General features: G+C 43.8%; 2 long non-coding RNA genes across 2 annotated transcripts; both read right to left on the reverse strand.

Moving 5' to 3' along the window:
- Positions 1 to 17,990: 17,990 nt before the first annotated feature.
- Positions 17,991 to 39,547, reverse strand: LOC137637757 (uncharacterized). The gene is made up of 4 exons (XR_011043779.1): positions 39,469 to 39,547; positions 33,486 to 33,706; positions 29,964 to 30,056; positions 17,991 to 18,182 (listed from the first exon to the last, which is right to left on the reverse strand). It is a non-coding gene; the product is annotated as an uncharacterized lncRNA (long non-coding RNA).
- A 25,038-nt stretch (positions 39,548 to 64,585) lies between these two features.
- LOC137637756 (uncharacterized) lies at positions 64,586 to 70,224 on the reverse strand. The gene is made up of 4 exons (XR_011043778.1): positions 70,093 to 70,224; positions 67,868 to 67,976; positions 66,153 to 66,324; positions 64,586 to 65,447 (listed from the first exon to the last, which is right to left on the reverse strand). It is a non-coding gene; the product is annotated as an uncharacterized lncRNA (long non-coding RNA).
- Positions 70,225 to 72,089: the final 1,865 nt, after the last annotated feature.

Below are 72,089 nucleotides of genomic sequence, written 5' to 3' on the forward strand. Positions count from 1 at the left end.
GTTCTGCCTGACAAAAAACAATAAATTTAAAATAATTTGTATTTTTCCTAACTACAAATCTGGAGCTCTTTACATAGGAGTATTACTTCAGCAATAGCTGAAACTAGCCATTAAAGCCTTTAGGAGGTGTAACTAGTATCTGCTAGTTAGCGGAGGGAGGTAGTGGGAGTAGACCAACCACCCAGCTCACACCAGCACTAGTAAACCGTCACTTCACAATGATGGCGGGACCAGGTTTGTATGGTCAGGAATAATACATATTCTAAATTTGTCATATGTTCCGGCACTATATACAAATCTCCCTCTCTTTACATTGGAGACTCATCCCAAGTCCTAAATCCAACTGGCTGAAGGCTCCCTGGGTGACAAACTGTGCTTCGCATGAGCTGATCAGAGAGCGCCCCGACACCTCATAATCATTATAGGATGACAGTCAGGGCAATCTGTGCTGTGTGTAGAATTTAGCAATTCGACTTGACCAGGTAAGCATAATTTTGGAGCGAGGTTCCCCACTTGAACTAGACATTGCCTGACCACCTCGCTTTGAGAATGGGGACATAAATACATATACATATATCAGGTTACACAAAGGGCATGGTACCCACCTGCAGTCAGAGGAAGAAAGCTTGCAGAGTTCCTCAGATGTTTGACCCCAAGAGCGGGGAGAGTGAAATATGAAATGCCCAGTCACTCGTGCATTCATCCTAGACTTACTCGTGGGTAACATCTGCCTACAACCAACTGCTACTTGTCCTACAAGGGAGCTGAGTTGTTATAGACCACATTTTATCCAGTCACCAAAGGACTCAAGGTACAATAAATGTATTCAGGTTCCTGTGGACAATGTCCTGCAGGTAGTGGGCAGTGAACGTTATTTGTCGTTTCCACACGCCCGCTTGTTGAACCTGCGTCAAGAGATAAATTCTTCTTGAACGCCAGGGATGTGCCGACACCCCTGAAGTCGTGATCACAGGGATGACGACTGGGAGGTGAGGAGCCTGGTTGTATGGCTCTCTCGATTACCAGTCTGATCCAGTAATCTTCCTCTTGGTCCTCCCCGTGCTCACTAAGAGCCTGCTGATCTGAGGCCGGACTCTGGAGGTTTTTTCAAGTATTTCCTCAGTGCCCTCACAGGGCAGAGTAACAGTTGGTCTGGGTCATCTGTCACAGTACTGAGACTCTCAATCTAACAAAGTCAAATATGAAACTCGGTGTCACTTGCCCCCATCCCCTTGAATGGGTGATATCATAGGCCAGACCATGTTGCTGGCTGACTCTCTTGGCAGAGGCCAGGGCTAGGAGAAAGAACATCTTCAGGGTCAAGTCATGATCTGATGCTTGACGAAGAGGTTCATATGGTGCTCCTTCCCCTACCTTCCAAGAAGGTGGTCCGACTTCCGACTGAGGGCAGGTGTGCTCAAAATTCCGTATGAGGAGAGACAATTCCATCAAGGAGGAAATGTTAACTCTGTTCAGTTTAAAAACAAGGCTTAAGGCCGAGCAATAGCCTTTCACTGCCGACCCCCAACAAAGTTTTTCCTCGCCAAGGCATACCGAAAACTCCACTATCATTGGAATAGCAGCACTGAGAGGAGATACACCTCGTCCACGACAGCAACCATAAAAGATGGGCCACTTTGCCTGATATACTGAGGCAGATGACTCCTGTAGGTATCCTGCCACTTTCTTTGCAACTAATCTCTGAAGGACTTTCTTTGTGAGAAGTTGCTGGATAACCTCTAGGCGTGAAGACGAAGCGATGGAATCGCCTTATGGAAGATCTCCATGTGTTGTTGTCTTAGTAGATAGGGAAGTGGAGGAAGCTCTCTGTGCCTCCTGTGAGCAGATGCCAAAAGTCTGGGAACCATTTTGGCTGTTGCCACACATGGCTACTAGGGTTATCGAGAGATCTTGCAATGCACCGACTTAGTTTGGAAGCCTCCATACTAGGTAGAAGGATAGGAACGCGTAGATGTTTATTCTGTTCCACCGATGTTGGAAGGCGTCTTGCCAGACTGCCAGGGGATCTGGCACTGGAAAGCAGTACACCGGATGTTTGCGGTATAGGGACGTCACTAACAGGTTGATCATCGGGGAACCCCACAAAGTCAAAACTTTGTTGGCTAACTGTTATCTCAAAGACCATTTGGAGCCTACTATCTGAGTCCTCCTGTTCAGATTGTCCCCAGCACTTTCTTCATGCACGGAATTAAGAGGGCAGATAGCGGTACCGAGTTGTCGTCCATTCATCTGAAGATTCGTGAAAAGTACCTCCTTGTTTATTTGTGCGTGACATCACCGTATTGTTGTCGCTCCTCAGCACTGCTGTGAGCCCTGAAATGAGCTGATGGAATTAAAGGCGACAAAGACTGCCCTCATTTCTAGGAGGTTTATGTGTCACTGTTGCTCGGATTCGGACCAAAGCCTGGAAGCCTTGAGGTGCAACAGGTGAGCACACCCACCCATCTTTTGATGTGTCTATGAAGAGCAACAAATCTGGAGGAGAGAGAAGGTCTACTCCGCTAAGCAAGTTGGTGTCCGACACCCACCGCTCAGGTCTCTCTTCTGCTCTAGACCTACTGGTACCGAGGTGTTGAGACCAAAAGGTCTTCAGCTGCCACTGTAAAGAACGAATGTGCAAACGGCCGTTGGGAACTAACTTCTATAGAGATGTTAAGTGTCCCAGCAGCCTTTGCCAAAGAGTACCTCTCTGTCAACTTTATTCGTTCCTCAGATGGGAAAACTTTGCCTAGTTTGGTCATGATTTTCATCCCTAGATACACCATCTCTTGAAGAAATAAAGCAGGTATGAATTCTCGTAATTTACAAAGATCCCCAGATCCTGGCAAAAGGTGAGAAGCCTGTCTCAGTGGAGGAGAAGGGTCTTTCTTGAGTCTTCTAAAACTAGCCAATCATCTGGATAACAAAGGAGACAAATGCCATTTCTTTGAGCCCAAGCGGACACTAGGGCCACGACCCGAGTAAACACCCGAGGTGCTATGGACAAACCGAAGCAGAGCACCTTTAACTGGTATATCTATCTGCTTAATGTGAATCTCGGGTACTTTCTTGAGGATGGCTGAACGGAGATCTGGACGTACGCCTCCTTGAAGTCTAACAATATCATGAAGTCCTCTGGTCTGACAGCCTGCCTGCCTGACTGTCTGGGCTGTTTCCATCTTGAATGGAGTTTGTTGGACAAACTTGTACAGGAGCTGAGAGGTTGATACCTGATCTCCAGCCTCTAGCCAGCTTTTCTACAAGAAATCCCTACTGTAAAGCTGGAGGCTTGTTCTCTTGGAGAACATACAGTACTTCCCTAGCATGGTCTGGACTTCGGCTCGAAGGGACCGTTCCTTCATGGATCCCATTGCGTACGAATCTGACATCACCGGATGTAGGTTCAGAAGAGGGGAGAGAGCATGAACGGAACAATGTATCCCTTTTTGAGTATGTAGACTGATTAAGTTTCGGCGCCGTAGAGTATCGACCTCGGCCATTACAATAATGAGCAACCGAGATCACATGCAGACCTCTGTCAGGCAGAGCTCGCCCACCCACCTCACTAGTGCTTGGTGTATGGGTGCGCAACGCTGCACAAGACTCCCTTGCGAGACTCGGGTCTGTGCTCATGCCCAAGTGAAATGGACCAGATTACTCTCGTATGACCTGCCACCTGCAGAAGCCAGGTGGGTAGTACGCTCTTACAGGAGGAGGCATTTGCTAGTAAAAGGCAAGTAAGGTTGTGAGAGAGAGGTTGAACCAGCAATCTATTCTGGAAGAAAAAATTTTCCCTTCCGACTTATCTGGGCTATCTGGTCAGCCAATTATCCAGTAGGGTAGTCACCACTCTAAGGAATTGTGTTTGTAGTTGCCAAGTTCAATTCAGAGGAACCAGTAACCTTGACTCTCAAACAAAAGGTCAACTCTCATCGGTTGCTCCCAAGGGCCTGAAAGTTTGCCTATCGAATAAACATCTCAAGTCGACTGCTGTTAAGTCATACAATCAGTTGCAAGCAATTGTTCTGTTAAAGGGGGAATTCTGCCCTCCACCTCGTCGATGGGAGAGGCAGCGACAGCATCGGTTGGCAGGTATCATCATCTGCGGCAAAGACGCCAAAGGGAAATTCTCACAAGCAGTTGCCTAACTCCTTCGTCACCAAGCTCCAAAGAGCAAGATCGGGACATGGACGAATCCTATTCCCGCCAGAGGAATCCCTTGGGGGAGAAACTACTCGGGCAAAAGCAGTCTCTCCCACAGGCGGGAAAGACGACCAACTGCTATTGCTGCTAACGGCAATTCTCCCCGCACGCAGGAAAATTGCTGAACAGTGGCTGATGGAGGGTAACTCTCATTTGGAAGGGAAAGTGCCTGAGACTTAGTGGAGGGTAACTCTACCTCGGAAGGGGAAGTTGTCTAACACCTGAAGGCAGCCCTCAGGGCAGCACTCTGCCTCCCATCAACAATATTTCTTCAAGTTGAAGGTTGGCATTTAGAGCTGTCTGTGAGACGTAGTTGAAGCTAGATTTTGGCTTCACCCTGAAGAGATCCCCCCGACTGCAAACTTTGAAGGGAACCAGTCTGCCACTGCTCTCGTTCCTATGCTGGAGCTGCGGGAACAAAGCAGCGGATGCAGTGTGTGCTGCAGTAAATTGTAATTCCCTCAGAAACTATTCCTTACCCAAGAGGCCTGAAGGCCCCAACGAAGGTGGAGGTTGCAGCCAGTGGCGATGGAAGAGAGGTCACCCGCTGGTGGTAGATGGAGTCCACACCTAAGGGATTGATTGATTAATTTGAAATCCGAGTCACCATCAGTAAAGAAAAATGTTATTTTCCTTAGTAAAATAAATTTTTGAATATACTTACCCGATGATCATATAGCTGCATCCCTGCTGCCCGACAGAAAAAACCTACGGGAGGAATACGCCAGCGATCGCTATACAGGTGGGGGTGTACATCAACAGCGCCATCTGTCAAGTAGGTACTCAAGTACTCGATGTCAACATAGAACCAATTTTCTCCTCTGTCCCGCTGGTTCTCTATTGGGGAGGAAGGGTGGGTCCTTTAATTTATGATCATCGGGTAAGTATATTCAAAAATTTATTTTACTAAGGAAAATAACATTTTTCAATATCAAACTTACCCGATGATCATATAGCTGATTCACACCCAGGGGGGTGGGTAGAGACCAGCATAACAAGTTGACATTATGAGCTAAGTATTCCGTATTTCATTTTAGCAGTTATTCAAAATAACAAGCATAAAATAAATAAGTACCTGGTAAGGAAGACGACTTGAACAATTACTCTGCCTTTTTAAGTACGTCTTCCTTACTGAGCCTCGCGATCCTCATAGGATGCTGAGCGACTCCTAGGAGCTGAGGTATGAAGGGTTGCAACCCATACTAAAGGTCCTCATCAAAACCTTTAATCTAGGCGCTTCTCAAGAAATGATTTTGACCACCCGCCAAATCAAGTAGGATGCGAAAGGCTTCTTAGCCTTCCGGACAACCCAAAAATATTTCAAGAGGAAGATTAAAAAGGTTCTGGAATTAGGGAATTGTAGTGGTGGAGCCCCCACCACTACTGCACTCGTTGCTACGAATGGTCCCAGAGTGTAGCAGTTCTCGTAAAGAGACTGGACATTCTTAAGATAAAAGACGCGAACACTGATTTGCTTTTCCAATAGGTTGCGTCGAATATATTTTGCAGAGATCTATTTTGTTTAAAGGCCACGGAAGTTGTGATAGCTCTAACTTCGTGTGTCCTTACCTTCAGCCAAGCTTGGTCTTCCTCATTCAGAAGGGAATGAGCTTCTCGTATTAACAGTCTGATAAAAATAGGATAAAGAATTCTCTGACATAGGCAAAGATGAATTCTTAACTGAACACCATAAAGCTTCAGACGGGCCTCGTAAAGGTTTTAAAATAGAACTTAAGAGCTCTTACAGGACATAATACTCTTTCTAGTTCATTTCCAACCATACGATAAGTTTGGAATATCGAATGATATTGGTCAAGGCCGAGAAGGCAGCTCGTGTTTGGCTAGAAAACCAAGATGTAGAACATGTAGCCGTTTCGGATGAGAATCCGATGTTCTTGCTGAAGGCATGAATCTCACTGACTTTTTTAGCTGTGGTTAAGCATATCAGGAAAAGAGTTTTAAAGGTGAGATCTTTCAGGGAGGCTGATTGAAGTGGTTCGAACCTGTCTAACATAAGGAATCTTATAACCACGTCTAAATTCCAACCAGGTGTAACCAAACGACGCTCCTTCGTGGTCTCAAAAGACTTAAGGAGGTCCTGTAGATCTTTATTGTTGGAAAGATCTAAGCCTCTGTGACGGAAGACTGATGCCAACATGCTTCTGTAGCCCTTGATAGTGGGAGCTGAAAGAGATCGCTCTTTCCTCAGATATAAGAGGAAGTCAGCTATTTGAGTTACAGAGGTACTGGTCGAGGATATGGATACTGACTTGCACCAGTTTCGAAAGATTTCCCACTTCGATTGGTAGACTCTAAGGGTGGATGTTCTCCTTGCTCTAGCAATCGCTCTGGTTGCCTCCTTCGAAAAACCTCTAGTTCTCGAGAGTCTTTCGATACTCTGAAGGCAGTGAGACGAAGAGCGTGGAGGCCTTGGAGTACCTTCTTTACGCGTGGCAGACGTAGCAGGTCCACCCTTAGGGGAAGAGTTCTGGGAACGTCTACTAGCCATCGAAGTACCTCGGTAAGTTATTCTCTCGCTGGCCAGAGGGAAGCAATTAGCGTCCACTTGTCCCTTCGTGAGAGGCGAACTTCTGCAGTACCTTGTTGACAATCTAGAACGGAGGGAATGCATATAGATCTAGATGAGACCAATCTAGTAGAAAGGCATCTAAAAGAACTACTGCTGGGTCCGGGATAGGTGAGCAAAGTATTGAGAGCCTCTTGGACATCGAGGTTGCGAAGAGATCTATGGTTGGCTGGCCCCAGGTGACCCAAAGTCTCTTGCATACATCCTTGTGGAGGGTCCAATATGTTGGAATTATTGTCCCTTCCTACTGAGACAATCTGCTAAGACATTCAAGTTGCCTTGGAAGAAACTTGTTACTAGAGAAAAGTCTAGACCTGTTGAACAGGAGAGGAGGTCACTTGCGAACTCGTACCATGTCAAGAGAGTAGGTCCCTCCTTGCTAGGAGATGTACATCAAAGCAGGGAGTTGACCGTGTTCACCTCCACTACTTTGCCTTGAAGGAGAGACCTGACGCTTTTCCAGGTCAGACGTACTGCCAGAAGCTTCTTGCAGTTGAAATGCATTGTCCTTTGACTCGAGTTCCATAATCCCGAGCATTCCCTACCGCCTAAGGTCGCACCCCAGCCTACGTCCGATGCGTCTGAGAAGAGAACGTGGTTGGGAGTCTGAACAGTCAGGGGAAGACCCTATCAAAGGTTGATAAAGTCCTTTCATCCAGTCAGACCAGACTTATCTTCCGGAAACCGGGATCGAGACCGCTTCTAGCGTCTTGTCCTTTTCCAGTGAAGAGCTAGATGAAACCGAAGAGGACGGAGGTGTAGTCTTCCAAGTGACACCAATTGAACCACGGATGACAGTGTCCTAACCAGACTCATCCACAGCCTGACAGGGCCGTGTTCCTTCTTCAGCATCTTCTGGATGGATAGCAGGGCTGGGGGTTGATCGTCTTGTTCAGCCATGTCCTCATCAGAGGGTTCCTCATCCGAAACTGATGAGGAAACGGCAACGGAGTGGGCAACGTCTGACTCGCTGAATCCGGTCGCACTGGTGGATGCGTGACGGAGCCGGACACAAGATCATGGTACTGCTGCACAGTCTGTGAACTGTCAACCATGGGAAAGCGAGGAAGTACAGCGACAACCCGAAACTGTCTAGACTGTCTGGGTTGTGCAGACAACCCCTTATCGGGTTGCTGAGGTTGCCGCACTGCGTCACAACAAGTCACCTCTGCTGGTTGTTGAACGTCTTCCTAGAGACACACTGAACGTCCACAACCACCTCCGAGAGTCGCTTAACGTCAACGTGCGACTGGCAACCCACGCTGGGTCGCACCGGAGGAGGAACCATCTCAACTGGCGGACGTGAGTAGGATATCTCAGCGTCAACAGGGCGTACAACCAACCGGTAGGAAGGTTGTTGGCAAGAAGGTTCTTCTCCGCAAAAAAATCCTCTATCAAGGACTAAGCTTGGACTGCATGTCTTGCAACAAAGCCCAAGGTCTATGGGAGCAGGTGTGGCAACAGACGGGGTTAGCGACTGAAGCGGAACCATTTACCCTCCCTGGAAGCATGTTATGCTTTAATTAAAGTCCATAGGAGGCTAAGCAGCTTAAGGCTCCTCTCCAAATGACAGAGTCCTCAAGGGAATATCAGAAGGAGGGAGGACAGCACTTTCTCATCTACAGGAACCATGTCCGAGAAAAGCTAGGTTATATCAGTGAGGGTTTCACTGGTGCATAAGCAGCAGACCAGAAGGCAACGTTATGAAACTGCTTGACAGTCTGTGAACTGTCAAAAACTGAACTGTCAACCACAACAGGTGCGTGAGGACATACAGCACTGGTGTATTAGTAGCAGACCAGAAGGCAACGTCATGTAACTGTTTGACAGTCTGTGAGTTGGCAACAACCAAAGCTGTGTGGGGAAGCCTCAACTCCTGACTGACTAGTTTGCTGCGGGCGAGTGGCGGTAACCACAGTGTGTTGCGGAGGCTGACACACCGTGTCAAAACACGGCAGCTTGTGGTAGCTCACGCACGGCAACGGAGTGCTCCGTGTGTCTGTGGGAGTCAGCATACGTCTGGCAGGGTCGACTGCGCATGGGTGGAGGAGCTCTCACAACAAGAGTGTGGGAGCAGGTAGCCATGCCGGGCGCACAACCGTGGTAGGCTGTAGGCCAACGGGTGCATCGTCAACCTTCTCCGCAGTCGGAGTGTGGGAGCTGGCAACAGCAAAAGCGGAGTGCTGGTGCGTGGGAGGGACTGCCGTGGGTTGCGGAGCATGCCGCATTGCGTCAAAACACGGCAGCTTGACAGCACCTTCCCACTGCTGATGCGGTAGCTCACGCATGTCAACGGAGGGTGCAGCATGAACATGCGTCTGGCAGGGTCGACTGCGCATCGGTGGTGGAGCTCTCACAGGTGGAGTGTGGGAGCTGGCAGCCGCAGTATCTGCTGAGCGCACAACCATGGCAGGTTGTAGGTTAACAGGTGCAGTGTCAACCTTCTCAGCACGATACTCCTGCATGAAGGAAGCAAGCTGAGACTGCATAGTCTGCAGCATGGACCACTAGGGTCTACCAAAGACGGCAACAAACGGAGCTACTGTCCGTTGTGACTGAGGGTCTAAAACAGCTGGTGCGGCAACAGACGGAGTTACTGCCTGTTGCGGTACCACCTTGCCTCTCTTGGGAGGTGTGCAGTCGTCGGATGACTGCAGCGAGTCCGAACTGACCCAGTGGCTACACCTAGGCCGTTGGACTTGCGCGGAAGGGACCGACTTGCACTTAAAACTGCAAGATTTGGTCCATGGTTTCTGCGAGAAACCTCTTCCGCAGACGAGGAATAAATGGGCTCTCTCGTCTTTATGTGGGTGGGGCGATCACGTCGGCAACGTGTGTAGATACACCCGAAACCACCGAGGGAAACGTCTGTTCGTCGATCAAGGCCTGTGGAACCCATAAGTCCTTCGACATTACTTCTCCCCTGGGCTTGGGAGCTTGTAAGAGGTATCGGACTAGGTGAACAACTGGCACGAACAGACGAACCCTCGAACGCAACACTGTAACACTTTGCGCATATCACTTTTGATTTTCTGTTTGCACTTATTTCACTGAAATCGAAACTTTAAGTGATTTGTACCTGAAACACGCAATCCTATCCTTCATTAAAAGGTAGTAATTGCGAAAGCAGTTTTACAATGCAACAGATAAACATAATGAAAGATAAAGAATTCAGTGGCTGGAAAAGAGACTAAACACTAGATCAAATAAACTACGTTTAAAATCTCTCACCGCATAAAGCCTGGGAACAAGAATAAAACTCTAGAAACGTTTTACCTTCTTCCCCTACAGCGACAAGGGAGAAGAGTAAAAAAAGGAGAACAACATTACCCGCTTGAACGAAACGTTTATTCTCCTCTCTCTCCCTCCGTCTCTATCTCTCTCACTCTTCTCTCTTGACTTAGAACCTGAGAGAAGAGCCCAATTATATATCGTTAAAACATATTATTTGCTAAAGGAAAAAACTGAAAGGTTTCCCAAATAAAAAGTTCCTTATTTAGAATTTAAACCATTTAAGCTAAGAAAGAATGAACGAAACGCTAGAATTGGTTTACTCTTACTGCAACGTGAAACCGTGAAATACTCTCCCTATATCGTAACGATAGAGCGCATGTTGAACGTTCTGAACGTCAACCAACTGCGGAGACTAAACTAAACGTTAGTTCATCTTTGAAAACAGTACGATACTATCAAAGAAATTCTTTCAAAAACATTAAAAACATTAAAATTCTTAAAAGGAAAATACGATATGACGGGCTCAATGTTAATTAACTTCGGTTCCAAGTAAGGACCGCCTACTATTAGGAAAGGTCGCATATAAACAAACATAAAAATTAATTTTTATAAGTTTATAATAAATGGAAAGTTAATCGAAGAGGCCTATAAAGGCGGAGAGATATAAAATAAATAGATCTATAACTTGTTAAGCAAAATTACCAAAAACCTAAACACCCTTCCGTCTAAAGGAAGGGTCGGCCATTTAAAAGTGAAAGAGAGTCCATACTCTCTTCGTCACCAACACTTCCGTCTAAGGGAAGGGTCGGCCATTTAAAAGTGAAAGAGAGTCCATACTCTCTTCGTCACCATAATTAAATCTATCCAAAACGAGTTCAAGTTTTGAAATGAAGAAAAAACCCCTGCATAGCGAAAGCTCAAAACTGGAATAGTGTACTTCACCAAATCGTTGTGAAAACAAATCCAGTTAGGGACGGCGTATTTAGTAGGTCTTGCCCGTGGCACGACAGAGGGAAAATTGGTTCGTTGTTGACATCGAGTACTTGAGTACCTACTTGACAGATGGCGCTGTTGATGTACACCCCCACCTGTATAGCGATCGCTGGCGTATTCCTCCCGTAGGTTTTTTCTGTCGGGCAGCAGGGATGCAGCTATATGATCATCGGGTAAGTTTGATATTGAAAAAGGATTTTTTAAAAATTAGGACAGTTGATTTTAATCGTAAGCAAGTTAAAAGGTTTCGACAGGAGAGCAAGACTACGTCTCAACTCTACAGAGCCGTAACAAAAAGTAGCGGTTGTTTACTAGTGCTGGGGTGGGCAGGGTGGTTGGACTAACCATGCTAACCCTTCGCAAAGGCTTTAACGAGTAGTTGCAGCTATCACTGAAATGATACTCCTACGTAAGGAGCATAAGGTTTGCATGCATTGAAAAAAAAAAAAAAAAAAAAGCTGTTTATTTTCCAATTAAACAAACTAATAATCAATGGAAATAAAAATATCTAAAATTAGAGATTTTTAAGGGGAAAATTAAATAAATTATTAGTTACATATTGTCACATCCTACCTTTAAATAAATAAGTTAGTAATTATGAACCAATTAAACACATGACACCGATGACTTACTTATACCTCAAAAATTAATTACACCATTAATGACTGAATCCTAATCGATAAAAAAAAGCATATTCAACTAAGAACTTAATTCATTCCACCATTCCTTGTGATTTTATTTGTCATGAAATAGTTCATTTTGATCTAATTTTAGAACGCTGTAAACTTTAAATTTCCTTGTAAATACTTAACCCTTTTACCCCCAAAGGACGTACTGGTACGTTTCACAAAACTCGTACCTTTACCCCCATGGACGTACCGGTACGTCCTTGCAAAAATCTGTTAATTACATCTTTTTTGCATATTTTTGATATTTTGAGAAACTTCAGGCATTTTCCAAGAGAATGAGACCAACCTGACCTCTCTATGATGAAAATTAAGGCTGTGAGAGCAATTTAAAAAAAAATATACTGCAAAATGTGCTTGAAAAAAAATAACCCCTTGGGGGTTAAGGGTTGGAAACTTCCAAATAGCCTGGGGGTAAAAGGGTTAACAGCTTATATACATTTTCTTATTCCTTTTGCACAAGGATAAAATTACAGAATTTCCTTTATACATACATATATACATATACCAAGGCACTTCCCCCAATTTTGGGGGGTAGCCGACATCAACAAATGAAACAAAAACAAAAACAAAAAAGGGAACCTATACTCTCTACGTTCCTCCCAGTTCCTCAGGGCTCCAATAAGGAAAGTATTGATGTACAGTACGTAAAAGAATTAGGAAATGAAGAAAAGAAAAATGTTTACAAATAATAAAACAATGAAGGTAGCAAGGTAGAAAAAAACATGAAATAGATGAACTAAGAATTGACATGAAAATAAACCTACTAAGAAAAGTTTGTTGGGAATATCATTGCAAATTTTGGTCATGGACCCTAGAAGACTTCAAGAATTAACTGCATGCACACTATTACATGGTTAATGGTGAAAGTATAGAAGAATAAAAGAAAACACTTCATTAATACTTGAAAAGTCTCAATATATATGACAATGTCTTCGAAAATTGTATTTTTCCTAACATACAAACCATGAACTACTCTCTCTTAGGTTATCTGGGGGCTTCAGCTCTCCCACGACCAGAAATCCCCCCCCCCCCCAACAAATTGGCCAACCACCCTTCCAGTACGACCTCCTCTATTGACCCACAATGCACCTAGAAGGACCTCTCATGATCACGCATACCCAGGACTGCTTAACCCTTTTACCCCCAGGCTCTTTGGAAATTTCCAACCCCTAACCCGCAAGGGGTTATTTTTTCCCCAGCACATTTTGCAGTATATTTTTTTAAATTGCTCTAACAGCCTTAATTTTTGTCATAGAGAGGTCAGGTTGGTCTCATTCTCTTGGAAAATGCCTGAATTTTTTCAAAAAATTATCAAAAATATGAAAAAAAAAATTTTTATAGCATTTTTTTGCAAGGACGTACCGGTACGTCCATGGGGGTAAAGGGATGAGTTTTGTGAAACATACCAGTACGTCCTTTGGGGGTAAAAGGGTTAACTAACCCCATTCTAGTCTGAAGAAAACTACCGATCTCGACTCCTACCGAGAGGGGTTTCAGTGAGGAAGGCAGGATGGGTAGTAACCCGAGAGTACAGTAGTTCGTGGTAATTTAGGAAAAGTACAATTTTCAAAGAAATTGTCATTTGTTCCAACACGACACTTACCATGAACTACTCTCTCTTAGGAGACTCAGACTTACGAGGAGGGGAAATGGACCCAGGTAGGAGAGGTGCAACTGGAGGTCGAGGGGAGGGGGCGGGCTTACCGGGAAAATCACTCGTACAACAATACCAGAGAACCACAGATAAGACAATGGAACAATCATCCAGACAACGTCTTCTTGATCCAAAGGTAGCTGCCCGATAAACAGGGGAGGGGGGGAGGGGGTGTTTAAGGATTTGAGACACTCTACTGCTCCCCGTTCGGCATAAAGTAGGTAATGTATAGAAAGTTAGATCCCTTCCCGAGACCTGAGAGAACAGTCTTTGCCATGTTCAATTGCTACTCTGTATCAAAATTTACAGTTACATATCCACGAGAGAAACTTCGTGCAGTGAGACTTTTTGAAGCGCCCTACGCTCTGGGACTCCTAAAAGATGGTAAAAACTTCATTTTACACAGAGCAGAGAAATGTTTTTTTCATTTAAATGTAGATACCGTAGTTGGAACAAAAACACGAAAGTAATAAGCCACATGAATAAAAGGAGAAACAAACAGTTATCTAATATCAAATGAACTACGAGTAATTTCGTTAACAGGTAGATATTTGCAATACCATACCAAAGACCCTTGACCTTTTTCCTGCACTGGACGACTGACCTATTTGTATAGGACTGAACTACATAGGAACTGAACCTCTACTAGGGGAATGGCCTTCTATTATTATTATCATTACTTGCTAAGCTACAACCCTAGTTGGAAAAGCAGGATGCTATAAGCCCAGGGGCTCCAACAGGGGAAATAGCTCAAGGAATGGGAACAAGGAAAAATTTAATATTCTAAGAACAGCAACATTTAAATATTTCAATATAAATTATAAAAAACTTTAACAAAACAAGAGGAAGAGAAATTAAGATAGAATAGTGTGCCCCAGTGTATCCTCAAGCAAGATAACTCTAATCCAAGACAGTGGAAGACCATGGTGCAGAGGCTATAGCATTACCCATGACTAGAAAACAATGGTTTGATTTTGGAGTGTCCTCCTAGAAGAACTACTTACCATAGCTAAAGAGTCTCTTCTATCCTTAACAAGAGGAAAGTAACCACTGAACAAATACAGTGCAGTAGTTAACCCCTAGGGTGAAGGGGAATTGTTTGGTAATCTCAGTGTTGTCAGGTGTACGAGGACAGAGGAGAATCTGTAAAGAATATGCCAGACTATTCGGTGTATGTGTAGGCAAGGGAAAGTGAACCGTAACCAGAGAGAAGGATTCAATGTAGTACTGTCTGGCCAGTCAAAGGGCCCCATAACTCTCTAGCGGTAGTACCTCAACAGGTGGCTGGTGCCGTGGCCATTCTACTACTGACCATCAACTAGGATACTGACCTGCTAAGGAATTGAGAAATGAAGAGGTACCATATTTCCCGTGGTACAAGACACTACAAGTGGTAGGATGCACCCTATATTCATCCAAGTAATTTTTGGAAAATAAGAAATTGAGTATTTCCCAACCTATCGTAGCAGCAATTCCTAGTCAGCGATTTTCATATGATTTTCATTCTAGCACGGTAAATTTCTATATTTTGCTACATATTCATATAAAAAAACCCACCAAACTAGTCTTAGTTAATACCACAGTAACAATGTTTCCAAGTGTTTGTTTACATGAAAGCAGTGCTGCCAAATGATCGTGATGAAATTTCAGCGGAGAAGTAAAATTCCAGCAATATTTCCTAAATTCCTCATGTACACATTTCATACTAAATTAACTATTGATCAAATAAAGAATAATCTAGAATTTCACAAGGCAAAGACAGTTGAGGAAAGACAGGAAAGCCTACCTATAAAAAATACCCTGAGCATCTGGTCAGCGCCATCTATTGCCGACACACTGAACTAACTGGCTAAAAAACTGTACAGGATTTGGTATTTCAGAGGGTTCATAAATTATGTTACCATAACAGTTCCCCAATAATTGGTCTATTATTATTCATCTAGTGATTTTCCATATATTTGTATTAAATCATGTTGATCATTAGACTACCTATATTCTTTTTTCAAATTTATTTATTGTTTCCTGTTCATTTACTTTCTCATTATTATTATTGTTATTACTTGCTACAACCCTAGTTGGAAAAGCAGGATGCTATAAGCCCAGGGGCCCCAACAGGAAAAATAGCCCAGTGAGGAAAGGAAAAAGGGAAAAATAAAATATTCTAAGAAGAGTAACATCATTAAAATAAATATATCCTATATAAACTATATAAACTTTAACAAAACAAGAGGAAGAGAAATTAGATAGAATAGTATGCCCGAGTGTACCCTCAAGCAAGAGAACTCTAATCCAAGACAGTGGAAGACCATGATACAGAGGCTATGGCACTACCCAAGACTAGAGAATAATGTGTCCTTCTCCTAGAAGAGCTGAGGACTCCCTTCCTTTACGCAAGACGAGTTAATACAAAATTTAATATCTATTACTATCATTAAAAACCAGACTGCATATATCACCTTTAGAATTATGGCTAATCTTAAGACTTTACACACATCTGCAAAATGCAAGTTAAAAGTTAGGCTGTGTGTTTAATGTATATACTGTATAATACTGCAAATATAACTTACAGAATATGTGAAAAACACACAGCCGAAATAGGACCTGTGCGCCTAAGACAAAGCTATAGAAGGGGAGATTAGTGGTGGGTGGTCTAATATCGTCATAGGCTTGTTAACAGCCATATGGTTAGAGAAGATACTCTAATTTTTTCTGTATTTAATGTGATGTTTGTTTCTAGAGGTACGGGTTTGTGCTTACATTAGTAAAATTAGGCCCTGTTTCAATGTATAATCTCAGACATTGATGAAGTACAAATGTACTGTAAGTTATAATCATCTATACATTCAATATACAACCATACCTTAACTTTGCATCAATAAATTTGAGGTGAAAATACACCATTAATTGATAGTTTATGCTTGAGGGGCAATATATTCAACTTAGGCTTCTTGTTTTACATATGGCGTCGGCATTGCCACAATTGTTTTCAGGACTTTAGTTAGCCTTACTAGATTGCCAGATCCCAAATTCCCCCCCGAGAAGGATGGAAATACGTAATCGTGAGCTTAAATGGAAATACTGTATAAATACCATGAGTATGTTTTTTCAATGCTAGATTTTTTTTTCATCGTGTAGCCTGATAAAAAACACCCATCATATTTTGAAAAGAACACTGGAGAAATATTTCCATCTGGCAACACTGACTAGAGTAAGCAAGTAGCGGATGACATGCGTGCAATATATCAGCGCCAACTGTTGCCGACGCGACCTATCAAAGCGGGCAAATACTCGCAGAAATTCAATCATCGTTCCTGTCTTCCCTTTACTGCTGTGAAGAGGAAGATTTTTTCCTGCGGTTTGTGTGACTAGGTCTATAGTCTATTTCTTTTAGAGATGCATATTTGCACCGACTCGCAGGGGTGCCCTTTTAGCTCGGAAAAGTTTCCGGATCGCTGATTGGTTGGACAAGATAATTCTAACCAATCAGCGATCAGGAAACTTTTCCGAGCTAAAAGGGCACCGCCGCGAGTCGGTGCAAATATGCATCGCTAAAAGAAATGATCTAGTTAGTTTTCAGCTAACTTGGTAACACTGTGTGACTCAGCAGTGAGATGTTTTTTCAATTTTCTGTTCAGCAACAACTATCTGTATTTTTCAGAACCCATGCAACAAAGTCATCGCCATATTATTGCTTTATTACAAAGTAGTAGGGGATTCAGCATTATGAAGCTTCATCTGTGGTGGATAATGGGGGAGGGTGGGCTGTGGCACCCTAGCAGTACCAGCTGAACTCGGTTGATACCCTTGTTAGGCTGGGAGGAACGTAGAGAGTAGAGGTCCCCTTTTTTGTTTTTGTTTCATTTGTTGATGTCAGCTACCACCCAAAATTGGGGGAAGTGCCTTGGTATATGTATGTATGTATTACAAATTAATAAAATATGAGAAAATATAAAAATAACAAATTTGTATTTTTCCTAGTATACAAACTTGGAGCTATTTATAGGGTATTCTTTCAGCTACGCCAAAAGTATACCCCAAAAATAGCGGAGGGTTTGCATCTACGCCGGAACAAACACTGCGTCAACAAGTAATACATCGTAGCGGCGTCTGCTTGGATACCATTAGTTGGCATTTTTGCATGTAGATGTGTTGGCTAATCAGCTGACAAAGAAAAAAAAAAAAAGAAGAAAAAAAAAGTATCTTGTTGCCATGATTAATTAAAAAAGTACATTCAAAATAAGTTTATTACATATGAATGATGATTGTAGGCTTATATTTTACGTCAGGTGCGTGTGTATGTATGTCATTACTGAGGTGTTTGAGAATTGTCAAACTGCCCTATACAACTTTATCTTAGTGTTAAGATAACACTAAAGGAAAAAAAAGCGAGTCTTATGACATGGAAAATAAGGTACTTCATCAATGCATCCCAAACACCGGTCCTTTTCAGTGTGGAAAATATAGTAAAGGATATTAGACAGCATACAGTACTGAGCTTCAGATATACAGTAACGGGTTTGTACTTTTAACGTAATTAGTTCTTTCAAAATATACGAGATACAAGTACTGAGCTGTATTGCTTTTTACAAGACATGCAAGGACTAATATCTACAATGGAACTCACCTTATTCAAGGCTGTATTGGGAAAGACTTGCTGCAACAACGCGAGAAGCTTCGGCACTTTGGTCTGCAGGCGCCCCTTCAACTCGGCAAGCAGTTGATCGTTGAGAATCAGACAACATCGGCTTCAGGAGAAGTCTTGCCGGATGATGTCGTGCGAGTTATTAATGTAGGTTTTTAACTTTGTCTTGAAAAAATCATCCTGTAAAATAAAATTAAATTAAATTAGCAAGAAAATACTATGCTAGTCAGTGGCTCCACCTGAAATTTGTAAACTGGTATTAAAATAAACGTACGTAAACATCATCTTAACTCTATTATCTTGAAATGGTGAATCATTTAGTGACTGATTAACAATAATCATTGTGAAAAGTTGGCAATACGTAAGCTGGTTAAATCAAATTTTTATGGATTATAATCATCATTAATAATAAGGGATTTTGACGAAGGAAAAATATTTCTGGGCAAGGAACCTGCGTCGCCCAGTGAAATGCTCCTCTAGCACCATTTCTAAGGCATAGTTATTGCTGAATATACCAGAGAGAAAAAAAAAAAAAGAGATGCCAGGAATAAACCTAACTCGCTCACTCATTGAGTGTCGGTATAGAAAACTGGGGCGTGATTGAACCACAACCATAGATCCCTCACCAATTAGACCTCTCCTTCATCAACATAACCCCCCTCTCTACCCCCAACATCTCCCCCCCCCCATTCTCATTCCTCCTCAGCACTTGCGTTTGTCAGACACGTTTTGTTTTGCTCTGTGTTGTTTTGTGTCTTTTGGAAGATGTCCGACATTTTAGAGATCCCTGCTCCCAAGTTGAGTATTATATTTGTCTGTTTGACACTTATTATTCTTAACCCTTTTACCCCCAAAGGACGTACTGGTACGTTTCACAAGACTCATCCCTTTACTCCCATGGACGTACCGGTACGTCCTTGCAAAAAAAAATGCTATAAAATTTTCTTTTTTTTTCATATTTTTGATAATTTTTTTGAGAAAATTCAGGCATTTTCCAAGAGAATGAGACCAACCTGACCTCTCTATGACAAAAATTAAGGCTGGCAGAGCAATTTAAAAAAATATACTACAAAATGTGCTGGGGAAAAAAATAACCCCTGGGGTTAAGGGTTGGAAATTTCCAAACAGCCTGGGGATAAAAGGGTTAACCATGTTTGGTTTTTTGTTTTCGCTGCTGGGTGTCCCCACCAGTGAGGAAAATTCAAAAGATTCACTTTACTTGTGAATTTCAAAAGCAGTGGCACCACAGTATATCGATTCGCATTTTCTTCCAACTGCTCTGAAATTAGTCAATGATTTTCTAGGAAAATCACAAATTTCTAAAGTAATTTGTATTTTTCCTAATTATGCAACCCTCAGTCATATAAAGGGAGTTCAGTGGCCACTTTCCTCTTGGTAAGGGTAGAAGACATTTTAGCTATGGTAAGCAGCTCTTCTAGGAGAAGGGCTATCCAAAATCAAAATCACTGTTCTCTAGTCTCAGGTAGTGCCATAGCCTCTGTACCACTGTCTTCCGCTCTCTTGGGTTAGAGTTCTCTTGCTTGAGGGTACAATCGGGCACATTAACAAAACAAGAGAAAGAGAAATTAGATAGAATAAAGTTTTTATTGTTTATACTGTATAAGAAATATTTATTCTAAAGTTATTACTGTTCTTTGTCGATGTCTCACAGGATGTAGATACAGGAGAGGGGGTTCCTAGCCCCCTCGTCCCGTCCCTGCTGCTGCTTCCTCCGATGCCTTAGATGACCGCGGAGGTAGCAGCAGTAGGGGATTCAGCATTATGAAGCTTCATCTGTGGTGGATAACGGGGGAGGGTGGGCTGTGGCACCCTAGCAGTACCAGCTGAACTCGGTTGAGTCCCTTGTTAGGCTGGGAGGAGCGTAGAGAGTAGAGGTCCCCTTTTTTGTTTTTGTTTTATTTGTTGATGTCGGCTACCCCCCAAAATTGGGGGAAGTGCCTTGGTATACATATGTATGTATTACTGTTCTTAAAATATTCTATTTTTCCTCGTTTCCTTTCCGTACTGGGATGTTTTCCCCGTTGGGGTCCCTGAGTTTATAGCATCCTGCTTTTCCAAAATAATAATAATGACGACTTTACAAACCTGTAATGGCCACTAAGAACTTAATCAATTTACATTCAATGTGTTGGCTAATCAGCTGACAAAAAAAAGAAAAAAAAAGTATCTTGTTGCCATGATTAATTAAAAAAGTACATTCAAAATAAGTTTATTTATTACATATGAAATAAGGACAAGGATAACACATGAGAACACAAGGGAAGGATAAGGTAACCACTCGGGGACACAAAGGGATAGCACAGGGATACCATGTGGGAACCACGCGGGACACAAAGGAGTCTGGGACATAAAGAGTCGCACTGAGATAAGGAGAGCGTCGAGATGATATCGCGCCGCGACCAGAGAACTTACTGAGGACCGAGATCCAAGCTAGCAGGCTGGCTGACACGGGCCTAGCCTCAGGGCACGTATCCTACCACCCGAGGTTAGACTTCACAGAAAACGGAAGTAGGGTAAACTACACAAAACTCTGGTCGGATGAGAGGAGATTCCAGGTAACTCCTAAGAAAGTAGTTCGAGGTAAGTTTCCGTGTTGGAACAAAGTTGAAATAAAAGATGTGGACAGATACAAACTAGATAAGTAATAAAAAAAAGTTACGTAAGGAGCTACTAATACAAGTAACAAATATACGTTACTTTTACCATGCAAATAGAAAAGAGCAAAGGCTAAATACAATACCAGAAGGTCCTCAACTTACATTCATAGAAACAAACACATATCCAACTGATATTATAAATCTTGGATATTGTATCAAAAGTTCATAATGAAATACAATATCATAATTCAATGAAGTAAACAAGACGACCTTTGCCATATGAAACTGGACAACTGTATTTGTACGCATGCGGGTCAGCTGATGCCTAACCTACAACAAAATTCAATAAAACTTGACTTACAAACAGCTTCTCATACATACATACATATACCGAGGCACCTCCCCCAATTTTGGGGGGTAGCCGACATCAACAAATTAAACCAAAAAAAGGGGGGGGACCTCTACTCTCTACGTTCCTCTCAGCCTAACAAGGGACTCAACCGAGTTCAGCTGGTACTGCTAGGGTGCCACAGCCCAACTTCCCCCGTTATCCACCACAGATGAAGCTTCATAATGCTGAATCCCCTACTGCTGCTACCTCCGCGGTCATCTAAGGCACCGGAGGAAGCAGCAGGGCCTACCGGAACTGCGTCACAATCGCTCGCCATTCATTCCTATTTCTAGCACGCTCTCTTGCCTCTCTCACATCTATCCTCCTATCACCCAGAGCTTCCTTCACTTCATCCATTCACCCAAACCTTGGCCTTCCTCTTGTAGCTTCTCGGAACCTATTAAGTTTGCAAGCCGAGGATTTTCTGTAAATATTTCTACAATTTGCCCCCAAAATACCTTAAAACTAAGCCTCAGATTACCAAAATACCTTAAAACTAAGCCTCAGATTACCAAAATACCTTGAAACTAAGCCTCAGATTACCAAAATACCTTAAAACTAAGCCTCAGATTACCAAAATACCTTGAAACTAAGCCTCAGATTACCAATATACCTTAAAACTAAGCCTCAGATTACCAAAATACCTTAAAACTAAGCCTCAGATTACCAAAATACCTTAAAAATGACAAATTCGAAGATAATTTGTATTTTTCCTAACCATACAAACCTTAGCTATTTACAAAGGGTTTACTTTTAGCGCAGCTGAAATGACGAGCCAATAGTTTTTAACGAGGGTTAATTACCCCCGCGCTAGTTAGCGGGGGGTGGGGAAGGGTAGCTTGCTACCCCTCCCCCCTCCACACACCGGTGACTTGCTTCACTTCACTTAGAGGTAGAACTTGACTTGGGGGTCAGGGATGGCGGGCACATATGTGTAAATAGCTAAGGTTTGTATGGTTAGGAAAAATACAAATTATCTTCGAATTTGTCATTTGTTCCGTAACCGAAATACAAACCACGCTATTTACAAAGGGTGACTTACCCCTTAGGAAGAGTGGAAAGTCCCCAGCCTTACTGACTTCGGCTTGCCCGGGGGCTCGATCCCTTAGTGAGCAGCACTAGAGAGAGGGAGCCCCTGTACCTCACAGGTTCCTAGCATCGCTAGGAACGAGTGGCCTACATAAGTAGTGTGAGGGGGAGAGTGTGACTCGTCCTATGAAGTTGACCTTGAGACCTTCAGATAGGAATTCTAGGATAGGATGTTCCCCATACCACCTCGTCAGGGTATGGGAGACGCAACAGTATTAAGCTTAATACTAGGAGCACAAAGAAGCATGGGTTACCTGCAGAGGTCGAGGTCAGCTATGCGAGGACCAGGATGCTGCTTCCCCAAGAGAGGGGAGAATGAAGAAAGAAGTAAGGGTCAGACATACTCTTTCATTCACACAGACTAAGACCGGGTAACAACGCCCTCAACCTACTGCTACTTGTCCAAAAAGGAGCCTGAGGTTAGACCAGCTGTTGTGCAGCCACCACAGGGCCGATAGAGAACGTATCGAGGCTCCTGTGGGTCACGTCTTGCAGGTAGTGGGCTGTGAAGGTCGTTTGACGCTTCCAGACCCCCGCTTGAAGTACCTGCGTCACAGAGAAGTTTCTCTTGAAGGCCAGGAATGTAGCAATACCCCTGACATCGTGGGCCCGAGGGCGACGTGACGGAGGAGGGTCAGGATTCAGGGCATGGTGGATAACCCTTCGAATCCAAGCAGAGATGGTGTTCCTTGTGACCCTCCTCTTTGTCCTGCCTGTGCTCACAAACAAAGCTCGCACATGAGGACGGACTGCAGCCGTTCTCTTCAAGTAGTACTTCAGACACCTCACTGGGCATAGTAGCAGCTGGTCTGGGTCGTTTGTTACAGAACGGAGACTCGCGATCCTGAAAGAGTCGAACCGAGGATCCGGCACTCCAGGATTCTGAGTCTTGGCCACAAACTCAGGGACGAACCTGAACGTTACCTCCCCCCATCCCCTTGAATGGGCGATGTCGTACGAGAGACCATGAAGTTCACTAACTCGCTTGGCCGAGGCCAAGGCGAGTAGGAAAGCCGTCTTCCAAGACAGGTGGCGATCGGAGGCCTGGCGTAATGGCTCGAAGGGAGGTCTCTTGAGAGACCTGAGAACTCGAACCACGTTCCAAGGAGGGGGTCTCACTTCCGACTGGGGGCAGGTAAGCTCATAGCTACGTATGAGTAAAGAGAGTTCTAGCGATGAAGAAATATCCACGCCCTTCAATCTGAAGGCCAAGCTTAAGGCTGAGCGATAGCCTTTCACTGCCGAGACAGAAAGGCGCATTTCTTCTCGCAGATACACAAGGAAGTCCGCTATTGCTGGAATAGTGGCATCGAGTGGAGAGATACCCCTTCCACGACACCAACCACAAAAGACTCTTCACTTCGCTTGGTAGACTCCCTCAGAGGACCTTCGCAGGTGCCGAGACATTCTCTCCGCAACCTGTTGCGAAAAGCCTCTCTCCGCGAGGAGACGCTGGATAGTCTCCAGGCGTGAAGCCGAAGCGAGGCTACGGCCCTGTGAGGGACACCGGAGTGGGGTTGTCTGAGAAGCTCGTGTCGTGGAGGAAGCTCCCTTGGGAGTTCCGTCAGGAGTTGCAGAAGGTCCGGAAACCATTCCGCGTGATGCCATAGCGGAGCTACTAGAGTCATGGAACAGTTGACCGATAGTCTGGTCCTGTTGAGCACCCTTCTCATCAGACAGAATGGTGGGAAGGCGTACACGTCGATGTTGTCCCACCGTTGCTGGAAAGCATCTTGCCAGAGTGCCTTGGGGTCCGGGACTGGTGAGCAGTACAGGGGCAGCTTGAAGTTCAAGGCTGTCGCGAACAAGTCCACCGTCGGGGAACCCCACAAAGTCAGGACTTTGTTGGCTATCTGAGGATCCAAAGACCACTCGGTACTCACTATCTGCGAAGCCCTGCTCAGACTGTCGGCGAGCACATTCCTCTTGCCAGGAATGAAGCGAGCTGATAGTGTTATCGAGTGGGTTTCGGTCCACCTCAGAGTCTCTACTGCAAGATGGGATAGCTGTTGCGAAAAAGTGCCTCCCTGCTTGTTGATATAAGCCACTACCGTGGTGTTGTCGCTCATCACCACCACGGAGTGACCCGCCAGGAACCGTTGGAACTGTTGAAGGGCCAGAAAGACGGCCTTCAATTCTAGCAGGTTGATGTGTAGGCACTTTTCTGATTCTGACCAAAGGCCTGAGGCCCTCTGGTTCAGAACGTGCGCCCCCCACCCTTCTTTTGACGCGTCCGAAAACAGAGTCAATTCCGGGGGAAGGACGAGAAGACTCACTCCCTTTCGCAGGTTCTCGTCGGCCAGCCACCACCGCAAGTCCGTCTGTTCCAGAGACCCCATTGGGATCAGAGTGTCCGGGGAATCGGATCCTTGATTCCACCGGGACTTGAGCCGCCATTGAAGGGATCTCATCCTGAGGCGGCAGTTTGGAACCAGACGGGCCAGGGAGGATAGGTGGCCCAAGAGACGCAACCACGATTGGGCGGGGAGCTCTTTTCGCCTGAGGAAAGGTTCCGCCACCCTCCTCAGCCTTGCTATCCGGTCGTCTGATGGAAAGGCTTTGTGGAGACTGGTGTCTATTAGCATGCCTAGATAAACCAGTCGTTGGGACGGCTGCAGAGAGGACTTCTCGAGGTTTACCACGATCCCCAGATCCTGGCAAAGATCTAGAAGCCTGTCTCGGTGTCGAAGAAGGGTCGACTCCGAGTCTGCTAGGATCAGCCAATCGTCTAGGTAACGAAGGAGACGAATGCCGTTCCTGTGCGCCCAAGTCGAAATCAGGGTGAACACTCTGGTGAACACCTGAGGAGCTGTGGAGAGACCGAAACACAGCACCTTGAACTGGTAGATCTTGTTGTCTAGGCAGAATCTCAGGTACTTCCTGGAAGACGGATGGATTGGGATCTGGAAGTACGCATCCTTTAGATCCAGTGTACACATGAAGTCTTGTGGTCTCACCGCAAGTCTGACCGTGACTGCTGTCTCCATGCTGAACCGGGTTTGTTTGACAAACCTGTTCAGAGCCGAGAGATCGATGACGGGTCTCCAGCCTCCAGTAGCCTTCTTTACAAGAAAGAGTCGACTGAAGAAGCCTGGAGAGCCGTCCACGACCTCCTGGAGAGCACCCTTCTCGAACATGGTCTTGACTTCGGCCTGAAGGGCCAGCCCCTTTGCCGATCCCATGGCATAGGAGCTCAACGACACTGGATTCGCTGTCAGGGGAGGTTGAGATGACGTGAACGGGACGCGATAACCTTGGCCGATCACTGAGATCGTCCAAGCATCGGCCCCGAGATGTTGCCACCTGCGGACGCAACGCTGAAGGCATCCCCCCACAGGTGGACACGCAGGGGGACTGCCACCCCTAGGGCTTGCGGCCGCGGCCGCCACCCCTAGAAGTCTTGCCTCCCCTGGAGGACTTACCACCCCTCTTGACCTTGGCTGGAAAGGGCTGGGGCTTAGACACCACTTTCTTAGCTGCCGGTGCCTGTTTTGGAGCCTTACGAGGCTGTTGCTGCTGTTGTGGCGGGGCTGGAGGCTTATAGGGCCGAGTTGTAAGGGCCCTGTGGAGGAGGGAGTCCGTGCTGGATTTCCTCCACCTCTCAGCCGTTCGCTCCAAGTCTTGAGGCTCAAACAGGCTCTCCCCCAGGAGGGAGGCATGTCGGAGCCTACACACATCTACGGCGGGGACCTTCGGATGGAATCTCTCGGACACAGCATCGCGACGCTTCAACACCGAGTTGGCCCACAGGGTGGTAACCTGGTGCGCCAAGAACTCGATGGAGCGGGTGCCCGAGAGCAAGAAGGTCTCTAGGGCCTTCCTATTGGTCTCCTTGGACAAGTCCTCAGATCGCAATAGGATGCCCAGAGATCCTAACCAGAAGTCCAGCCACGAAGTGGCCTGCATGGCACACTTAGCGACCTTCTCGTGGTTAAGGATCTCTGCCGCCGAGAACGACACCTGCCGGGCAGAGAGTTTCTCCAAGGGAACTCCCTTCGCCAGCTCCTCCACAGAGTGATGGAGAGGAAGAGCGAGGTTGTGCTCACCCAGGATCTCGAAATACCTCCTCTGCTGAAGGCGAGGAGGAGGGATGAGTTTGTTCCCGGCAGTGGAACGACTGGAGGAGGCAAGAAGTGCGAGCTGAGCATTGGCCCTAGCTCTGGCACTCTTCAGCCCCCGAGACCAGGGCAGAGCTGCACTGGTCTTAGGGGCCTTCCGAACGTCGAACACTTCATCCAGAATCGTGTCTTTGCCTTCACGGGGGGGGGGATGACTGGATCCGTAAGACTGTTAAGTTGCCTTATCAGGCTTAGGACCTGCCAGAAGGCATGTTCGGACTCTTGCTGTTCTCCTCCCTGCGGGCTGGCAGCTAAGTCTCCTGCCCCAGGAATCTCTTCCTGGGGTGATACTTGGACATTCCCCTGGGTAGTCGTGGGTTCCTGTCGAATCCTTGCAGAGGATTTAGGGATGGTCTTGGAATCCTTGGGCTCCCTCCTAGGAGGGATACAGGATCCCAACAACGAGGTTCGAGGGGCCCCTTCCTCACGAGACGATTCTCCTGCCTGAAGCGAAGTCTCCCCCCCTGGTGCCGAGGGGAAGACTACCGGTCCACTGGACTCACCTGAGGACGGAAAGGCCTCGTCCACGGGAGAAGGAGAGAGTACTCGTGCAGGAGAGGGGACCCTCGAGACCGACCTCTTGGGAACCAACTTCGCCCTGGGGGAAGTCACCACGAAGTCCACTCCTCTCTTTCTCTTCAGCGTAGGAGAGACAGCCGCTGGTTTGTTACCCTGGCCGGCGAGTGCTGGTTTCATAACCCTCACTAACGCCCGTGCCAGCGGACCAAACCAAGTCTGCTGCTCAAAGGACACAGAGTCCGAAATCCTCGCTAAGGTGAAAGGGATCGGGCGATCCTTTGGAGTGGACACGACGGTACCTGCCTGAAAAGAAGGTGGGGAAGAATGCTGTAATGACCTGTCCTCGTCCTGCAATACCAACCTGTGCTTGGATGGAGGTGATCCCGAGTGCCGTCTAGGAGCACGCGTCCCTGCTGCTACCACCGGCTGTGGAATTCGCCGCGAACTATGGTCGCGCGAGGGTGAACGGTCGCGCAAAGGCGAATGGTTGCGCGGGTGATCGCGCGGGCGCGCAGGCGAGCGGTCGCGCGGGCGGGCAGGCGAGTGGGCGTGAGGGTGGGCAGGTAAATGAACACGTGTCCGAGGCGACGAACGCAAGCGATGGCGCGACGGCGAGGGATCGTGCTGCCGCGTAGGTGAAGAAGATCGCTGGCGATAATGACCACGTGATGGTAAGCGATGGCGAGCAGCATGTGTAGGTGAATGATCGCGCGCAATAGGGCGGTCGTTCAGGGTTGCGCGATGAGGAGCAGCATGCGTAAGCGGGCGATCGTTCAGGGTTGTGCGATGGCGAGCAGCATGCGCAGGTGAATGATCGCGTGAAAGGGTGCGATGGTGATCAGCATCCGCAGGAAGGCGATCGTTCAGGGTTGTGCGATGAGGAGCAGCATGCGTAAGCGGGCAATCGTGCAGGGTTGTGCGATGGCGAGCAGCATGCGCAGGTGAATGATCGCGAGAAAGGGTGCGATGGTGATCAGCATCCGCAGGAAGGCGATCGTTCAGGGTGTTGCGATGAGGAGCAGCATGCGTAAGCGGGCGATCGTGCAGGGTTGTGCGATGGCGAGCAGCATGCGCAGGTGAATGATCGCGAGAAAGGGTGCGATGGTGATCAGCATCCGCAGGAAGGCGATCGTTCAGGGTGTTGCGATGAGGAGCAGCATGCGTAAGCGGGCGATCATGCAGGTTCGTGCGATGGCGGGCAGCATGTGAAGGTGATCGCTGGCGAACTGGTGATCGCTGGCGAGCTGGTGATCGCTGGCGAGCTGGTGATCGCTGGCGAGCAGAAGGTCGACGCGTGTCCTGTGAGAGGATAGGTTCACGAGCAGGAACGGGAAGATCGCTGGCGCGTTGGCGAACATGTGTTTCTGACACACGCGCAGCACGATGTTGCGTAGCCACAGGACCAGGTGGATGGTGAGCAGGGAGTTCAGCAGGAACTAAAGGGTGGTCAGAGACCGCAGGGCGATGGTCCTCAAATGAGCGCTGACGCTTGGAAGAGAGCTGACGAGCAGGAGAGCGCTGGCGAGGGGGGCGAACCTCAGGAGAGAGCCGACGAGCAGGTGAGCGTCGGCGAGCAGGAGAGTCTTGGCGAGCAGGAGAGCGCTTGTGCGCTGGCCCTGCTCGCGTAAGGGAAGAATCCCTTAGCCCCGAAGGGACCGTTGCCCGTCGGGTGACGAGTTCTCCAGAAGGCGAAGATCCGGCAGGAGATGGTGAGCGGTCTACAGAGAGGTTCATCGGTTGAGGCTGACGAGGAGAGTCCCCCCCGGAGGACGAAGACCCAAAAAGGCGCCTCTTAGTCCCCCTGTAAGGGGAAGGGAGGCCCTTGTGGCGTAGAGGGCGGTGAGCCTTACGGCGGAGGCGGCCTCGGGGGAGATCGTCGGGACCATCGGTCCTCCGAAGGGGAGTCTCCTTCAAAACACTTCTCTCAGAAGGAAGCTGGGCAGCAGTCGAGACCGAAGGACTCACTTCCCCCTTCGAAGGATGCATGGAAGGAGGAGGAGAGCCTAGAGCACCATCACCAGCAACAGCACCTGCGTCGGAAGGCCCAGCCACGTCGGAGGCCTCTGTCACCACGACGTCGACAATAGACAGAGGGTCTACCTCCGCTACCACCGGCGACTGTTTAACAGCGGCCCCCAACGAGACAAGGTCAATAAGAGCGACCCTGGAGGGCAAGCCCTTAAGCCCCAGGGACGACCAAATCTCTAAAAGATCATCACTGGATAAAGTATTATTATCAATAACCTCCCCCGGAGGAGGAGGGGGAACCGCCTCGCTATGGGAGGCGACGCCCTCTCCCCCCACCGAAGGTAGGGAATCAGAACAAGGGCCTGCGCTCCCACTCGGACGACTCTCCTTAGGAGGCGGACGAGGGGGAGCTTCGGAGGAGGTTTGGGCGGCGGAAGAAGAGTCCCGAGAACCTTCCTCCTTCAAGGCTAACCCCGGAGGAGAACGGTCTCTCTTGGACTTCTTCTTACGCCGACGGCCAAACCTCTCCCACTGGGAGGCAGACCACTCCCTGCACTCACGGCACATGTTATCCTGGTCACACCGTCGGCCCCGACATTGAGGGCAGAGGGTGTGAGGATCCGTAATCACGTCCGACATGAAAGTCCCACAAGGACGGCCGGCAACTCCAGGGCATGTACGCATATTAAATAAAAGAAAATAACTGAAGGTCAACTTCCAACCAATCACACAAGCTGAAAAGAAAAAGAAGAAAATTAAAGGCTGTCACGAAGGCGATGAACAGACACGTCTGATCACCGCCGAGCCAAAAGTGAAGTGAAGCAAGTCACCGGTGTGTGGAGGGGGGAGGGGTAGCAAGCTACCCTTCCCCACCCCCCGCTAACTAGCGCGGGGGTAATTAACCCTCGTTAAAAACTATTGGCTCGTCATTTCAGCTGCGCTAAAAGTAAACCCTTTGTAAATAGCGTGGTTTGTATTTCGGTTACGGAACAACTAAGCCTCAGATTACCAAAATACCATAAAACTAAGCCTCAGATTACCAAAATACCTTAAAACTAAGCCTCAGATTACCAAAATACCTTAAAACTAAGCCTCAGATTACCAAAATACCTTAAAACTAAGCCTCAGATTACCAAAATACCTTTAAACTAAGCCTCAGATTACCAAAATACCTTAAAACTAAGCCTCACATAATATTCTTTCATTATTGCAATACCTTCTAATTTATCTACAAAAAAGTATACAAAGTGAAACTCACATAAAGATGAAAATCTGTCTTAATCTGCTCCCAGTCGAAGAGAGGGAACCGGTTCAAAATCTCATTGGGAGGACACTTTTTCCGGTGTAGATTCTGTGGAAAACAAAAATGTAGTAACAGCATTAGAGAGAGAAGCATCTTTGCTAAGGATATGTTTGTATTTGTATCTTTAAGATTGATAAAGTAAAGAACAGATGCTGAGTGCATTGACCATAATTAGGTAAAAATAAAACCAAAAAGCATCACAAATTTGAAGTATTTTTGTACTTTTCCTAACCATACAAACACGAATTCTTCATGGGAGCGTGACTTCCGCAAAGCTGGTACGGTCATTTCAACTTTTAACGAGGTCATAGGTAGTAGGTTGGCCAGGGTACCAGCCGCCCGTTGAAATACTACCGCTAGAGAGTTATGGGGGTCCTTTGACTGGCCAGACAGTACTATATTGGATCTTTCTCTCTGGTTACGGTTCTTTCCCTTTGCCAGCCTGGCCTATTCTCTACAGATTCTCCTCTGTCCTCATACACCTGACAACACAGAGATTACTAAACAATTCATCTTTGCTCAAGGGGTTAACTACTGCACTGTATTTGTTCAGTGGCTACTTTCCTCTTGGTAAGGGTAGAAGAGACTCTTTAGCTATGGTAAGCAGCTCTTCTAGGAGAGGGACACTCCAAAATAAAACCATTGGTCTCTAGTCTTGGGTAGTGCCATAGCCTATGTACCATGGTGTTCCACTGTCTTGGGTTAGAGTTCTCTTGCTTGAAGGTACACTCGGGCACACTGTTCTATCTAGTTTCTCTTCCTCTTGTTTTGTTAAAGTTTTTATAGCTTATATAGGAAATATTTATTTTAATGTTCTTATTCTTCTCAAGATATTTTATTTTTCCTTGTTTCCTTTCCTCACTGGGCTATTTTCCCTGTTGGAGCCCCTGGGTTTATAGCATAGTTTTTCAACTTAGGTTGTAGCTTAGAAAATAATAATAATAATAATAATAATAATAATAATAATAATATTGTAGTGGTAGGTGCCTGATTGCAGTTGTGCCGAGCCCTCCAACCAAGCGTGACTTAAAGGTCTTAGGTTTTCATGGTTCGGAAAAATCATAAACCGGTTATATAGGACTATTAACCTCCGCCCTCAGGTTACAAAATTTAGGTGCCAGTATCTTATGATGAATCGCAAATAATTGTACTCGATAGAAAATAATGGCCAATTTCGGTCTTTTCTGGCTTTTTTATTCAATTTTAGTAGGTTATGTTAGTCATAGAATGAGGTTATTTAAGGAAGGCATGTCCCTGGGCCTCTCTGGAACCTTTCCCCCCACCGGCAAGCGTGCTGTTCTGTGCTGGGGGGGGGGGGGATGTGGCGATGGCTCCCTTACCGCCCAATGTCCGGCAGCCTCGCACGGGGGAGGGCGCAAGGTTGAGCTGGAAGATCGGTAGGTCAGCTGGCAGGACCATCAACACTGGAAGTTCTGCTTGATCCTCCGAGGCGGGGTCTCTATGAAAGACCTTTCCCGCGAACGAGAGAGGTACCCTTCGTAGAAGAGACTTGGCGACACTCGCAGGCTGAAGCACTGGAGAGTGCCTGTGTGCAATCTCAGGAAACTAACGATGTGCGCTGATGCGCAGGTGAGCGTTGGCGCGCAGGGGAAACCTGGCGCTTAAGGGAAGTATGCGCAGTATTTGCCCATACGCCCTTTTTTCCCCGAAGGGATCGATGCCTGTTTAATGTAGGTGTCCACAGCGCGTCAGCAGTCAGGAACGGAGATGGCAGGTCAGCAGGTCTAGGAGATGGCGAATAAATCTTCGGAGAGGTCCGGATCAGCAATCTGAGCTAATCAGGAACAATCCTCCAAAGAGGAGTCTCTATGAGTGGCCTCTCTCGCGAACGAGAGAGGTGAACACTTCGTAGAAGAGACTTGAAGACACTGTTGATGGCACCCCTTAGGGCTGTTGGATCAGCAAGCTGACCTTAAACGGAGCAATACTCCTAAGAGGAGTCTCTATGAGTGGCCTCTCTCGCGAATGAGAGAGGTGAACACTTCGTAGAAGAGACTTGCCAAGACTGTGCTCCACCCCTGAAGGAAGAGAAACTCAGCAAGGGGGGAGAAAAGTCTGGCCAAAGAGCAGCACAGTAGTCGACGGCGATGAATTATTAAGGTATGGGAAGTTCTCCCTCTGCAGGGAGAAGATCTCACACACGGGGAGGGAACCTCCCTCGGAAGGGAAGTTACCCAACCCATGGAGGCGAACCTCCTTTAGCATTCTAAGATGATCTGAAGTGCTGGCATGTTGTCACTGGAGAACTTCTAAGAGAAGAGATAACGCCCATGACGACGTCCTTGGAGGGACGGCAGCAACAGCAGACTCCATAGGCACAAACAGGACAGCTCTGCTTCGTTGGCACTCTTTAGTCAAACGAAAAAAAAACTGCATAGTTAACTGGGAAAATAAATTTAAATAATTATTTAACAGAGATTCCCCAGGGAGGAACTCCGAAGAGTAACCACGCGGGAATAGTAAAAAGTAAGAATTAAAAATTAAGTATGCGCCCTCCTCCCCCACTGACATTCACAGGAGAAGGGGGAGGGCGGAGTAATTGTAATAAAAACAGAATTATAATTATCTAAATCATCTAAGAATGTTCACTAATAGTAAGAACCACTGACCCCCGAAGGGAAGTGTTCCCCACAGAGATGCTGAAAAGTTAAAAATACAATTAGATTTCATTAAAAAAAATTGAGACAAATAAACAGAATAGCAACCCAACCCGCAACGGGAAAGGAGCTTCCGTAATAGTACGTAGTAGTATTAAGGGGTGAACGACCTCGAGTAGAGAGAGACCATAGTCAATCTAAACTCCCACATTCCCTTCGCTGAGAATCCAAGTTCCCCATAGGAAAGGAAGAACAGCGAAGATAATAGATGAATGAAGAAAGTCCAGCGATGACGATTCTCCACAGCGGCCGAGTTAACGGAAAAGCCGAGAAGGAACGACCGAAGGACCAAGAGGGATAGGCCGTACCCAATGACGAGTAACCGTGGTGGCCCTGCACTACGCAGGTGTCATTGTCGTACATCACACACAGCACAAACACTGAAAAGAAAACTTACTACATTTCTATACACAAATATATACATAAACATTAAGAATGTACAGTATATATATATATTACAAGTATGAGAAAAAGTAAGTAAATAAACAAAAAGCATTAATGGCTGTCAAAGAGGCAAGGGTGAGAGCGGACACGTCCGACTACCACCCGAGCCGAGAGCAAAGTGAGCTCAGCACAGGTGTGGAGGGGGGGGGGGGAAGCAGGCTACCCTCCCTACCCCCCGCTAACTAGCGGTGGGGTAGTAAACCCTCGTTAAAATTCTTATGGCTCGTCATTTCAGCTACGCCGAAAGTAATAACCCATATTAAATAGCGTGGTTTGTATTTCAGTTACGGAACAACTAAAGGTTTGTTTCAAGTACTTAGATGTATAGGAACAACTAAAAAAAACTACAACTCACAAGTAATTTAGCTGCCACATAAAGCTGGATTAAAGTTCCGTATAACCGACGGCATCACTGGAACGAGATGATCTTCAACAAATCTTCCAGGAGATGCTCGAGAGGCTCCACATTCTCTGGCGTTTTTTCTGCAGACAACAGCTGAAGCCTTCTGACAAGGAGGGGGAATCCCCTGAAGAAATCTGGCCTCATATTTTCTTCTTGAAACTTTGCTTCAATTTCTGAAAGATGTATTCAATTAAATGTCAGGGTACAGCTTCACAGTACTGTAATCAAAATCAAAAAGTGTGATTTTCCTATTTTCTAAAATCTAAACAATCCATATTTTCCAAGTATTTTGTATTCCACCTAGCTATACAATGACCCAGTCCTATAAATATAGAATTTTTTTAACATATTTGAATTTTCCAAACCATAAAAACCTGGAGTTTTAATAATTAGGAGAAATACAAAGTAAATCTATGACTTATTCCCATACATAATACAAACCTTATACCTTCAAGTGGAGGCTCATCCTGAGGATGGCAGAAATATCGATGTACTTCGATTCTGTAAAAGAAGCAAAAATCATGACTCACGTCAACCTCTTAACTACCTGAGCGTAGGGATATCACAGGAGCTAGACAAGGCGGCCCCCACTAAGGATTAGTGGACACTCTAGGAGGAATCTACATCCTTCCAGATATGAGTATCCGAATGTATAAGTATTATGACTAGGAACACACCTCTCCATCCTTCCCCTTGTACAGATGGACGTGGAAAATACTTCAATGAAATAAAGTGAAGGAAACGTTCTCTGTCGAATAGCTTACCTGCATGGATCGTACGATCCAGGTTACGTACCGTCGCGATTGTTAAACCTTAAGGTAGGGGAGCAAGAAAGGAAAAATGCCCAGACATTCTTACAGCACCTTTCATTCTCGGACTTGTATCGCAAACACTATCTAAGAAAAGATGCTTCTTGTCCCATGATGGTGCTAGGCTTCCTATACAACCTGCTGAAAAAGTATCAGAGGTCCTAAGGAAAATGGGTCAAGGGAGTTGTGGGTATACTCCTGCAGGTAGTGGAGGTTGTCCAACGACTACAGACGCCTGCCTTCAGCAACTGCGCCAAGGACGTGTTCTTTCTGAATGCAAGGGTGGAACAGATTAATTTGACTTTGTTGGTTAGAGGAATAGGGAGACTACTCAAGGCTTTCTCAGAAGCAGAGTATGGGAGTTTAATGGCCTTACAAAGCCAGAAAGTGAGTGTGTTCTTGGAGATCGGCTGAGGAACAATTTATACTCTAGCTTGAAATGCCTGGTTCTCTTATGATAGCAACGTAGAGCTCTAATACGACAGAGAAGTAGGTCCTCTTGATCGTTAGTCACATCTAGAAGAGGGTCATAGACTCTGGGGTTCCGAGTCTTGGCTACAAACTCTGGAACAAAGGACATCAAGGCCTTTTTCCATCCTTCAGAATGACGAACAACATAGGAGATGCCATGCGACTCGCCTACTCTCTTCATCAGCGTCAGACACCTGTCCAATGCTCAAGGGCTCCAACGGAGTGCGTTTAAGGGGACCGCCCAAAGGACTCCTAAGGTCATGAGAACCCGCAGGATCAACATGACGATAGCCCGAAGGTTACGAACACCGTGAGGAGAACCAGCAGGTTCAAAAAGACATCTCCTCACAGCACGAGGAGGAGACCGTACAGGATGGAGAGGGATCACAAAAACTTCCACCCTACGATCCTCTGGAGAGGAACGCAGAGCAGACTCCGCCCGATGGGGAGACCGATCCAGCTCTAAAGCTACCTCCTCCGCAGAGGAGGTTTGTTTTCCCGAAGGAGAACGTCGCTCAAGACAAGGCTCTCAATCCGCCCCTGGAGGAAAACCATAAGCGTAAGGGGGACCGCCGATGCCCAGAGGCAGTCTTCTCTTGAGAATGAGAGACTCGTTCCCCGAAAGAGATACCTGCTTTGGAGAAAGCTCTGCTACAGCCCCTGGTGGATCAGCAAACTCCTTAGAGTCGGAAACAGACTTAAGGCCTGACCGACGGGCTGCAGCGCCTGCTACAACCCGCAGCTCTAACGCAAAAGCTGAACATAAGTTTTCTCTCGCAAACAAGAGGAAAGTTCTCCTGAAGGAGGACATCGCCTAAGACAAGCTATCTCCCAGCTCTATGGGAAATAAGCGTAAGCATAATAATCTCTCTTGCAAGCGAGAGAGAAGTCCTCCTGAAGAAGGACATCACCTAAGACAAGCTTTCTCCAAGCTCTATGGGAAAAAGCATAGGCGTAACTATCTCTCTCGCGAACGAGAGAGAAGTTCCTGCCGAAGGAGGAACAAGCCTTGGATTTGCTTTTCCCCAACTCAAGGGGAAGAAGCACAGTCTTCGGCGACGAGATAGCAGAAACAGATCTCGCCGAGCTGTCAGTAATTCTTCCTGAAAGAGGGAAGGTTGTTAAACGGCTGAAGTATGGAAGCTCTCCCTCGGAAGGGGGGGCAGCCCAACTTGGGGGAAGGTTAACACTGGCAGCACACTATGCTTCCCATCACCAAGCCTTGTTCAAGTTGAAGGTCAGCAACGAGTGCTACCTCGTAAGGTGGGCAGCTAACGAACTGCCACAGGAAGTGCAGGACATTGACCAGAGCGGCTGAAGCCATCGGCATGTCGGTGCTATCTGTTAGAAAAGGTAATAAAAGTTGTGATGAATTACAATTCATAACTCCGCTGCATAACAAACTATTCGAAGAATAAGTCCCCTTCCTTGTAAGAGAACTCCTCGAAAGGGAGCGGAATTGTTATGAACTTTAGCTCAAGTACTGAAACAAACACACGGGAGTGTCAAGGAACTGTCGGCCATCCACACAGGGGAGGGCGGCAAGATAGGGGAGTAGTCGTATCAATACAATGAAAACTACCTTACGGCGGAGACAGCCGGATACGTTGTCAACTGTAATTAAAGTTACAAGTACTGAATTTCACAAAATACTAGTATGGTTCCATATATACACGCATATATATGTATGAGATAAAAACACACACAAAAGAATAAACTAAACAGAAAAGTAATCAAGGCAAATCTGTGCGTAAGAGAAAGGCAGCATGTCCGTCCTCTACCGAGCCACAAAGTAAAGTGGTTACTCAGCCGAGAGGTGTGAGTGAGCGGGGTAGCCAGTCTACCCCAACCCCCACCCGCTAACTAGCGGATGGGGTAGTTATCCCTCACAAAAATTATCATGGCTAGTCTTTCAGCTACATCGAAAGTAATACCCTTATAAATAGCCGAGGGTTTCTATTTACGCCTAAACAAATACTACAGTACAGTATATAAAACAATAGAATATCTACATCTGAGCAATTGTACCACATGCATAAACTGTTCAAATACTTATTTTGTGAAGGCCTATTTGGTCGACTTCCAGAGTGTGTGAAAACTCTGAATCAAGTCATGTACCCCCTAACTCCGGTCGTTCTCATAATTATGATACCCAGAGTCCGAAGAATTTGGATTCAGCGACTTCAAAAATGGTACGAATGGTCAAGATATATATTGTTTGTTTGCATGTGAATTTATTTATTTGTCCTCTTTCCTCCCAGAATATACAATAACAATTTTACCCATTCAATCAACACCAAAGCTGGGTTGAGAAATACAACAACGAAACAAGAGTCTGGGGGCAGAACTCCACATTAAAAGAATTTTGAGCACATATTAATGGAATTGGGGTATAAGTACTCGGTTGGGACAGGCATAAACTTTTTTATCACTTGTCAAATCTATTTTCTCTTGGGGAAAATGCTGTCTATCTTGGTCTGAAATACGATATTATGAAGCTTGTTTTACGATTTATGAAATATGATTTAGTTTTACCTAGCTAGGAGGGAACCCGGGTAGGAAGCAAACGCAGAGTTGAGACATAGCCTTACGGTAAGCTAAGGATACAGCTGTCTGAGGAGAGCCGCAGCCCCCCACCCCTCAGTAGATAAGTAGGTAACAATAAGAATCCTAGGTTAGGTTATATTAGGTAGTGTTCTTGGTTAGCTTCCATTTTTAATACTGAATGAAATTTTTTGGTTAATATATGATACTTTAATTACTAACGAAACTGAAAATCGCTATAAGGAATGGACAAGTGCTGGCTAGTTTAGCATTTTTCTCTGTATGGTAAATGGGGGCTGGGGCATAACAACTTACGCAATAGTTGATTAAAATGTGAGGGCTAATTCTTACTTCAACTCCATTGTTTACATTTGGGAGAGTGATGGCGAGTTATTGCGCATCTGTTGCTTGCGTTTGCTTTTTCCCGCTGTTCTGTTTTTTTTTGTATGACAATCATTGCCTGGCTTTTTAAACCAAATAAAAGCTTCCAAGTGTTTATGCACAAGTTCCGGGATGCCATTCTACAACAGCCATTTATTTTTGCACCTTCCCCTTCAGTTTCAGCTTGACCATCACAAAGACATCTCAAAGAGGGATGCACAATCTATTTTGAAAGTGTATTTTCTTTTTTAATTTGGTGTAATTTCATCTGTCAGTAATTGATTATAATGAAAACACTCCATTCAATGTATAGCTATTGTTGATGATATAAAAGTAGAAAATAACCCTGAAATAAAGACCAATGGGGCTTGCTAGCACAGCTCAACATGTACCGGTTGCCAGACATAGGAGCAGGGATGCAATGTTAATTTTGCGAGTTTAGAGAGCCACGGCAAAGAAAAAACCATTAAGAAGACATTTAGTGAATAATAGATGATCATGATACTTTAATTTTCAGCCACTTACATGAACCATATATTTTTCCAACTTGTTACCTTGTGTTTATTTTGCAATTCTGACCATTATTATTGCTGCAAATCACTCTTTTTTGGCATTTCCTCACCCAACAAACCCCGATTTCCCACTGGAGTTCACCATAAATTTTTTTTCAAAGGGAGTCCAAAACCTCAAACAGGAGGTTAGCCCCAATAATCATTGGCAGAAATATATCAAACATGAAATTAAAGTATCATATATTTACCCAGAACAATCCAAAGTACAAATAAATACAGTACACGGTATAAACTCGTCATGGAGCAATAAGGAGGATGGCTAATGCGCAGGAAGCATAAGCTCATATTCGCGCAAGAAACCATGTACAGATGCACAAATGGGAGCAGAAACCTCGGGGTGTACGTATAAAAGCGGCCACCTGTGTGTATGATGACGGCTGACTATATAATAATACAGCAGTGTAAGGGGGCATTAGCAGCCCCCACCCACCCGTTAGGTAAGTAGGTAAGGACACGGCTTATAGGTTGGATTAGGGGAGGGAAGTTTAGTTTAGTTGGTGTCTATATTTTATGCTCGCTGGAAGAACTGGCCGCTGATATACAAAGGCTCCGAAACCTCCAATTCACAAAACATGACCTAATGAATGAAATATACATTTCAGGGGAAGAGGATCCCCATATTTTGTGCAATTTTTCGTGGATTTATTATGCGTCCCAGAGAGTAACGTATGTAGAAAAAAAGGTTAGTTTTACCATTAATCATCCATTCGCCAGTATATCTCCCCTACCCTGAACCCATGGTTCCCACTGACTGGCCCCATTACTGTAGGATATATTGGGGTATATCTTATTAACTATTTATTTGCAAGGGAAATAATGGTTGGAGCCTTTGTATATCAGCGGCCAGTTCCTCATGTGTTGATTAAGAATGGACATCAACTTCCCTCAACTCCCCCCCCCTCACCTAACCTACAAGCTGTGTCCTTACCTACTTACCTAATGCCGTATTCTAAGTTAGCCGTAAGCGTACATGCAGGTGGCCGCTATCCTACATACACCACAGTTTGGGACAATCATTAACAGGACAGACGGAATTATAGCTCTTAAATTTCACACACAAAATCCCAAATATATGCATTTAATTATTTCAATCACGTTTCAAACGTGTCCCTAGGAATTACGCAGGATGCTGAGAAGGGCATAAAATACCAAAATTACCTAATGACCAGGTTAAAGTTGAATTAAGCAGCGTGGCGGCGGTCTCCTCACTCACTTTGTTTACATTTATGGGCGTCGTCTGTTGAACAACAAAGTGGTTTAGGTTGCGTTCTGTTTTATAATTGAGAAATTCTATACATATATTCATTGTATTATTCAAACTACTATTACTTATTATAATATTAGTAATAAAAATAATATTAAAACATCTTTATTGACATTTTCCGAAATGATATTTATTTTATAGATTGTTTATTATGTTTTGGTCTAATAATCTGTTCAGGTTTAGGTTCCTGGTTCCTTATTGCTCACTCCGCAAAATAAATTTGCGGGCACTCTATCATTGATAGGTGCAAAGCCTCTAAGCTTATTCTTATTATTGTTAATAAGTTTATATCACCTGTGCCTTAAATAAATTCATATCATAATGAGATTCTCAATCTTTACTTTTATTCCATTCTACCTTGAAATTAGATAGGACAACACCTTGCTATCATCAGTTTTGACTACTTAAATTCTTCTTTTATACGCATTGCCCTACCTATAAATGCAGCCAGACCCCTGCTAGGATTTTTCAGCGTACCTAATCTTATGTCTACATTCATTAGCTGTCCTAATTTTGGGCATAGAAATAAATGTTCAGTAGTATCTGCTTCATCTTTGCACAAGTCACACAAATTATCTTCATCCATTATAGAGTACACTATAATTTTTAATTTATGGCTGGCATAATTTCATAGTGTAGCTTATTGTTCAATCTACGTACACATGGAAGAACAATATAAAAATCAACCAATTTTGATTAAATGTGCATTATATTATGAATAAATGACCAATAGAACATCAAAATATGATTTATAATCCACATGTAAGAGATTAGTTATTCCAGTGCAACAGGAAACAATTGTGTTGAAACGCGTATGCATTATTATTATATAAAAACACATTCATAGTACAGTATACATTAATGTATTTGCTTTCCTCCATACGTTATTATATGTCTGAGATATTTAAAATAGGTTCCATAAGTCAGCATAGCATTTCATAAGCCCCAGTGTTAGCTCGTCTGGTGGGAAGGTTGTGCCCTGTGATTGGTTGCTTTGGTAATGACGTCATTATCTTTCGAGTTCGTTATTGGTTCTTCATTGATGACGTCGTTATCCATAACACTCGTAATTACTTAAATACAGAAAGGAGAAGGGTGCATGTATTAAAAATGTAAGAATACTTTGATCAAATGTCTTTTGATTGAACAAAAGTAGTTTAACAATTACTGTTTTCTGTGTATATGATATTACAAAATATTATCGCCTTATGCATTTAGACCGGGAAATATCTGTTGTCTCATTGGCTGGTTGTATGTGACGTCAGACACTCGTATTCATGAATGAAAAAAACCTATACGTATTTTAGATTAAGTAAAGCTTAAAAAAATAAATTTTACTAAAAAATAATCTTAGTAATATTATTTTTTAAATAAAATAAATAAGGAATTTTATCAAAGGCCGTAAGTTAGATATATAAGTCATATTCGAAGGAATAATTGACTAACTTTATGGCTACGATGTTCTATGCGTGTGTTCGTTTGTGCGTGAAACGAAGGCAATAACCAATCACAGCTGAGGAAGATGTAGCCAATCAGAGGACTGGAATGTACCACCAAGAGTAACGGGAGCTTATGAGTTGCTGTTGGAGAAACCTGCCCAATTACCCGTAAATTTACATTAAAACGCTCATGAAAACAAAATAGGATGAAAAAAACGTCATTAGCTAGAGCGTTTACCCGAAATTGCTCCCGTGAAGCATTTTTTTTCTGTCAACAGCAGCTCATAAGTCGGAGGAACCCTCTCGTCCTATGCTTTTTTAGCGGGAAATATCTGTCGTCTCATTGGCTGATACGTCCTCTGCTGTGATTGGTTGTAATATGTGACGTCAGGCAATAGTATTTTTATGAATGAATTCGACTCGGTTGGAGCGAAGTATCTATATGTATTGCAGATAAATTAGGACTGATAAATTATAGTTTATAATAAAAATGAACTTTTAATATAATTTATTTACTAATATAGTAGATAAAAAATCTTGTTCGAATGCTTAAGCTGATTAAATACGTCTTTTTAGAAGAAATAATGAACTAGGTTTTGGCTACGATGTTTAACTTGTATGTGGGAGTTTGTAAACAGAAGTAACAACCAATCACAACTGAGAAGATACAGCCAATCAGAAGGCTGGATTATCCCGCCAAGAGAGCGTTTCTGCGATTTATGAGCTGTTGCTCGAGAAATCAGTTACTTATTTATTACATTAATAGTTCAAAGGCTTTGGCATTATTTACTCGCTCGCCAACAGCAGCCATAATACTGAGGAACCCTCTCACCTTTATGTATATTTAGCGGGAAATATCTGTTGTCTCATCGGATGATTTGTCCTCTGCTGTGATTGGTGGTTACATATGACGTCATAGGACTGTATTTTTATGAATGAAATTACGTATCAGATCTGGGAGGGTAGGGAAAAACCTATACGTATGTCAGAAGAACTAGGACTTAGATACTTAGATTTTATAAGAATAACATTATAAAAGGTAGTACTTCTTTAACTAAACAAATAAAGGCTCTTATCAAGGCCGTAAGTTAAATAAATACGTCAAACTCGAAAGAATAATAGACTGTGTTTCTGGCTACGATGTCTAGTTATGAGAGGCAGGGCTGAAGATTTATTGTTTGAAGGGAAATTATAAATATATTTCAATAGAATATATAGAGATAGTCCTTATAAGATGTTTATATAACAATCTATCAAAAGGATACATTTTAGAGACCAAATCTGTGTTTTTTTTAAGAAAATACGTTTCAATGACGTCATGAACAGTAGGATGCATTTTACAGATTGCTTAAATGACTGAATAATTTTGTTTGCTGGTTTGAAGTGTTGAAATTCGCTCATGATGAATATTCAATAGATATTATTATTATAAAGAGCTTATATAGTGAAGGAACTACCCAACTTTAAGTCGCATTTTGTAGAATTTCAAGTAAACTTTGATTGTTTAAAGGAATAAACGACTGTTTTGGTTACGATGTTTGTGTGTGTGAAGCTGTAGCATACAATTTAAGCAAACATTAAACAGATGGTGAAAAAAGTAGATTAACTTCTGATCTGAAAAATACTCCAACTGGTGTTGTAATATTGACATTAGTAGCCTATAATTTGATATTCAAATAAACTATATAGTTAGATTAGTGTGAACTAATAAGGTTAATATTTACTAATAACTAGAGGGAGCTCTAAAATTTAGGAGTAAAAAGTAGCTGGATTTCTTTTTAAGGAACTCTAAAACTTGTAGAGATTAATGTCTCATATATATATATATATATATATATATATATATATATATATATATATATATATATGTCTCTCATATATATATATATATATATATATATATATATATGTCTCTCATATATATATATATATATATATATATATATATATATATATATATATATATATATGTCTCTCATATATATATATATATATATATGTCTCTCATATATATATATATATATATATATATATATATATATATATATATATATATATATATATACTAAAAACACATCTTGCTCAACGAGCTGCTCAAGTTTAGTATGACTTATTATCTTTGTGAGCTATGGATGGGGCAGTTTGGGGCAACCTATAGATCTACTTGCCGAGTCATCAACAGCCACTGCCTGACCCTCTCTGGTCCTAACTTGAGTGGAGAGGGGGCTTAGTGCTCATCATATGTATATAGTATATAGGATGTGTCTCTAAGGCATTGTCCTCCTAGAGTAGTGTCATTTTACCTTGTCTGTCATTTTTAAAGAGCAAGTTATAAACACCCAAGAATCCTTCAAACATGAGTTTAATATGCAAATATATTTTGACTTGTTACTGAAAACTCCAGCAATTCAAGTTTTGATCTAGTCCATGATAATAATACTATAAGTGAAGCTACTCACAGGTCTGGTAATTGCTTGGACCTCGTATGCACTGACTCCCCTGGCGTTATAACTGGTAAGGTTGGTTTTCCAGTCGGGACATCTGATCATGCCTTGGTTTTATTAGTAGTGAAGACTGAGCAGCCTGTCCCTGATGTATCATACTCTTGTAAAATTTATATGATATCCCAAGCAGAGTGGAATGGGATTTTGCATGATCTTTTGTGCTTGAATTGGTCACAATTATATAGTAGTGTACATCATGTTGTCCCTTTGAATGAGAATCTAGTCAACATAATTGACAGGTGTATCCCTTCTCGTGTACTAAGGTACCAAGTGAAGGACAAACTGTGGTTCAGTGATGATTGTAGACGGGCTTATTTGGGGAAGCAGGAGGCCTATCATCTTTGGAAGGGTAACAGATCAGATTTGACCTGGAATAACTATACTCAGCTTACAGCTTTTGCTCAGAGAGTTTATGCTTCAACTGAAAAGGAATACAATTTAACCATAAAAGAAACCCTTTCTGGTACAACTCAGGAACATAAATGGTGGTCTACCCTTAAATCTGCATTCTTTGGTGTAGATGCTACTTAAACCAGATGGGTATTACTCTGTCCAAAAGGAAAAAGTAACCCTTTTGGCTGATGCTTTTTATAGTAAACAGAGTAATGAAAAACTTGAACTTCCTCATTCCTGTTTTCCTTAGGCTAAACTAACTAGTTTAGCTTTTCTATCTCGTGAAATTAAAGCTCTGTTGATGGACCTTGATGCTTATATAGTTGTAGACCCAAATGGTATTTTTCCTTTGTTTTTTTTTTTTTATAAAGACTGCAGATTTCTTAGCTCCAAAGTTATCTGTTATTTTGCGCATGTTAGCAAAATGAGCTTTTAGCACTTGTTGGAGAATTAGTAATATTACTCTATGTAAATGTGTTTGCGGTAGCTCAAGTCTAACTGATTACCGCCCAATTTCCAATACTCCCATATTATCTAAAGTTTTTGAATGTCTTCTGGTAAAACGTCTTAATAGGTTTGTTGAAGGTAATCATCTATTCCCTAGTCTGCAATTTGGTTTTCGTAAAGGCCTTGGAGCATGTGATGCCCTTCTTACAATCTCCAATGCTGTACAGAAATTCCTCGATTGTGGTCAGGAAGTTCGTATGATTGGCCTTGATTTTAGTGCTACTGTAAGGACAGTGAGACAAGCGTCACCAAGATCAACTGATACTTTATTCAAATGTGCATGGGAGTATATTACAAGGTGCGGACGGAAAGGTAGGATGGCGCTGGCGCCAAATCAGAATGAATTGCCTGCCAAAATATATGTGTTTTCTTACACTTACAAATATACGAATTATGAGTTAACAGAAACATGCAATGAAATGATACATATGTCAAAATGTAGCTCTGATAGAGCGGAATACATATACATGGGAAACCACGGTGTGGCGAAAGAATTCAAATAAATGAGCAGTTTGTTGATTTTCTGGACGACGAAGGGAGCGGTGTCCTTACACTACCTTTGACCTTGTTAATCATGAGGCCCTTGTTTTTAAACTCAAACAGTTGGGAGTGGGTGGGTCGTATCTTATCATTATTATTGATTTTCTAAGTAATAGATCTCAAAGTTGTTGTTGATGGGCATCATAGTGAGTATAGGAATGTGATATCCAGTGTTCCACAGGGTAGTATTTTTGGTCTATTACTTTTCATACTATATACACATGACATGTGGTTTGGCCTAGAAAACAAGTTTGTTGCATATGCAGATGATGCTAATCTCTCTGCATCAATTTCATCCCCTGAATGTAGATCTGGGGTTGCTGAATCCCTTAATAGAGATCTAGCTAAAATTAGTGCATGGTGCAAATTAAGGGGTATGAAGTTGAATCCTTACAAAACTTAAAGTATGATTGTAAGTAGGTCAAGGACAGTGGCTCCTCAACCTCCGGATCTCAGTATTGATAATGTTTCTTTAAGTTTGTATGACTTTAAAAATTTTAGGTGCGATTCTCAACATAAAATTTACTTTTGAGAAACACATTAGGTCTGTCTTCTTTAATTGCACTAAAAATGGCTTAATGAGAAATACTCAATATTTTCGGTGATCAATCTATTCTGAAGTGTTTTAATTCTTTCATTCTACATTGCTTTGAGTATTGTTCTTCTGTCAGCTCTTCAGCTGCTGATTCTCATCTTAATTTGTTGGACAGAAACTTACGGTCTATAAAATTTCTTATTCCTGATCTACTGTAGATATTAATCTCTGGCACCGTCATTCAATTAGTTCATTATGCATGTTGCACAAAATTGTTCATAATTCTGACCATCCTTTGCATTCAGATCTTCCTGGACAATTCCATCCTGTTCGTAATACTAGGCAGGCAGTTAATTCTATATACACAGGCGTTTCTCCATCATGAGGCTCAATACTACACAGTATTTTAGAAGTTTTATGACAGCTGTTACCAAGTTGTGGAATGATCTTCCTAATCGGGTAGTTGAATCAGTAGAACTTCAAAAGTTTAAAGTTGGAGCAAATGTTTTTATGTTGACCTGGCTGACAAGAGCCTTTTTATAGTTTATATATGACATATCTGTTTTTGACGTTGTTAATAGTTTATATAGGACATATCTGTTTTGACGTTGTTACTGTTTTTAGAATGATTTATTGTTAATTTATTCTCATCATTTATTTATTTCCTTTCCTCACTGGGCTATTTTTCCCTATAGGAGCCCTTGGGCTTATAGCATCTTGCTTTTCCAACTAGGGTTGTAGCTTGGCTAGTAATAATAATAATAATTATAGGCCTATCATAATATGCTTAAATTTCTGGACATTTAATGAAAAATGTATTTCTTTGTCTATGTAATTAGGACCGAACTTATTTCCTACTCATATTAACCAAGTATGGATCTAAGCTTCTACATGCATTAGTTCAAGCAGGTTGGAATAATCCAGCACAAGGCAGGGGAAATAGCAAGCATATCATATATGAAATCTCAACAGAGGATTTCAGACACTGTAAGCAATCTATGCATTGGATAAAAATCAGTAAGTTTCTCTGCGATGAGGCAGTAATGAATATCAGGCTACTCTGGAAAGACAAATGACAAGGAGCATAGACACTAAATTCTCTTCAGCCACTAGGAATGGTTTAAGGGTACACAATGCCTTTGATGACCAATGAAAATTTCTCCAAAGACAGCGAACATAGCAGTTTTGTGGGATAATTTCTTCACAGGATGTCAAACAGGAGAAACAGCGAACGAAATAAATCTACAGGTCCCAGCGGGAAGCCATTGAGTACGTGTTTGCGTACCCATAAATGCAGTGATGATTCAAGTGAAAACGCATTGGCATACTGAATCAAAAGCTATAACAGGATACTTCAGAACCCTCTGAGAAATCTAATTAAATATGTTATTTTTATTAATAAAATAAATTTTTGAATATACTTACCCGATAATCATGTAGCTGTCAACTCCGTTGCCCGACAGAATTCTATGGAGGGATACGCCAGCTATCACAATACTAGAAGGGGGTGTATTTACCAGCGCCACCTGTGGCCAGGTACTCAAGTACTTCTTGTTGACACCTCCTCAATTATTCCTCGGTCCACTGGTTCTCTATGGGGAGGAAGGGAGGGTCGATTAAATCATGATTATCGGGTAAGTATATTCAAAAATTTATTTTATTAATAAAAATAACATTTTTCAATATTAAACTTACCCGATAATCATGTAGCTGATTCACACCCAGGGGGGTGGGTGAAAAACCAGTGTACAAGACTAAAGGATAGCTAAGTATCCCGTATTTCATATAATCAGTTATCCACAATAACAATGAAATAATAAGTACCTGGTAAGGAAGTCGACTTGAACCGTTACTCTGCCTTTAATAAGATCGTCTTCCTTACTGAGCGCAGCGTTCCTCTTGGGAGGCTGAATCAACTCAAAGGTGCTAAAGTATACAGGGCTGCAACCCATACTAAAGGACCTCATCACAACCTTTAACCTTGGCGCTTCTCAAGAAAGAATTGACCACCCGCCAAATCAACAAGGATGTGGAAGGCTTCTTAGCCGACCGTACAACCCATAAAAAGTATTCAAGAGAAAGGTTAAAAAGTTATGGGATTATGGGAATGTAGTGGCTGAGCCCTCGCCTACTACTGCATTCGTTGCTACGAATGGACCCAGGGTGTAGCAGTACTCGTAAAGAGACTGGACATCTTTGAGATAGCATGATGCGAACACTGACTTGCTTCTCCAATAGGTTGCATCCATAACACTCTGCAGAGAACGGTTCTGTTTGAAGGCCACTGAAGTAGCCACAGCTCTCACTTCATGTGTCCTTACCTTCAGCAAAGCAAGGTCTTCTTCCTTCAGATGAGAATTTGCTTCTCTAATCAGAAGCCTGATGTAGTAAGAAACTGAGTTCTTAGACATTGGTAGAGAAGGCTTCTTGATAGCACACCATAAGGCTTCTGATTGTCCTCGTAATGGTTTTGACCTTCTTAGATAGTACTTAAGAGCTCTAACTGGGCAAAGTACTCTCTCCAGTTCGTTCCCCACCATGTTGGACAGGCTTGGGATCTCGAACGACTTAGGCCAAGGACGGGAAGGAAGCTCGTTTTTAGCCAAAAAACCGAGCTGCAAGGAACATGTAGCCGTTTCAGATGTGAAACCTATGTTCCTGCTGAAGGCGTGGATCTCACTTACTCTTTTACCTGTTGCTAAGCACACGAGGAAAAGAGTTTTTAATGTGAGGTCCTTAAAAGAGGCTGATTGGAGCGGTTCAAATCCTGATGACATTAGGAACCTTAGGACCACGTCTAGATTCCAGCCTGGAGTGGACAACCGACGTTCCTTTGAGGTCTCAAAAGACCTAAGGAGGTCCTGTAGATCTTTGTTGGAGGAAAGATCCAAGCCTCTGTGGCGGAAAACCGCTGCCAACATACTTCTGTAACCCTTGATCGTAGGAGCTGATAGGGATCTTACGTTCCTTAGATGTAACAGGAAGTCAGCAATCTGGGTTACAGTGGTACTGGTTGAGGAAACTGCATTGGCCTTGCACCAGCTTCGGAAGACTTCCCATTAAGACTGATAGACTCTGAGAGTGGATGTCGTCCTTGCTCTGGCAATCGCTCTGGCTGCCTCCTTCGAAAAGCCTCTAGCTCTTGAGAGTCTTTCGATAGTCTGAAGGCAGTCAGACGAAGAGCGTGGAGGTTTGGGTGTACCTTCTTTACGTGAGGTTGACGCAGAAGGTCCACTCTAGGAGGAAGAGTCCTGGGAACGTCGACCAGCCATTGCAGTACCTCGGTGAACCATTCTCTCGCGGGCCAGAGGGGAGCAACTAACGTCAGCCGTGTCCCTTTGTGAGAGGCGAACTTCTGAAGTACCCTGTTGACAATCTTGAACGGCGGGAATGCATACAGGTCGAGATGGGACCAATCCAGCAGAAAGGCATCCACGCGAACTGCTGCTGGGTCTGGAATCGGAGAACAAAACAAGAGGAGCCTCTTGGTCATCGAGGTAGCGAATAGATCTATGGTTGGCTGACCCCACAGGGCCCAAAGTCTGCTGCAAACATTCTTGTGAAGGGTCCACTCTGTGGGGAAGACCTGACCCTTCCGGCTGAGGCGATCTGCCATGACATTCATATCGCCCTGAATGAGCCTCGTTACCAGCGTGAGCTTTCGATCTTTTGACCAAATGAGGAGGTCCCTTGCGATCTCGAACAACTTCCTCGAATGAGTCCCTCCCTGCTTGGAGATGAAAGCCAAGGCTGTGGTGTAGTCGGAGTTCACCTCCACCACCTTGTTAAGCTGGAGGGACTTGAAGTTTATCAAGGCCAGATGAACTGCCAACAACTCCTTGCAATAGATGTGAAGTGTCCTTTGCTCCTGATTCCATGTTCCTGAGCATTCCTGTCCGTCCAGTGTCGCACCCCAGCCCGTGTCCGATGCGTCCGAGAAGAGACGGTGGTCGGGGGTCTGAACAGCCAATGGTAGACCTTCCTTGAGAAGAATGCTGTTCTTCCACCACGTTAGAGTAGACCTCATCTCTTCGGAAACAGGAACTGAACCCGTCTCTAGCGTCATGTCCTTTATCCAGTGAGCAGCTAGATGATACTGAAGGGGGCGGAGGTGGAGTCTCCCTAACTCGATGAACAGGGCCAGCGATGAAAGTGTCCCTGTTAGACTCATCCACTGCCTGACTAAGCATCGGTTCCTTCTCAGCATGCTCTGGATGCATTCTAGGGCTTGGAAGATCCTTGGGGCCGACGGACAAGTCCGAAAAGCTCGACTCTGAAGATCCATACCCAAGGAGACAATGGTCTGGGATGGAACGAGCTGAGACTCCTCAAAATTGACCAGGAGGCCCAGTTCCTTGGTCAGATCCATAGTCCATTTGAAAATCTCCAGACAGCGACGACTTGTGGGAGCTCTTAAAAGCCAGTCGTCTGACGGAGCCGGACACAAGATCATGATACTGCTGCACAGTCTGTAAACTGTCAATCATGGGCAAGCGAGGAAGTACAGTGACAACCCGAATCTGTCTAGACTGTCTGGGTCGTACAGACAACTCCTTAACGGGTTGCTGAGGTTGCCGCACTGCGTCACAACAAGTCCCTTCTGTTGGTTGTTGAACGTCTTCCCCGTGACACATTGACTCCGTAAACAAAAAATTCTCTAACAAGGACTAAGCTTGGACTGCATGTCATGCAACACAGCTCAAGGTCTATGGGAGCAGGTGTGGTAACAGACGGGATTAGCGGCTGAAGTGGAACCATTACCTTCCCTGTAAGCATGTTATGCTTAAATAAAAGTCCATAAGAGGTTATGCAGCTAAAGGCTCCCTCCAAATGACAGAGTCCTCAAGGGAATATCAGAAGGAGGGAGAAAAGAACTTTCTCATCTACAGGGACCTTATCCTAGAAAAGCTAAGTTCTCTGAGTGAGGGTTCACTGGTGCAAAAGCAGCAGACTAGAAGGCAACGTTATGAAACTGCTTGACAGTCTAGTGAGTTGGCAACAACCCAAGATGTGTTGAGAAGCATGCGGTAAGGTATGCAGAGCATGATGTATGCAGAGTATGCTGTATGCAGAGCATGCTGTATGTAGAGCATGTTGTATGCAGAGCATGCTGAATGCAGAGCATGCTGTATGCAGAGCATGTTGTATGCAGAGCATGCTGAATGCAGAGCATGCTGTATGCTGAGCATGTAGTAAGCAGAGCCTGCTGTAAGCAGAGCCTGCTGTAAGCAGAGCCTGCTGTAAGGAAAGCAGAGCGTGTGCATGGCGTAAACATTTCTCAGAAATTCCATGACCAGTGCTAGAGTGCTTTATGCATGCTTGCATGGGGTTTAAACCATGGTATGAAAATGGAGGTAAGGTATGCTGAACAGCAGAGTCAGAACGAGCTGGAACAACAATAGTTGTGGTTTCCTCTTCAAGACTCCGATGAGGGAACACCTGAGGCTCAGTCTGCAAAGGCTGAATAAAAGACAAGCAGAAGGAAGGCGCATGGGTGGAGGAGGCTGACTCCTAGCATGAGTGGTTGAACCCAAGGGTTGCGCTTGCTGAGCGGTTGGCGGAAGCGGAGTAGAAAGTTCCAGTTCCTGTGGTGTGAGCGGAGCGCGATGAGGAAGAGGCTGCGCAGAACAAGGTAAATGTCTCGCAAGCTGAGGCTCCTGAGGCGCAAGGCTAAGGTGTTGTGGTGCTTGCCTTGTGGAGGGTTGAGCTCGCTGCAGCGAGAGCTGAGGAGACTGACTCATGGACGGGAGAGGTTGTTGTACCTCAACCGAGTGTTGCATCACTGGTGGAGCAGCAAGTGGAGGCGGAGGAAGAGAGGTATAATCCTCCTGATCCCAATGTAAAGGTTGCCTTAAGGAAGGCGGAGGCTGAACACCACAGGGAACAGCAAACTCAGCACGTGGCTCAACATCGTACGCCTGGCAGGTGGAACTGCTGGCAGGTGGTACTGCGATCAGGCGGAGCGAGTGTAGGTGGAGGGAGTGTAGGCGGAGGCGGAGGAGCAACACTCTCAGCCCGACACTCACGCATCAAGTCCGAAAGCTGTGCTTGCATGGACTGTAGTAGAGTCCACAACATCGTACGCCTGGCAGATGGTACTGTGATCAGGCGGAGCGAGTGTAGGTGGAGGGAGTGTAGGCGGAGGCGGAGGAGCAACACTCTCAGCCCGACACTCACGCATCAAGTCCGAAAGCTGTGCTTGCATGGACTGTAGTAGAGTTCACAACATCGTACGCCTGGCAGGTGGTACTGTGATCAGGCGGAGCGATCATAGGCGGGGGGGGAGTGTAGGCAGAGGCGGAGGCGCAACACTCTCAGCCCGACACTCACGCATCAAGACCGAAAGTTGTGACTGTATGGACTGCAGTAGAGTTAACTTGGGGTCGGCAGACACTAAGTTCTGCTGAGGTAAAGCCTTAACAGCAGAGATCTGTTGTGGCAGAACCTTACTCCTCTTAGGCGGAGTGTAATCAACTGATGACTGAGGAGAGTCAGAGCTAACCCAATGACTGCATTCGGGTTGTGAACTTTAACTTCGTACGTCTGGCATAGGTCTGGACTAAACGTTTAAGAGGTCTTGAGACCTGAGACCAGCGTTACTCTGCCTTTATTTTCTCCCCTAATCTCTTCTGCAGACGAGCAAAATAAGGGCTCAATCGTCTGCGGGTGGGAGTGACGGTCTCGGTAAGACACGCCCACAACCACCGAGAATACTTCTGTGCGCCGATCAAGGCCTGCTGAACCCTTATGCCCTTCGACATTGCTTCTCCCCTGGGCTTGGGAGCTTGCAAGAGGTCCCGGACTGGGAGGACGACTGGCGCGCACAAAAGTACCCTCACGCACTAATCACTTATCACTTTGATTTCTGTTTGCACTTATTTCACTGAACTCGAAACTTTAAGTGGTTTGTACCTGAAATACGCAATTCTATCCTTTCTCAAAGTTAGTAATTGCGAAAACAGAATTACAATGTAACAGAAAAATCTAATGAAAGATAATTCAGTGGTTGGAAAGAGACTAAACACTAGATCACTCTAGAAACGTTTAGTTTCTTCCCCTAAAGAGACTAGGGAGAAGAGCAAAAAACGATAACGACGTTACTCGTACGCCTGGCAGGCTTGAATGAAACGTTTATCCTCTCTCTCCCTCCGTCTCTATCTCTCTCTCTCTCTCTCTCTCTTGACTTAGAACCTGAGAGAAGAGCCCAATCATATATATCGTTAAAACATATTATTGTTAAAGGAAAAAACTGAAAAGTTCCTTTATTAGGATCAAAACCATTAAGTTAAGAAAGAATGAACAAAACGCTAGACACGGTTACTCTTACTGCAACGTGAAACCGTGAACATTCTTTCTCTATCGTTACGATAGAGTGCAAGTTGAACGTTCTGAACGTCAACAACTGCAGAGACAAAACAAAACGTTAGTTCAACTTTGAAAACAGTACGAGACTGTCAAAGAAAATCTTTCAAACTCTGTGGCGGAAATAGCATAATATGTTAACAGGTAAAACCGAAATGACGGGCTCAAAGTTATTAACTTCGGTAAAAGACCGCCTACTATTAGGAAGGTCGAATATAAACAAATATAAAAATTAATTTTAATGAGTTTATAATAAAAGGAAGTTAATCGAAGAGGCCTATAAGAGGCGGAGAGATATAAAATAAATCTATAACTTTTGTTAAGCAAAATTAAGAAAGAGAGTCTATACTCTCTTAGACACCAACACTTCCGTCTAAGGGAAGGGTCGGCCATTGAAAGGTGAACGAGAGTTCATACTCTCTCGTCACCATAATTAATCAAATTAATTCCAAAAGCTAACTAAGCTAATATAGAAGTTTCCAGTAAAGCGACAGCCGAAATCAAAGAGAAATACTTCACCAAAGTCGTGAGAATACTCCAAGAACATAAGCGTATCCCAGAACGTCTTGCCGGAAGCACGACAGAGGAATAATTGAGGAGGTGTCAACAAGAAGTACTTGAGTACCTGGCCACAGGTGGCGCTGGTAAATACACCCCCTTCTAGTATTGTGATAGCTGGCGTATCCCTCCATAGAATTCTGTCGGGCAACGGAGTTGACAGCTACATGATTATCGGGTAAGTTTAATATTGAAAATAGTGAAACATTGGAAAAATGAGATTCAAGAAGGCAGCACAGGAATGTAGATATCGCATACAAAAGGGGAGCAAAGGCAGTTCAACGAGGCAGGCATCAAGGGGAACGAGGAATCAGCTATGCCACAGTTAGAATAAGCAGCTGTAATTACAATTTACCAGAAAAATAAGAGAGATGTGACAAAATTCAGCTACAAGGTAAAAGTGAAATGCGAGTTTTGTGCACCTGATAGGCTGTGCCAATTTCTCCACTAGCGTTGCGTTATGTTTTTACTGCGGAAAAATCTGACAATTTGCAAACCATTATTATGGGGGAAAAAGTCGCATGCCTAGCAAGGTCGCATTGGATGGTACAATAAGCACCATTTCTGCGGGTGATATTAGCGGCAACAGGCTAAAAAGCTGAAGACGACGTCAGTGGCTGGGAGGTCTAATTGAGATGTGTCCAATGTTGTTGCTGCGCCATACATGCAATTGACCATGAATGTTAGTTTCATTTATTAAAAGATAAAAAAGGTGCACATCAGAAATTGTAACTGATACTAAGGCTGAGGTATGCGATGCTGGGTCAGTACAGGTACTGAGCCTGGAAATTGCTGTGAAAAATCTAAATAAATCAGAATTAGATTTCCAACATGCACCAGAAGGTCACAGGAGTGTAATAAGATGTTGTCAGGTTAACACTGAGTGTAGCAGCTTGTCAAAAAGTGAGTGTATGCATTTTGTCAACGGGACACACAATACTCTGATGCAGGTGTTGAGGTGCCAGTGATGGGAGATGAGAATGAGAGAGAGATTACAATAGATGAAGTGAGGAGAGCACTAGATGAAACGAGAGTAGGAAAAGCGTCTGGTATGGATAGTGTGAGAGCTGAGATGTTGAAGGAAGGGGGTGTGACTGTACTTGAATGGTTGGTGAGATTGTTTAATATGTATTTTGTGTTGTCAAGGGTACCAGTAGATTGGGTTTGTGCATGTATTGTACCACTATATACTGTAAGGGTAAGAGAGATGTGCATGAGTGTTGTAATTCAATAGGTATTAGTTTGTTAAGCGTAGTTGGAAAAGTGTATGGTAGAGTAATGATTAATAGGATCAAGGATAAAACAAAGAATGCAATCTTAGAAATACAGGGTGGTTTTAGAAGAGGTAGGGGTTGTATGAATCAGATTTTTACAGTTAGGCAGATATGCGAGAAATATTTAGCAAAAGGTAAGGAGGTGTATGTTGCGTTTATGGATCTGGAGAAAGCGTATGATAGAGTTGATAGGGAAGCAATGTGGAATGTGATGAGGTTATATGGAGTTGGTGGAAGGTTGTTGCAAGCAGTGAAAAGTTTCTACAAAGGTAGTAAAGCATGTGTTAGGATAGGAAATGAAGTGAGTGATTGGTTTCCGGTGAGAGTGGGGCTGAGACAGGGATGTGTGATGTCGCCGTGGTTGTTTAACTTGTATGTTGATGGAGTGGTGAGAGCGGTGAATGCTCGAGTGCTTGGACGAGGATTAAAACTGGTAGACGAGAATAACCATGAATGGGAGGTAAATCCGTTGTTGTTTGCAGATGATACTGTACTGGTTGCAGACACAGAAGAGAAGCTTGACCGACTAGTGACAGAAATTGGAAGTGTGTGTGAGAGAAGGAGGTTGAGAGTTAATGTGGGTAAGAGTAAGGTTATGAGATGTACGAGAAGGGAAGGTGGTGCAAGGTTGAATCTCATGTTGAATGGAGAGTTACTTGAGGAGGTGGATCAGTTTAAGTACTTGGGGTCTGTTGTTGCAGCAAATGGTGGAGTGGAAGCAGATGTACGTCAGAGAGTGAATGAAGGTTGCAAAGTGTTGGGGGGAGTTAAGGGAGTAGTAAAAAATAGAGGGTTGGGCATGAATGTAAAGTGAGTTCTATGAGAAAGTGATTGTACCAACTGTGATGTATGGATCAGAGTTGTGGGGAATGAAAGTGATGGAGAGACAGAAATTGAATGTGTTTGAGATGAAGTGTCTAAGGAGTATGGCTGGTGTATCTCGAGTAGATAGGGTTAGGAACGAAGTGGTGAGAGTGAGAACGGGTGTAAGAAATGAGTTAGCAGCTAGAGTGGATATGAATGTGTTGAGGTGGTTTGGCCGTGTTGAGAGAATGGAAAATGGCTGTCTGCTAAAGAAGGTGATGAATGCAAGAGTTGATGGGAGAAGTACAAGAGGAAGGCCAAGGTTTGGGTGGATGGATGGAGTGAAGGAAGCTCTGGGTGATAGGAGGATAGATGTGAGAGAGGCAAGAGAGCGTGCTAGAAATAGGAATGAATGGCGAGCGATTGTGACGCAGTTTCGGTAGGCCCTGCTGCTGCCTCCGATGCCTTAGATGATCGCGGAGGTAGCAGCAGTAGGGGATTCAGCATTATGAAGCTTCATCTGTGGTGGATAATGTGGGAGGGTGGGCTGTGGCACCCTAGCAGTACCAGCTGAACTCGGTTGAGTCCCTTGTTAGGCTGGGAGGAACGTAGAGAGTAGAGGTCCCCCTTTTTTTTTTTTTTTTTCATTTGTTGATGTCGGCTACCCCCCAAAATTGGGGGAAGTGCCTTGGTATATGTATGTATGTATATCTATTTTAACATTGTTGATGTTTTTAGAATGATTTATTGTTAATTTGTTCTCATCATTTATTTATTTCCTTATTTCCTTTCCTCACTGGGGTATTTTTCCCTATTGGAGCCCTTGGGCTTATAGCATTTTGCTTTTCCAACTAGGGCTGTTGCTTGGCTAGTAATAATAATAATAATTATTAGTGTCTGTAACTGATAATACACTCCTGCCACTTTTATTGCTCCTCAATGGGTGGCAATATCACTAACTTGTGAACAGATCTATTGATAACTGTCACTATGTCTCTAGTATTTTTCTGGTCTTTGTATTTTGCATCCAATTCTCGCATCTCTTGCCTGACTATTTCTGCCTGTTTCTGTATCTACAAGCTGTCCTATTTTCTATTACTCTCACACAACATTTTTATCTTTTATTATAACGATATCTCTCTGCCGCTTACTCCAATAAGTGTTGACAACATTTTGTATAAAGTTTAAACACTTCTTAGTGTCACCTGAAGTAGACCATGAAACAGATGGTACTCTATTTCATGCTGTACCCAAAAGTAAATAGTTTGGACACAATGGTCCTAATTCCACATCTATACCAGGTTTCAATCCAATAGGCTTGCCATTCATTAAGTCTGGTATTTAAAAAAAAGTTCTGTAAATCACATAAATATTAAAATAGTAGCCCCTACGAGCAATAACAGAAACCTTTTTTTTAGTTAACTAATGCCTCACACCGTTTGGCCATACAGCATTTGCTGAACGAATAAATTTCCATTTCAAGCCTTCTTTTGCTCCAAATTCAGTGACCTCATGCATGTCCCATTGTTGGGAATGTCACTCTTCAGGTCTTTATTTGCCAATACTATTTGTGAGCTTCAATCAGTGCACAGTATCAGGATAGCTATGAACAGTTGTGAATCTTCTGAAACACAATAAAAGACTGTTATATTCATCAACAACATCAATGTACATGCCTCATGTGACAATATAATTGAATATATCCCCATAGGCCTTCCCAGTTGTTCTTTTCTTTACATTATCTTTGATTTGAAAAGGTCCAAATGTCCGAATCTTTGTGAGTTGGGGACCTTTACTCATGAAACATACCAAGCTTATGCATTAGTTTTGCCTTAACAGTTCCCCTCTGTTGTTTTGCCTTCTTCTGTGCCTCCAGTAACATCCCAGCAATGTTGTCCTCTCCAGTAGAGCTGCCCTTTTTACCTGTCATGTTGAGTACTGCTGAAATGCTTGCTTGGATACCACATAAACTCGGGTTGTCTTAATAAAAACTTTATTTCGACCTGTAAGAATTACAGTATAACAAGTCAATAAAACATACCAACACCACAAATAATTTACTTATCAATACAGCAGAAACATGGGTAATCACCACATAACATAAACATATATAAACTCACACCAATAATTATAAGAATAATCATTATCATGTCATTACACAATCACCATTACCACCAAGTCGGTACATAAGTAACAATTAACTAAAAAAGAGTCACTTACGACAATGCCCCATCTCTGATACTTATCAGAAATTTCATGTAACAAACGTCAAGTAATTTCTCCCATCATCTGTAGCATTAACACATATCCTTAAAGAACACAAGTTACATGTCAACACCATTTTGGATAGCAAGAGGAATGCACAGTTGCACTTCTCGCTAACAACACACGAAAACCCAGTAATGTGTACAACCTCCATCGGCTTCACAGTGGATTCGTTGATAGTCACACCACTACCAACCAACACCACAATTATATGCACACACTTTACTAAACTTGAAAGTTATGACAAAGAAGAAAATATATTATTATGTTATTTTCATAATAAAATAAATTTTTGAATATACTTACCCGGTGATTATAATAGCTGCAACTCTGTTGCTCGACAGAAAACTCTAAGGTAAAATTCGCCAGCGATTGCTACACAGGTTGCGGGTGTGCCCAACAGCGCCATCTGTCGTCCAGATACCCAGTACTCATTGTAAACAAAGAACTCAATTTTCTCCTCGTTCCACTGCGTCTCTATTGGGGAGGAAGGGAGGGTCCTTTAATTTATAATCACCGGGTAAGTATATTCAAAAATTTATTTTATTATGAAAATAACATTTTTCAATATTTAACTTAGCCGGTGATTATAATAGCTGATTCACACCCAGGGGGGTGGGTAGAGACCAGCATTATATGTTTACATTATTATGAGCTAAGAATTTTTATTTCATTTTAGAAGTTATCAAAATAACAAAAACAAAATAAATAGGTACCTGGTAAGGAAGTCGACTTGAACAATTACTCTGCCTTTTTAAGTACGTCTTCCTTACGGAGCCTCGCGATCCTCTCAGGATGCTGAGCGACCCCTAGGATCTGAAGTATCAAGGGTTGCAACCCATACAACAGGACCTCATCAAAACCCCTAATCTAGGCGCTTCTCAAGAAATGACTTTGACCACCCGCCAAATCAACCAGGATGCGAAAGGCTTCTTAGCCTTCCGGACAACCCAAAAAACAACAATAAAAAACATTTCAAGAGAAAGATTAAAAAGGTTATGGAATTAGGGAATTGTAGTGGTTGAGCCCTCACCCACTACTGCACTCGCTGCTACGAATGGTCCCAGAGTGTAGCAGTCCTCGTAAAGAGACTGGACATCCTTAAGATAAAAAGACGCGAACACTGACTTGCTTCTCCAATAGGTTGCGTCCATTATACTTCGCAGAGATCTATTTTGTTTAAAGGCCACGGAAGTTGCGACAGCTCTAACTTCGTGTGTCCTTACCCTCAGCAAAGCTTGGTCTTCCTCATTCAGATGGGAATGAGCTTCTCGTATTAACAGTCTGATAAAATAGGATAAGGCATTCTTTGACATAGGCAAAGATGGTTTCTTAACTGAACACCATAAAGCTTCAGACGGGCCTCTTAAAGGTTTAGTTCGTTTTAAATAGAACTTAAGAGCTCTGACAGGGCATAAGACTCTTTCTAGTTCATTTCCAACCATATTCGATAAGCTTGGAGTATCGAACGATTTTGGCCAAGGTCGAGAAGGCAGCTCGTTTTTGGCTAGAAAACCAAGTTGTAGAGAACATGTAGCCGTTTCAGATGAGAAACCGATGTTCTTGCTGAAGGCATGAATCTCACTGACTCTTTTAGCTGTGGCTAAGCAAACCAGGAAAAGAGTCTTTAAGGTGAGATCTTTCAGGGAGGCTGATTGTAGCGGCTCGAACCTGTCTGACATGAGGAATCTTAGTACCACGTCTAAATTCCAACCAGGTGTAACCAAATGACGCTCCTTCGTGGTCTCAAAAGACTTAAGGAGGTCCTGTAGATCTCTATTGTTGGAAAGATCTAAGCCTCTGTGACGGAAGACTGATGCCAACATGCTTCTGTAACCCTTGATAGTGGGAGCTGAAAGAGATCGTTCTTTCCTCAGATATAAGAGGAAGTCAGCTATTTGAGTTACAGAGGTACTGGTCGAGGATACTGATACTGACTTGCACCAGTTTCGGAAGACTTCCCACTTCGATTGGTAGACTCTAAGGGTGGATGTTCTCCTTGCTCTAGCAATCGCTCTGGCTGCCTCCTTCGAAAAGCCTCTAGCTCTCGAGAGTCTTTCGATAGTCTGAAGGCAGTCAGACGAAGAGCGTGGAGGCCTTGGTGTACCTTCTTTACGTGTGGCTGACGTAGAAGGTCCACCCTTAGGGGAAGTGTTCTGGGAACGTCTACTAGCCATCGAAGTACCTCGGTGAACCATTCTCTCGCGGGCCAGAGGGGAGCAACTAGCGTCAACCTTGTCCCTTCGTGAGAGGCGAACTTCTGCAGTACCTTGTTGACAATCTTGAACGGAGGGAATGCATATAGATCTAGATGTGACCAATCTAGGAGAAAGGCATCTATATGAACTGCTGCTGGGTCCGGGATTGGTGAGCAATATATTGGGAGCCTCTTGGTCATCGAGGTTGCGAAGAGATCTATGGTCGGCTGGCCCCAGGTGGCCCAAAGACTCTTGCATACATCCTTGTGGAGGGTCCATTCTGTTGGAAGAATTTGTCCCTTCCGACTGAGACAATCTGCCATGACATTCAAGTTGCCTTGGATGAACCTCGTAACTAGCGATATGTTTAGACCTTTTGACCAGGTGAGGAGGTCCCTTGCGATCTCGTACAGCGTCAGTGAGTGGGTCCCTCCTTGCTTGGAGATGTACGCCAAAGCCGTGGTGTTGTCCGAGTTCACCTCCACCACTTTGCCTTGAAGGAGAGACCTGAAGCTTTTCAAGGCCAGATGTACTGCCAGAAGCTCCTTGCAGTTGATATGCATTGTCCTTTGACTCGAGTTCCATATTCCTGAGCATTCCCGACCGTCTAATGTCGCGCCCCAGCCTACGTCCGATGCGTCCGAGAAGAGAACGTGGTTGGGAGTCTGAACAGCCAGGGGCAGACCCTCTCTGAGGCTGATACTGTCCTTCCACCATGTCAGGCAAGACTTCATCTTCTCGGAAATGGGGATCGAGACCGCTTCTAGCGTCTTGTCCTTTTTCCAGTGAAATGCTAGGTGATATTGAAGAGGACGGAGGTGTAGTCTTCCTAATGCTACGAACTGTTCCAGGGATGATAGCGTCCCTATCAGACTCATCCACTTCCTGACTGAACATCGTTCCTTCTTCAGCATGTTCTGGATGCATAACTGGGCTTGGCTTGTTCTGGGGGCCGACGGAAAAGCCCGAAAAGCTAGACTGTGAATCTCCATCCCTAAATACACAATAGTTTGGGATGGGACCACTTGTGACTTTTCCATATTGACAAGGAGACCCAATTCCTTGGTCAGATCTAGAGTCCACTTTAGATCCTTCAGACAGCGACGACTGGAAGAAGCTCTGAGAAGCCAGTCGTCCAAATAGAGGGAGGCTCGGATGTCCGCTAAATGAAGGAATTTGGCTACATTCCTCATCAGCCTCGTAAACACAAGAGGAGCTGTGCTTAGGCCAAAGCACAGGGCTTGAAACTGGTAGACAACCTTTTCGAAAACGAATCTCAGAAAAGGTTGGGAGTCCGGGTGGATGGGGACGTGGAAGTAGGCGTCCCTTAGGTCTAACGAGACCATCCAGTCTTCCCTTCTGACCGCTGCTAGAACCGACTTTGTGGTCTCCATGGAGAACGTCTGCTTTGTGACAAAGACATTCAGCGCACTGACGTCTAGCACCGGCCTCCACCCTCCTGTCTTCTTGGACACCAAGAAGAGACGGTTGTAGAATCCTGGGGTTTGATGGTCCAGGACTTTGACTACCGCTCCCTTCTCTAGTAAGAGAGACACTTCCTGTTTCAATGCCCGTCTCTTGTCTTCCTCTCTGTACCTGGGAGAGAGGTCGATGGGGGACGTTGCTAGAGGGGGTTTTCGTACAAACGGGATCTTGTACCCCTCTCTGAGCAACTTCACAGATTGTGCATCTGCGCCTCTCTTTTCCCAGGTCTGCCAGAAGTTCTTGAGTCTGGCTCCCACTGCTGTCTGAAGAAGTTGGCAGTCAGACTCTGCCCTTAAAGGACTTGGTTCCTTTCTTCTTTCCCCGTCTCCCTTCGGCACGAGCACCTCCTCTGCTGGAGGCTCTGCCACGAAAGGGCGGAATAAAACGGGACGCTGGAGTGTCCATCCTTGGTCTAGCTGACAAGATAGGCAAAGGGGTAGCTTTGCGAGCAGAGGACGCAACAAGATCATGAGTATCCTTCTGTATCAAAGAAGCAGCAATCTCCTAAATCAGGTCCTCTGGAAAAAGGCACTTAGAAAGAGGAGCAAACAGAAGTTCGGATCTCTGGCATGGTGTAACTCCAGCTGAAAGGAATGAACACAGGTTTTCACGCTTCTTAAGGACTCCGGACACAAAGGATGCAGCAAGCTCATTAGACCCATCACGTATGGCCTTGTCCATGCAGGACATAATGAGCAAGGAAGTCTCCTTCTCCGTCGGAGAGATCTTTCTGCTTAGAGCTCCTAGACACCAGTCTAAGAAGTTGAATACCTCGAAGGCTCTAAATATCCCTTTCAAAAGGTGGTCCAGGTCCGAAGATGACCAACATATCTTCGAGCGTCTCATGGCTAGGCGGCAGGGAGAGTCTACAAGACTTGAGAAGTCGCCCTGGGCAGAGGCAGGAACTCCCAAGCCGAGAACTTCTCCCGTGGCATACCAGACGCTCGATCTAGAAGAGAGTCTAGCAGGGGGAAACGTAAAAGCTGTCTTCCCTAAACTCTTTTTGGACTGCAGCCATTCTCCAATCACTCGCAAAGCTCTCTTGGACGAGCGTGCGAGGACGAGTCTAGTAAAGGCAGGAGCAGATGACGGCATGCCTAACACAAACTCTGACGGAGGCGAACGCGGAGCTACAGACACAAACTGGTCCGGAAACATCTCTTTGAACAGGGCCAAAACTTTCCTAAAGTCCAAAGAGGGTTGCGAAGACTTAGGCTCGTCCAGTTCTGAGTGCGGTTCATCTTCATGTGCAGCACCATCATCATCAGAAAGTCCCTCATCCGATAACTGATGAGGGAACGGCAACGGAGTGGGTAACGGCTGGTTGGCTGGGTCCGGCCGCACGGGTGCATGCGTGACTGAGCCGGAAGCAACGTCATGGAACTGTTGCCCAGTCTGTGAGCTGGCAACAACCATAGCAGTGCGGAGACGCACAGCGTCTACTCCAGACTGTCTAGACTGATGTGGGTGCGCAGTGGCAACCACACTGGGTTGCGGAGGTTGACGCACCGCGTCAAAACAAAACAACTCTGACGGTTGTTGAACCTCCCGGACGTCAACGGATACCTCCGTGCGTCGCTGAACGTCAACATGCGGCTGGCAGATCACACTGGAACGCATGGGTGGCGGAACTCTCTCAACTGGAGTGCGTGAGAAGGTTACCTCAGCGTCCCCAGGACGCACAACCGATCGTGTGGGTGGTTGTAGGCAAGGAGCTGCGCTAGCTACTGGTGCGGCAGCAACCTTCTCCGCACGAAAGTCCTGCATAAGCGACGTGAGTTGCGACTGCATGTCTTGCAGTAAAGACCACTTAGGGTCTACAGGAGCAGGTGCGGCGACAGACGGTGTAACTGTCCGAAGCGGTACCGCTTTGCCTCTCTTAGGAGGTGAGCAGTCATCGGATGACTGCAGCGAGTCCGAACTGACCCAGTGGCTACAGCTGGGCCGTTGGACTTGCGCGGAAGGGACCGACTTGCGCTTTAACGGTCGTGAGACCTTGGTCCATGGTTTCTTGCGAGAAACCTCTTCCGCAGACGAGGTATAAATGGGCTCTCTCGTCTTTGTTAGGCAGGGGCGATCTTGGGTAGATACGCCCGATACCACGGAGGGAACGTCTGTTCGCTGATTAAAGCCTCTCGAACCCCTTTGTCGTACGACATTGCTTCTCCCCTGGACTTGGGAGCTTGCAAGAGGACCCGGACTAGGAGGACGACAGGCACGAACAGACGAACCCTCAAGCGCAACACTATCCACAACACTATCACTCACTTTATCACTTCCCACTGCACTTTTACACTTCAGCTCCTTGACATCCGCCATGAGCTGATTACGGTCACTAGCCAGTGACTCAACTCTCTCACCCAGAGCTTGGATGGCACGCATCATATCAGCCATCGAAGGTTCCTGAGTGCCAGAAGGGGGATTAGGAGCAACCACTACAGGGGAGGAATAGGTTGTGGGGCATGAGGAGAGGAAATGTCAATAGAACGAGAGGAACTCCTCCTAACTCTATCTCTCTCTAGCCTACGTGTATATTTTTGGAATTCGATAAAATCGAATTCCGAAAGCCCAACGCACTCCTCACATCGATCTTCCAATTGACAGGTTTTATCCCGACAATTGGAACAAACAGTGTGAGGGTCGATAGAGGCCTTCGGAAGACGCCTTGAACAGTCCCTAGCATTGCACTTCCTAAATTTTGGGACTTGTGAAGGGTCAGCCATTTTGAATTGGTCAAAGGGGAATTCAAAACAAAAACTATCAAAAAGTCATCAACAAAGAATCCGTAATCAAAAAGACTTCAAGGAATTGCGAAGAAAAAGCCTGCACAGCGAAAGCTCAAAACTAGAATAGTGTACTTCACCAATTAGTTGTGAAAACAAATCCAGTTAGCAACAGCGAATAAGCACGTCTTGTCGGGAGCACGACAAGAGAGAAAATTGAGTTCTTTGTTTACATTGAGTACTGGGTATCTGGACGACAGATGGCGCTGTTGGGCACACCCGCAACCTGTGTAGCGATCGCTGGCGAATTTTACCTTAGAGTTTTCTGTCGAGCAACAGAGTTGCAGCTATTATAATCACCGGCTAAGTTAAATATTGAAAAATTATTATTACTAGCTAAGCTACAACCTGAGTTGGAAAAGCAGGATGCTATAAGCTCAAGGGTTCCAACGGGGAATAATAGCCCAGTGAGGAAAGGAAATAGATAAAGTACAAGAGGAGTAATGAACAATTATAAAATATTTTAAGAATGGATACAACATTGATATAAATCTTTCATATAAAGACTAAAACCTTAAAGAAAAAACAAAACAAGAGGAAGAGTTATAAGATGGAATAGTGTGCCCAAGTGTACCCTCAAGTAGAGATTTCTACCCCAAGGCAGTGGAAGTCTATGGCACTACCTGAGACTAGAGAACAATTTTGATTTCTCACTGTTTGTTCATGACCACGGAACAGATCTGAAATGGGTATTGCACGTTTTTGCCTGGCCTGGCACACTGTAATCCTCACGAAAAAGTCTTTGCAGTGTTCGTTCCTTCCCTTTACGCGTATTTCTTGCTACTTCGTTCAAGAATGGAGCTTTCGGACTGACTTGCTGATTCTGCAAACTATAATGAAGCTGTGGCCAGAATTTTCCAATGGGACAGAAGAGAAGACAAGTGTGCACTGGAAGTTGCATATTTATGAAAAAGTAATTAGAAAATAAAGATAAATTTTGTAGATTCTAAACTCTGAGACTAAAATAGCAATCTGGGGGGAGCAAGATATAGCTATGCCACTATAGAACCCTCACCTAAGAGCCCAGCTTCACATTGAGATCCTCGTAATTGTTTTTTTTTGACTGGGTTATGAAAACTCATGAAATTTCGTTCACTTGAGATGTTTCTTCAGTTGTGGAAAGAGGTGATAGTCGGAGGGGATCACGTTTGGAGAGTAAGGCGGGTGGTCGACCAATTTGAAGCCAAAGTCGCGTATTTTCCGTAGAGTTTCATGTGCTGTTGGTGCTGTATGAGAGATTGATAAATACAAGATAACCAGTTGTGAAATAAATATGGTTCATGTATTGTTAATGATGAGTAATATTATTTTGGACCAAACAAAATAATACGGCCGAGAACAGTATATTTCTACGTTGAATTTCCGATTAAAATTAAATTTTTTTATAAGTGTAGAATGTAGTTTTTTCCTTGTCGTAACTTAGAATTCTAGTTTTGTAAACTGTGCGATTGTCGATGCTCACTAATGAAGTGTAAATTTAAAAAATATTTTTAGTTAACAAGAAGAGATCAATACCATAAGCGTGGAAAGAAAATGAAAATTGCATCTACCAGAATGATCAGCTTGGTTGATGTTGTTGTGTCCAGTGTCTTCTAGGAGATACACTCCAAAATCAAACTATTATTCTTTTGGGTAGTGCCATAGCCTCTGTATCATGGTCTTCCACTGCCTTGGGTTAGGGTTTAGAGTTCTCTAGCTTGAGGGTACTCTCAGGCACACTATTCTATGTTTCCTTATTTCATTTCCTCATTAAACTATTTTCCTTGTTAGAACTATTGGGCTTATAGCATCCTGCTTTCCCTAGTAGGGTTATAGCTTAGCTAGTAATAATAATAATCATAATATTCGACTGTAAGGACACAACCCATCTAAACTAATTCAGGGTAATTATGAACACTATTTACTTGATCTACAATATGGATACCACTCACCTTTTCATAAATCATATGTGAAAGGGACAAATGTATCGAGTGTAAGCAAGAAAAAGGACAGCATCTTTCTCTGGTGACGAGGGGACCAAGATGTGGCCCCAAGGCTCCGATTAGACTGGAAACTGCTGGACAAACATCTGGGGTGCCGTCAGAAGCCCATCTTCCACAAGATCTGCAAAAGGAAGAAATAAACAGTACAGAAGGTCCTTAAACTTACAAATATAATAGGTTACAAGAAGCTGTTTGTAAGTCAAATTTAGTTAGATTTTGACTTAGGGTAAGCCTAACCTGGAACCCATGACTTTGATTTCCAACTAGAAAAGTCAACAAATAGTCAGGTTTCATATGCGAATCCTCGATAAGCAGGGGATGACTATATACATTAAACTGGAAGTGTTGAAAACTCAAATATTCCTTCGGCTTATGAATATATTACAAAACCAACCTATCGTTTCAAACTTTGGTTATAAAGCTACAGAGTGAGTTGTCAAATAAAGTGTATAAAACAAATGCACTACAGTACATCATTCTAAATTGATTTTGCTTCATTACTAAAAATCCAATTATAAAGAGAGTATTTATACTGAATATGTTAGTGAAACAGAAAAATTGCATAAAGAAAATAGAAATGAATCTTTCAGTCTCTAAAACAGTGTATATCTTCAGCATCAACCAAGCTGACCATTCTGCTAAATGCAATTATATTTTTTTTTCTTTTTTTACAGTATTGGCCTCTTTCCAACTACCCTTGTCCTTATGTTTTTTTAAATGACCTTATTTTCTCGACAATTTTAGGCTTTTGAGAGTATGAAATTCCTATAGTAGCATTTACGTAAAATATTTCTAATATACTTTTAAACATAAAATGAAACCAGGGTTGTATAGAAATGCCTAAAAACCAAAACTATTAATGTGACAAATCCCTCCAAATTTTAACTAGTTCACCAATCCTTTCAAAAGACACTTTACTCCAATATTTAAGTAATTTCTAATATTTGAAGAATAAATAGATACTGGTATATATAAAAATACCTAAAAAGCAAAGCTATTATTACTACAAGTTCCTCCAAATTTTAACTAGTGCACCAATCCCTTTCAAAAGGGCACACTGCACTAAATGGAAACTGGGGAGCATTTCTGTCTGCAATGAGATTACATAAAAATCATCTAAAATTTTACTAAATAATGATGTGGATTTTTACTCCAGAAGTCAAATATAAAATTCAGCAATATATTGTATGAATAAAAAACTAATTCTAAACATTTCCTGAAAGACAAATCTTATGAAATAACATGAAATGGATAGAAAGTGACCTTTACACTGATAAGCCCTTTTGATAATGCAGTAATATTCCCTCTTGGCATGTCAGTTCCAACTTTAGGTCAGTCTATAAAAATAAAATCTTAGTTAAGTAGTTTTATAAGTGTACTTTTCAGTACTGTACTTCACACAGAAGCTTAATACTGTATAAGGATTATATAAAATGGTAGCAGATAAGTAATGAAAGTTCTGCATTAAATGAAATAATTTTGTTCAATTACAGCGTTTCATCATGAACTTTTTATAAAATATCTGACATTTAGAATTTCAGTTGGATTTGCGTTTGTATATCTGGATGTTTGGAAGTTAAGAGCCTCCCTTTATAGAGTGAAAATCAACTTACATCTGGTCTCTTGGAAACCAATGAACTAAATGGAAGAGTATATTACCATACCTGGAAAAGCTCTGTGTTTGGAAAGTGTCCGAGCAACAGGATTAACGAGCAGACCGTGCAAGACGCTATTCAATCCACCTCAGTTGAGCAACTTAGTTTCTCAGACATCCTGAAAGAAGATGGATCATTCTGATTTACCAAGATTGATTGAAGATTGTTATCAAAAGTGTAAACAAAGACATAAGAAAAGACTCTTTACTAATAAAATGACTAACAAAATATCAGAGGCACAAGAATAAAATCTCTGACCATCATTTTAGGGTTAGGAAAATGTCCATACCTGTTAAAATTACATGTAAATATTATTATTATTATTACTAGCTAAGCTACAACCCTCATTGAATATGCAGGATGCTATAAGCCCAAAGGGCTCCAGCAGGGAAAATAGTCTAGTGAGGAAAAAAAATAAGGAAACAGAAGTGTGACCGAGTGTACCTTCAAGCGAAAGAACTCTAACCCAAGACAGTGGTACAATTATGGCACTACCCAAGACTAGAGAACAATGGTTTGGTTTTAGAGTACTGTATCCTTCTCCTAAAAGAGGTGCTTACCATAGCTAAAGAGTCTCTTCTATCCTTACCATGTAGAAAGTAGATACAGAACAAATACAGTGCAATAGTTAACCCCTTAAGCAAAAAAGAATTGTTTGGTGATAGTGTTGTCAGGTGAATTAAGACGGAGGAGAATGGGAAAGAAAAGGCCAGACTATTCGGTGTATGTGTAGGCGAAGGGAAAATGAGCAGTAACCAGAAGGGGATCTAGTGTAGTACAATATGGCCAGTTGAAACGACCCAATAACTCTAGCGGTAGTATCTCAACAGATAGAATAAATAGCATGAAGAGAAAATGGCAGTAGAATTGATATACGTAAATGGAAATAAAAAAAATCAAAGAATATCATTTTTTAATGAAGTTTCTCTTGTTTTAAGAACAAAAGGTTTGTTTTTAGGTCAGAACATATACGATTAAAAGACAAGTTTATTAACGGCCAAAATACTACAAATTTTAAAAGAAAGTTGTGTTTTTCCTAGCTATACAAACCTGAGTTCTTTATATGGGTTACCTCTGTTGTTTTGTTACAACAAAATTGATGAAATATCGTGGGGCTGGCAACATTGTGTGGTTGCAGATTATTCCCACCTGGCTCAGGGTGTCGGAGTTAGCTCCTCTGTTATCACTCTGTTCTTGGTCAGGACTTGTAGCGTGAATGAGTTGGGAAATATATATAAACTAGAGGGGAATTCAGTAGAGTGCAGTCCTCCGCCACAACAGCTTATTTCTCGATCTTTTGCTTGCCCTTAACCCTTTTCCCCCATGCTCTTTGGAAATTTTCCCAGCACATTTTGCAGTATATTTTTTTTAAATTGCTCTAACAGCCTTAATTTTTGTCATAGAGAGGTCAGGTTGGTCTCATTCTCTTGAAAAATGCCTGAATTTTCTAAAAAAAATTATCAAAAATATGAAAAAAAAATTTTTGATAGCATTTTTTTGCAAGGATGTACCGGTACGTCCATGGGGGTAAAGGGATGGGTTTTGTGAAACGTACCAGTACGTCCTTTAGGGGTAAAAGGGTTAACCTTTGACCTTAACATGTATTAATTGGTGTGGATTTCATACACTCAAATATAAACCAAGTTTGAAGTCTCTGTGACAACGATATACAAAATTGTGGCTGATTACGTGAATTGGATATTTTGCTAGACCGTGACCTTCCAAAATTTAATCATTTCCAGCTTTTTTTACATATCAGTTAATCCCTGCAAGTTTCATTACTCTACGATTAAAAATATGGCCAGGAAGCTGTTCATAAACAAACACGCACACAAACAGCGGGTAAAACATAACCTCCCTCCAATTTTGCTGGCAGAGGTAATGATTCAGGTTAGTATAGCTAGGATAATTACAAATTACTTTTGAAATTTGTACAGTAGTTTGTACAGTACCTACGCAAATACAAACGCTTATCACTTATATGGGAATCTTCCTTAGGAAGCCCTCGGCTATAAAATTTAGGGCGTCTGTCTGACCATTACCCCAAAGTATCCTTCACGCTTGGCTCCTATGAGAGACAAAGAGCCGGACTCATGGCCTCATTTGAAATAGAGGTAAGTGATGGAGTCACAACCTAACAAGTTTGGCTTTTGTAAGAACATCATCAAATTAATAGGACAATATATTTGCCAACACTGGAGAGCTTATTGAGACCTGTGCGAGCATTACCGTACCTGGAAAAGCTGGGCGGTTGAAAAGTGTCCAAGTTCCAGGATTAACGAGCAGACTGTGCAAGACGGCATCTAATCCACCTCAGTCGAGGCACTTAGTTTCTCGGGCATCCTGAAAGGAGATGGATCATTCAGATTTAATGAGATTGATTGAAGATTGTTATCTCAAGTGTAAGCAAATATATAAGAAAAGACTCATTACTAATAGAAGATAAAACCACAAAATATCAGAGGGACAAGAATAAAAGTTCTGTACATCATCTTAGGGCTATGAAAATGTCTGTGCTTGTTGAAATTACACATAAATTTTATTGTTATTATTACTAGGTAAGCTATAACCCATACTCAAAATGCAGGATGCTATAAACCCATGGGCTCCAACAGGGAAAATAGTCTAGTAAGCTAAGAAAATAAGGAAACAGAAGTGTGACTGAGTGTACCTTCAAGCAAAATTCTAACCTAAGACAGTGGTACAGAGGTTATGGCACTACCCATGACTAGAGAACAATGGTTTGATTTTGGAGTATCCTTCTCCTAAAATAGGTGCTTACCATAGCTAAAGAATCTCTTCTACCCTTATCATGTAGAAAGTAGATACAGAACAAATATAGTGCAATAGTTAACCACATGAGCAAAAAATTACAAATTCGTAATTTGTATTTTTCCTAACTATACAAACCTTAGCTATTTACATGGGGTAATTACTTTGGCGTAGCTGAATGACGAGCCATTAGAATTTTAATGAGGGTTTACTACCCCACCGCTAGTTAGCAGGGGGTAGGGAGGGATAGCTTGCTAAAGCCCCCCCCCCCCCTCACACACACCAGTGAGTGCTTCACTTTGCTTAGAGGTAGGACTTATCCCAGGGGACAGGGCTGGCGGGCAAATATGTGTAAATAGCTAAGGTTTGTATAGTTAGGAAAAATACAAATTATCTACGAATTTGTCATTTGTTCCGTAACTGAAATACAAACCACGCTATTTACATGGGGTGACTCAACCCTTAGGAAGGGAGGTAAGTCCCTCCCATACTGCGGCCTACATAAGCTGTGTGTGAAGGTGAGAAGCGTGACTCGTCCTAGGAAGTTGACCTGGAGTTCTTCAGATGGAAATCTAGGCTAGGACTCTCCCAATACCACCTTGTCAGGGTATGGGGACATGACAGTATTACACTTAATACTAGGAACACAAGGGAGCATGGTTTACCTGTAGTGGTTCGAGGTCAGCTGTGCAGAGAACCCAGGATGCTGCTTTCTCCAAGGGAGGGGAGGATGAAGAAAAGAATAAGGGCCAGACAGATCTTTTCATTCACGCAGACTAAAACCGGGTAACAATGCCCTCAACCTTCTGCTACTAGTCCAGTAAGGAGCCTGAGGTTAGACCAGCTGTTGTGCAGCCACCACAGGGCTGATAGAGAACGTATCGAGCCTCCTGTGTGTCACGTCTTGCAGGTAGTGGGCCGTGAAGGTGGTCTGATGCCTCCACACCCCAGCTTGAAGGACCTGCATCACTGAATAGTTCTTCTTGAAGGCCAGGGACATAGCTATGCCCGACATCATGCGCTCTAGGGCGACGTGACGGAGGAGGGTCAGGATTCAAGGCCAGATGTATCACCTTGCGAATCCAGGTCGAGATGGTATTCCTGGTGACCCTCCTCTTCGTCTTCCCGGTGCTCACGAACAAGGCTCACACCTGGGGATGAACTGCAGCTGTTCTTTTAAGATACAACCTCAGACTCCTCACTGGGCACAGTAGGAGATGGTCTGGGTCATCTGTTACAGAATGGAGACTCGAAACCTGGAAAGAGTCGAACCTAGGGTCCGGCACTCCCGGATTCTGAGTCTTGGCAACAAACTCAGGGACGAAGCTGAATGTTACCTCCCCCATCCCCTTGAATGGGCGATGTCGTACGAGAGACCATGTAGCTCACTCACTCGTTTGGCTGAGGCCAAAGCTAGCAGGAAAACCGTCTTCCAGGTAAGGTGGCGATCAGAAGCCTG

Source organism: Palaemon carinicauda, unplaced genomic scaffold (assembly GCF_036898095.1).
Source record: "Palaemon carinicauda isolate YSFRI2023 unplaced genomic scaffold, ASM3689809v2 scaffold985, whole genome shotgun sequence".
NCBI classification, from domain to species: Eukaryota; Metazoa; Arthropoda; class Malacostraca; order Decapoda; family Palaemonidae; genus Palaemon; species Palaemon carinicauda.